Raw genomic sequence first — 72,089 nt, forward strand, 5'->3', positions numbered from 1 at the left:
TCAATATTATAATCAAGATTATCATTATCATCATTATTGTCATCATTATTATCATCATAATCATAATCATCATCATCATTATCATTATAATCATTATTATCATTGTCATCATTGTTATCATCATCATCATCATTATCATCATTGTCATCATTGTCATCATTATTTATTTATAAATAATTATAAATACAAATTTATATTAATGTACAGTATAAATATATTAGTATTATAATATAATTATATATTAATAGGCGATATTAATTAATAATATTAATTAGTTTATATGTTTTAAGTTAAATTAAATTAAATAAATTAATCAAATTAAATTAAATTAAATTAAAATTAATTAATCAAATTAAATTAAATTAATTAATAAATAAATTAAATTAAATTAAATTATTAATAAATAAATTAAATTAAATTAAGTTAAGTTAAATAATATAAATAACATGTTAAATAATTAATTAAATAACATATATTAAACTATTAAGTAACTATTAAATAACAGTAAATCATGAAATAATTTATACTAAAATATATATATAGGTATAATATATTATTAATAATATTTATTAATTATAATTATAATATTTTTTTATTTTTCTTTTAGTTCCTTTTATTTATATATTCTTTGTTTTCTTTCTTTCTTCTCTATTTTTCTTTCCTTCTCTTTCTTATATTTTTCTTATATTTCGTTCGTTTAACTGTAAATAAAAACGTTTACATATTATACATATTAATTTTATATATCAGGTTTATTATTTTAGATCTATTATTTTTAAAAAATGCAATTGCTTATCTTAAAAATAAACATTTTAAGAAAAAAGATTTTGTATAAGTTTATCTTTGAGGGGGACGTAAGACAATGTGATTAATTCATTTAAAGATTATATAAAAATTACTTTCAATTTTTTAAATAAAACATTATTTTCATTAATTATAGTTTACCTAGAAAGTTTTCATATACACTAATCTTCTTTTCCTTTCTCTCTTTCTTTAATATTCTCCGTCACTTTTTTTCTTTCTCTGTTATATATATAATTTATAAACTATAAATTAACATATATACATATATATATACAATATATATATATATGTATATATATGTATATATATGTATATGGGGCATTCCATACCACACAAATAGACCACTTTTTTCCATAAACATTTTTATTTGCTTCATTTTTTAAATATTTTTGCACTTATTAAAAGTAGTTTCCAAAATTAATTTCCATGATTTTTTTTTAGATTTTTTTTTCTATTCATACTTGAATTATGTATTTCAAAACAATTTTATTATTTTTTTCCCTTAATGAGATCCTTTTGATTTTTTTTTTTAATTGATAACATTTAAGACTTAAATACAAAATTTTTAAGTCATAAGTAAAAAGGGGATTTAAATAACTTTGATTTTTTAACACCATTTTTTGCAATTTTTTTCCTAAAATCACATTCTTTAATTTTTTACATTACTAAAATAAAAAAGAAAGAGTTTACAAAGATAATAATTACTTATTTTAAAGTATGAATAATCGAGAAAAAATTCTAATATTATTTAAAAACTATTTTTTTGCTATTTTGCTAAAAAATAATGTTTATTAATTTCTTAAAACGACTGGTATCGAAAAAAAACTTTGCAAATAAAAGACATTAATTAAATAAAACATAAATTAAAGTGTAAGACAGGCATAAGAGTCAAATCGCGGATGACAGTACGTTATCCCAACGAAACTAAATTTTTCGTTAGAATTAAATACTTGTGGCACAAAGCACCAAATTTTTACTTGGTCACGGCCAAGATTTAAAATTGAATAATCTCTACAAGAGATTTAATTCAATACATCCTCTGTTTCCTCCCCCTAAGGAAATAAATGCACTATCATCCGCGATTTGGCTCTTATTTTATTAAAAATTATAACATAACATTTATTTTTTAATAATTTAAATAATTTATTAAAATAATTTATTTTTAATTATTTTCTTTTTCTTTGTTATAATTTTTAATAAAATGTATTATATTTAATTAAAGTCCTTTTATTTGCAAAGTTTTTCTTTCGATACGAGTCGTCTAATAAATTAACAAACATTATTTCGAGCAAAATAGCAAAAAAATAGTTATAAATAATATTAAAATTATTTTTCGACTACTAACATTTTAAAACTATATAATTATTATCTTTGTAAACTTTTTCTGTTTTATTGGAGTAATATAAAAAATTAAGGAATGTAATTGTCGAAAAAAAAAATTTCAAAAAATGGTGTTAAAAAGTTGAAATTATTTGAATCCCCTCTTTGTTTATGGCTCAAAATTTTGTATTTAAGTCGCAAATGTTATCAATTTTTTTAGAAAATAATCGAAGGGTCTCATTGAGGGAAAAAAATAAATTAGATTAAAATTGATATGATCGTTACTGGTGGTATGAAATTGTAAAATACTACTATTCAAGAAATGTCTAAATATTTTCAAATCATGGAAACAACTTTCAACTAAATGCAAAAACATAAAAAAAAATAAAGCAAATAAAAAGTGATTGATTTATGTGTGATATGCCCTATATAAATATATGTATATATATATATATATGTATATATTTATATTATATATATATATATACACTTATTAAATTTATAAAAAATAAATTTATTTACCTAATATTGTATATTTCCTTCTTCCTTCCTTCTGTTTTTATCTTTCTTTATTTTTTACGAATCCTCTTTTCTCTTCTTTCTCTTTCTTTTTCTTTCTATGGTCCTTTTTCCTTTCTCTATTTCTCTCGATTAATCTCCGTCACTTTCTTTCTTTCTATTATATACAATATAATTTATAACACATGATCGTACAATGGTAAGAAAATTAAATTAATATTATATATATTTATATATATATATATATATAAGATTAATAATATATTTTATATGAATATTAATTTAAAAAATTATTTTATTTAAATAGGTTACTATATTATAAATAGGTTACTATATTATATTTATATTATATTATATTATATTTAATTATACTTGCATTGCTACAATTACCTTACCTTTGTTACAATAGAAAATTGTAATAGAATTGTTCAGCGCGCGCTTGTGTTATTTAATTTCTTTCATATTAATTATCAGTATGGACAGTTATCAATATGACAGTTTGACAGTCATATCGTATAACCAACATACGAGGATACGAGTGAATCAAGTCATAGCGCACGAAATGCTCGACAACCAACAACCAATCGGCATCACGATAAAAAGGCAACAATACATTCGAGATATTGCGAGAATACATAACATGCACTTTTTGGAAAGGGATATACTTATAACAAAATCATCTTTATCTTATCTTAGATGAATTTACATACTTTTATATCATCTTTATCCAGCTAATTTTAAAATAATCTTGACACAACACTATCTATCATTATCAAAAATTTATTACAATATTTTATGGTCGTATTTTAGATGGCCCTATGCGAAGAAAAGATATAAAAGACTTACACAAAAAAAAAAGAAAAAAGACATAAACTTTGTTACAATAAGCATAAATTCTGCGACACATGTGCGAGATTATTTGTCTCAAATTCTTTTTTATGATTATTATTACAATAATGGATCAAATCAGAATTACTTCGATAACTTATTTGCTAATGTATTGAAATTAAAAAATAATGTAAAAAAATTCAGTGGTAATATCGATGATTATGTAGATAGAATGATATTGATAGAAAGTGAAATTGATTTTGAACATATACATAAGCCTATAGATGAGCTGAAATATATGTTTTATATTGAGGAGATTAAATACTTATTAACACATTTTCCACAATAGGATCTTCATATATATTATAATGCTACTATTATTACATTTTAATGTATTTATTCATTAGTTAATACTTCAATATACATTTTTTAGAGATCGTAATTCAATCCAAAAATTTTGCAATATAGAAATGTCTCACTATGAGAAGCTATCTTCCATACGAAATGAGTTGGACAGATATATAAAGAAACCTAAAAGAGAACAGTTTTTGGAAGAAGTTTGTACTTTCATAGCACAACGTATTCAACCTCGGAAAGATGTATGTTACACGAATGTAAGTGCATCATTGGATACAATCGCACAAGAGGTACGGAATCGTCTCAGAGAGAAGCATCCAAACCATTCGATATTCTCCACGTCTGATGAAACTTTTTCTTATTGGAAAACCAACAATATCGAAGATAATCATTGGAATGAAACAGAAAGTACGCAGATTATGGATACACTCCAGGAATATATATTTGGCACCTTCAACATTCGAGCACGTATCTCTCCATTTTTACCAAATGGTATCAAATGTTTGTGTATAGATTATGTAAGTTATTATAAATTATAATATATATAATTATGGGCCATATATGTATACGTTATATGTTGTTTTTAATATTCTCTCGCTTTGATTAATTTGTCCTGTATTATACCTGGCACAGGTTTTACAAAGTAAATCTGGTAAAGATATCATTGTATATACAATATTTCATAGCGTGGCAAAAAGACTTGGTCTACGTTGCGATGTACTAGCTGTTTTTAATCGAATCTGTATATTTTGGAAACCAGAATTGTAAGTATAGATATATATTAGAATCGACATTATCATTATTTCTCGATAATCTTTTTTTTTTTATTATACGCTTCCAATATAATTTTTTATTATATAAATTTTTATAATAATTAAAGTAATATTTTAATTGTTTACAGTGTCACGAATAATTTAGAAAATGCACGATGTTTACACACACAAAATCATTCCCCTGCGTATTTTAGTATTTAAAATCGATCAGAACACATGTCTGAGAGACCAGTCGCAATAACAATTACAAAGGTTAAAAATTTCTTATTTATTACTTCTAATAATTTTAAGTTATTAACTGTAAGCATTTTTATATATTTTAACTTTATTGCCGTATGTATAAGGGAAAGGAAAGCGAGAGAGATGTTAATCTATTTTATTTATATTTTCGTTTACTTGTCTTTAGACGGTTTAGTTTTATTATGCGTTATATTTTTATTTATTTGTGCGACCGTCAACCTAATCTCTCTCGTTCGTAAGAATTATTGTTTTCGCGAGCACCGAACGATTTTGTGTAAAATTACTCCGATTGGTCCGGTACTTTGGGGTGGGAATATTTTAGACAAGCGAGTATAAAGGTGAGGATATTTGAGTGCGCGACACAGTTTGACACAGTCTGACAATCTGAGAAAGTACTTATTCTGGCGGCGTTACCAGCAGCTCCGGCGTCTGTATCGACTCTACAGTATATATATATATACACATCGGATCGCAAATAAATACATTTTACTGGAACATAATATACATATATATATCCTCACACACATCTTGACTAAATTATAATAAATTGAACGAGATCCATCCATCTGGCATAAATCTGAGGACCGCGAATCCAGTCAGCGACGAGGTAAAAAGGTTAGTGCTAATGCTTATAACGCGCTTAAAATTTACACATTATTTATTAAAAAAAATGAAAAATAAACAGAAAGGGAGAGGGGAAGAAAGATTGAAATATATTTCATAGTATAAATAATGTCGTAACGATACTAATAATTCGTACAAAGATTCGTATTTATAAATTGGATTAAATTTAAATAAATTTAATTAAATTGAAATTAAAAATCTGAACATTCATTTAAATGTCTGCGCTGTATTTTTAAATTTATAAATTCATTCTTTGAATTTATATGCGGCGCATTTATCATGATGTGAATTGAAATATTTTAACTAATTTCGTTAGACAATCAAAAGAAAAACATAAATTTAATGGAATAAAAATCATAACAAAGTTTAATATAACTATAAACAAAGAATGTTTTCATCGTATCATTTATGCAGAAAATCTCTTCGATGGATGTGGCATTATTTTAAAAGGTATAATAAACAACGTAGAGCATGCGATATCTGTGATAAAAATTTCATCCTATCATCTATCGATACATCTGTGATATATCATATAAAAATAAAGCATAAAGAAAGTTATACATAATGTTTCAAGTGTGCGGCCTTCTTATTCTATATCAGGAAATATGTTAAATTCAGATAATTTACAAAGACTTATACCTACAATTTTTTATATATATCTAAAAATATAAAAAAAACATAATTGAAAAACCCCAAGGCCCTTTAAAACAACAAAATACCCCCCCTTGGGAAATTTTTTAAACACATTAAGGTCTTAAAAAACGAAAGGGTTTGCGAAAAATTTAATAAGTTTAAAAAATTTTTTTAAATAATGTATTTATTTCTTTTTAAATAATTCTCTGAAATTCCCAAAATGCTCCCAAAAGGGAAAAAAAGGGAAAAAAACCGAAAAATAAAATTTACTTTTTTTTTTTTTTTTAGTATTAAAAAATTTTTTTGAAAAAAATGAACAAATTTATTTAATAAAAAAAAATTTTAGTCTCTTTAAAAAAAAAGGGGGAATGCGAGCCAAACAAAAAGGGGTTTGTTTTAAAAAATTTTAAAAATTTGTTTCCCCTATGTTTTAAAAATTTTGTGCCCGGGAAAAAAATTTTTTGTTTACATAGGCTAACAATAAGACTTTTGGGAAAAAAATTCAATTGGTTCTCAATTTTTTCTTTTTTTAAAAATTCCTTTTTTCCCCCCTTTTTCAGCGTTTTTGGCCCAAATATTTTTTTTTTCTCATTTTTTAAAAGGGGAAAAGGGGAAAAACAAAAAAACAAAAATCTCAAATTGAGATTTTTTCCCAAAAACACCCGGGTTTGAGTTGCATAGTTTTTTCATTTAAATTTGAATTTAATTTGGGTTTTTTTTTAAATTTTATTTTTTTAAAAATTTTCTAGAATAAACACCCCGTATAAAAGGCGCGAATAAAATAAAAAAAAATTGTAGAAATTTTTATAAAAAGTGCATACATCAATTTTTAAAATGGGGTACTGTAATCGAAAATTTTTATTTTAGCGAAAAAATTTAATGAAAAAAATTTAAAAATAAAAAAGGGTAAATCTCTTCTTCCCCCTTCTTTTTTACGAGAAAATTTTTGGAAAAGCACAGCGGGGGTTTTTATAATTTTAAATATAAATACATAAAATATTATTGGTAGAATTAATAAAATTCAGATTTTTGAAATAATTTTTTTTTTAATTTTATTGAAATTTAAAATAAAAAATTTTAAATACTAAAAAAAAAAAATTTAAAAAAATAATAAATTTGTAAAAATTTTTTTTTAAAAAATCAAAATAAGAAAAAAATAAAAAAATAATAATAATAAAAAAAAAATAAAGGGAATTTTTTTACCCTTTTTTTTTTTCCAAGCTCCTTTAACCCCAAATTTTAAAATAAAAAGTGGGCCCCAATGCACAGCACTTTTTTGTAAAGTGTAAAAAGACTTACAAAAAAAAAAAAAATTTTAAAATAAAAAATTAATAGTTTGAATGTTTTTATTTTTTAAAAACTTAAATATTCATAACGTTTAAAATTTAAAAAAAATTAGTGTTTAAAAATTTGAAAAAATTTTGAAAAATATTTTTTTTTAAAATTAAACTTAATAATAAAAAAAACCCAAAAAATAAAAAAATTAAAATAAAAAAATTATTTACCACTTCTTGTTTCAAGCGCATAGGAAAAATGGTAAATTTGCTCCCAAATTTTAAAAAGAAGTCAAAATTTTTTTTTTCTGCGCAGTGTGGCAAGTTTTTAAACCCATATTTTTAGGGAAAACAAGCAAAAAGGTTTTAAAAAATTTGGGGGGCACTTTTTTAATAAAGAAAAAAACGGTTTTATCGGGAAAAAGGGCTCTCGTAACATTTTAAAAAAATTTTGCCTTTTTTAAACGGAAAAACATTTGTGTCTGCCAAAAAACCCCAAAAGGGAAATTAAAAAAGCAAAATTTTTGGGAATATTTTAATTTTTTTCCTTTTTTTTGTTTTTTTCATAAAAATTTTTTGAAGATAAGACTTCCCCCAAAAAATAAAACCATCTTTTTCGGCTAAAATGTTATCAAGGAGATATCATAAAATTTGGGTGCGTGTGAAGAAATTTGTTATGCGGGGAAACCCCATTAACAAGTTCTAAAAAAAAAGTTATCCAAAAGGAATTTTTTTGGGGGTTTTTTAAAAAATTTTGTTTTTTTGTTTTTAAAAATTTCTTCGCATAATGTATACCCCCTTTTTAACCCAAAAAACGTATTTTTTAATATTAAAAATATTAAAAAAATATTGTAAGCAACAAAAAAAATAATTATTAAAAATGGGTAAAAAAGGATAGATTAAAAAATCAAAACGGACAAAATAGGGGTTTAGTACGAAAACTTTAAAATTTCTTAAAAATTTAAAATTTTTTTTTATAAAGATTCAATTAAAAAAAATAAAATTTTTTTATTGTTTTTAGTAATTCAAAAAACCCTTTTTTTTTTTTTTTATCTTTTTGTTTACATTAGCCATTGTCTTGTAAATTTTTTAAATTTTTTTTCAAAAAAAAAAATATAATAATTTTAAAAAAATTTTTATAACAAAATAGTAAAAAAAATATTAAAAATTTGATTAAAACCTTCCTTTCCCTGAATCACTTTAATTTTTAAAATTTTTTTTTATTATCGTCTTTATTTTAAAAATGTTTTTTTTTTACCAAAAATTTTTGGCCCCCAAAATTTTACCTTTTTTATAATATATGGGTTTTTTGGAATGTAAAAATTAAAAATTTCTGAAAAAAATTTTTAAAATTTTTGGCTGTAAAAAAATTAAAAAAACCAAAATTTTTTTTTTTAAAGACCTTTTGTCAATAATTTTTTTAAATTTTAAAAAACCAACGTTTCGACCACGGTTTTTTCGACCATATTTTGGGGGCCCTTTTGCCCCCCAACAGAACACAAAAAAAAAAAGAATTATATAAAAGTTGCGTAATTAATTAAATAATTTTAAAATTGAAATAAAAAATCGGTGAAAAATATTCAGGCATAAATAATTGTTTTTAGTTTTTTTAAAATTTTTAAAATAAAAAAATGAATTTTTGGTTTTTTTTTTTAATGGTATTCTTCAAATTTTTAATTTTTTTTTTTAAAATTTAAAAGATTTATATAAATAAAATTCTGATATAAAAAAAAAAAATTTGATTTTTTTCAGGGGTTTTTTATAAATACATTAAAATCAAAATTTAAAAATCTTTTAAAGTAAAACCCCCCAATCACATATAAAGCCATGTCTTGTTTAAAAATATGCTTTAAAAAAATTTTCTACAAAAATTTTTAAAAAAAAAAAATAATATAATACATCAACAATGTTTTTAATTGCATTAAAATACCTTAAATTATGAATACTTTGGAATAAAATTTGAAAAGAAAGAAAAAAAAGAATTAAAAAAAAATTTAAAAAATTAAAATTGATTATTATATATTTTTTTTCTGTTTAAAAGTAAAAAAAGTGAATATATTCTCAGCTTTAATTTTGTACATTTAATAAATTTTTTATTGAAAATGTTTGTGAATAAATTTTTTATATCTAAAGTTTGCGGGTGTTTTAAAAAAAATAAATGCAAGAACTGTGGCACTTATTTTTTTAGATAAAAAAAAAGGGGTTATTTTTTTTTATCTGCTTTACAAAAAAAAAAAAAACCCCTTCCAATATTTATAAAATAATATTAAAAATTTTGGTTTTAAAAATATACACAAAAAAAATTAAATAAACAAAAGCGATAAAAATTTATAAATAAAAATTTTTAAAATTATTTGTTGTATTTTTTTCAAATTTTTAAAATTTTTTGTATAAACTGTTTACAAACAGTTTAAAATATTATCTAACAATATTTAAAAAAATCGTAATAATTAATCTTTTTCTAGAACCTTAAAAAAAAAACATTTTTACCATCAAGTTAATTTCAATTTTTATTTTTTTTTTCCGAAATTTTTAAAAATTAAACTTGACAACACTATTTAAGATTTATCAAAAATTTTTAAAATATTTAGGTGTTTTTAGAGGCCCTAAAAAAGGAATTAAAGTTTACGGAAAAAGAAAAAAAAAAACCCAAATTTGTTAAAGGGGCAAATTCCGCAAAATTGAAAATTTTTTGTCTAAATTTTTTTTTTTGATTTTTTTACAATAATAATAAATAAAATTACTTGAAACTCTTTACTAATTTTTTAAAATTTTAAAAAAAAATTAAAAAGAATTCTGGAAATATCGATATTGAATTTTTTCCCTAAGTGATTTTCCCCGAGTCCCAAAACCCCTCTAAATTGCTAAATTTTTTTTATATTGAGGAGAGTTAAATACTTGTTAACACACAATTTCCACAGTAGGATTTTCATATATATTTATAATGCTACTATTATTACATTTTAATGTATTTGTTCATAGTTAATAATTCAATATATATAAATTTTTATCGGTTCTCTTTATTTGTTTCTCTACATTTTTTTAGAGAGATCAGAGAAAACATAAAAACTAAAACCTTGAATTGACATTTATTCACAAACATATGCGTTGAGTTCGCATTAGTCTGTTCATTCTGAATTGCATTTAATCCATAAAGTTTTTATATTCTATAGAATTTATATTTCTAAGAATATATACAACCCCGTATATAACGCGCGAATAAAACTACATAATTTTATAGAATAGTCTTAAAAAACTATGTACATACACCAATTATTAAATATTTGTATTGTAAGTCGACGATTTTATTTTAGCTGAGAATTTATCTGTAAAGATTGCAAATAAAAAAAAAGTAAATCTCTTTTTTTCTCTTTCTCTCTTATCGAGAAATTTTGACAATGAACAACACTGGAGTTTTAAACTGTAAATATAAATACATGAATATTATTGGTAAAATTTAATATAATAATTGATAATTTGAAATGAAATAATTAATTAATCTTAAATAATACAAAATATAAATACATAAAAATTTGTAAAATTTGAAATAACTGATAAATTTTGAAAAAAATTTATTATTTTAATTAAGCTTATATAGAGAACAATAAATAAATAAGAAATGATAACAAAATAAATAATAAATAAATTATTTACCACGTTCTTCAAACGCATAGGAAGAAACGGTAAATTTGCTAGTTCTAAATTACATTTTCTGCGCATGCCGTGGCAAGTTCTTATACCTATATCTTAGAGAAAACAAGCAATAATGCTTTAAAATTTAAGGTCAAATTTTATAATAAAGAACAGAACGTCTACAGTGTGGAAAACGTCTCTCGTGTACATCAAACACATATCTGTGCTCTTTGTAATCGGCAGACTTATTTCGTGTACTGCAAAAAACAAGGAATTACGCGAATAGTTTATTGCAATTACTTTAATTTACATTCCCTTTTTGTGTTTCGGTTCTCATAATGTCTGATTGGAAGATAACGTGCTTACCAGAGAAGATGATAAGCTACATTCTCAACGATAACGTACTCACTATTGAAGATATCATTAACTTTCGATGCGTATGCAAGCAATTTCGTTATGCATTGCTCTATACATATGACAAGTTCTTGGAAAAAAAGTTATCTCAAAGGTAATTCTTGTGGTTTGTAATCTTTTTGTTATTTTGTCTCATTAACGCCTGTCGCACAATGTATATCACTTCTGCGAAAAACGTATATTATAAATAAATAATTAATAAAAAATATTTGAAAAATTAGATATGTTTGCATTTATGTTGTATATTAAATTATTCGCTTTCATTTTTTCTATTGCTCAATAATTTTTGGCAAACTCTACCGTTATATATATACATACATAATATACATATATATATATATATATATATATGGAATGTAAACGTTAAATATCATATACTGATAATAATTCTTAAGTTTCAGCTACTTAAAATACTACATAAAAGTAACTTGGTTTATTTATTATAATGTGTATTCTTCAATATATTTAATTACATACATACACATAAGCACATTAATGTTATTAATTGCATATAGAATACACTTACAGAATTATGCAATATACATATTAGAATCAAAATTTGAAAAATATAAATGTAATTACAAATTAAAATTGACTATTATATATTTTCTATTTTTGATTAAAGTATAAAAAAAAGTGACATATATATACTCATGCTTTCAATTGTATACTTTAAAAAATTTAGTAATTTGAAAAATGACTTGTGCAATCACATTGTTTACTATCATCAAAGTTTGCTGTTTGTTATCTAAATAAAATTAAATAGAAGAACTGTGGCGTCATCTTATCTGCATATAGATAATAAAAATATGTATTATCTTTATATCTGCATCTTACAAGTAGATAAAAAAAAGTACTACCTTTACTATATTATTTATCTAAAATAATATTCAAATAATTTTGGTTTAGAATCATAGCACACAAGAATATTTAAAGTAGACAGTAAAGCAATAAAAATTTATAAATAAAAATATAAATACATATGATGTTGTATCCCTTTTATAAGGGATCCTTATCTTTTTAGGATATTTATCCAGCTAATATTAAATTAATCTCGACACAAGACTAAGAATCATTATCAAAAATTTATTAAAATATTTTATGGTCGTATTTTAAATGGCCCTATGCGAAGAAAAGATATGATGTTCTTAAAAAAACAAAGAATGGAGAAAACCTAAACTTTGTCACAATAGGCATAAATTCTGCGACACAATTGCGAAATTATTTGTCTCTAATTCTTTTTCATGATTATTATTACGATAAAATATCAAATCAAAATTATTTCAATGATTCAATTAATAATGTAGTATTGGAATTCGATTATGTAAAAAAATTCAGTGATAAATTCGATGAATATGCAAATCGTTTGAATGAAAATCAACTTGTTTTTAGACGTACACGTAAGCCTATAAATGTGCTGAAATGTATGTTTTATATTGAGGAGATTAAATGCTTGTTAACACAAATTCCACAGTAAAATATTCATATATATTATAATGCTACTATTATTACAAATTTATTGTATTTATTCATTAGTTAATAATTTAATATATATAAATTTTTTTAGGAAAATTGATCGAAATTCAATCCAAGAATTTTGCAATATAAAAATGTCTCACTATGAGAAGATATCTTCGATACGAAATGAGTTAGACAGATATATACAGAAACCTGAAAGAGAACAGCTTTTGGAAGAAACATGTACTTTCATAGCACAACGTATTCAACCTCGAAAAGATGTATGTTACACGAATGTAAGTGCATCATTGGATACAATCGCACAAGAGGTACTGACTTGTCTCAGATTGAAGCATCCAAACCATTCGATATTCTCCACGTCTGAAGAAACTTTTTCCTATTGGAAAAGCAACAATATCAAAGATAATCATTGGGATGAAACAGAAAGTACGCAGATTATGGATACACTCCAAGAATATATATTTAGCATCTTGAATTTTCGAGCATGTATCTCCCCATTTTCACCCAAAGATATCAAATGGATTTGTATAGATTATGTAAGTTATTAGAGATTATAATATATATAATTATGGGCCATATATGTATATATTATATATTGTTCTTAATATTCTCTCGCTTTGATCAATTTGTTCTGTATTATACCTGGCACAGGTATTACAAAGTAAATATGGTCAAGATATTGTTGTATATACAATATCTTGACCATATATACTTTGTAATGCCTGTGTTATCATAACGTGGCTAGAAGACTTGGTCTACGTTGCGATCTAATAGATGTTTACACTGAAATCTGTATATTTTGGAAATCAAAATTGTTAGTATAGTTATATATTAGATTCGACATTATCATTATTTTTCGATAATCTTTCTTTTTTTATTATACGCATACATATATAATTTTTTATTATAAAAATTTTCATATGATTAAGATAATATTTTAATTGTTTACGTCACGAATAATTTAGAAAATGAACGATGTTTTTACATAGAAGACAAAAATTTCTCGAATTGTCTTCATAATTATCTACCAGGTTACAAGTCTTGTGAAACAAATCATGACGTCATCAAAATAAGAACTGAAAAGGTTGAAACTTATTTATTACTTCTATTAATTTTAAGTCATTAATATGCTTGTAAATTGACAAGCAATTAATAAATTACATTATATGTGTGTAGAAAGAAAAGATACGTACATTTCTCATTTCTTACATTATAATTAGATTCTTGTTTACATTTAATCTTTTTTTATGTTTAATTAACTTTTTCAGATGTTGGTCATGATAAAAGATTTTGTTGAAACGTTTATATGGACACATAATAATCTATTTGGGATTAATGAATTGTAATGTGTAAAAAACATACGCGCACTAACATAATCGCTAGTTAGTAAATAACATATACCATTGTAAAAATAAAGAGCATTGTGAGATATTTTCAGATAACAATTATGTATAATTTACAATTTTCTATAATTTTACGTGTTTTAAGTGTTTATTGAGGCATTTATTCACAAAAAATCAAAGTAAAAATTTTACAGTTTCTGTCTTATTTTAAATAGTAGAACACATAAATGAAAACGTGAAATATGCTGTGGAAATTATCATAATATATAATCCACCTACAGATCAATCTACAGATTCGGACCAACATAATAAATAAAAGGATGTTATTGACATATACATATATACATACATGTTCGACAATTGAAAATCAACGATGAATAAAATGTAGCTATTATCTTTCTGCGATATTTATTATATTCATTAATATAAATAATAAAATAAGAAAATTTTGTGACTGCAACAATTTGAATTGATGCAGAAGCATTAATAAATCTTAAAATAAAAAAATTAATTAGTTTAATAACTTTTTTTAACACTTTCAATATATGCAAAATATGACGTAATAAATTTGCCATCTATTAATATCTATTATTTTAAAACTTATATAATCGATAGTGTGTTGCATTTGTATAAGTATAAATAATTATGTTAATAAAAGACAATGATTTTTATATTTTCAAATATACATAATTCTTTTGTATTGAAGGAGACGATAAAAGCTTATAAATAATATTAGATTTTGTATGATATTAGCATAATTGCAGATTTTGCAAATTTATCTCAATTTTAGAATCTCAATTTTAATTCCTCAGTTTCCGATTCAGCGACTTTTGGACCGATATATTTTGCTTTTCTACATCTTTGTAGGGAGATAAAAAAAAACATAAAAATTAAAATCTCGAATTGAGATTTATTCACAAACATCTGCGTTGGGTTCGGGTAGTCTGTTCATTTTGAGTTTGTATTTAATCCATAAAGTTTTATATTCTTATAAAGTTTAGATTACTAAAATATATACACCCCATATATACGCGCGAATAAAACTACATAAAATTGTACAATATTCTTATATAAACTATTTGTACATGCATCATTTATTAAATATTCGTATTGTAAGTCGGAAATTTTATTTTAGCTGAGAATTTTATCTGTAAAGATTTAAAAAATGCAAAATGTAAATCTCTCTCTTTCCTTTTCTCTCTTATCGAGAATATTTCATAATGCACAGCACTGGAGTTGTAAATTGTAAAATATACATACATAAAAATTGGTAAAATTTAATAAAATAAATGATAACTTGAAATAAAATTATTTTAATTAAGCTTAAATAATAAATAATACAAATACATGGAAATTAGTAAAATTTAAAATAACTGATAAATTTGAAAAAATATATTATTTTAATTAAGCTGAAATAGCAAACAATGCATAAATAAATAATAATAATAAAGAATAATAAATAAATAAATTATTTACCACGTTCTATCATTCAAGTGCACAGGAAAAAGTGGTAATTTTTGCTAGTTCTTAATTACATTTTCTGCGCATGCCGTGACAAATTCTTATACCTGTATCTTAGTGAAAACAAGCAATAAGACTATAAAATTTGGGGTCAAATTTAATAATAAAGAACAGACCGTCTGTAGTGCGGAAACGTCTCTCGTGTACATCAAACACACATCTGTGCTTTTTGTAATCGGCAGACTCGTTTCGTGTACTGCAAAAAGCAGAGAATTAATTACGCGAATAGTTTATTGCAATCACTTTAATTTACATTCCTTTTTTGTGTTTTCTCTTTCATAATGTCTGATTGTAAGATAACGAGCTTACCAGAAGAGATCATAGCCATCATTCTCGGCTATAATGTTATTACTATTGAAGATATCATTAACTTTCGATGCGTGTGCAAGAAATTTCGTTATGCAGCCAAATATGACAAGTTCTTGGAAAAAAAGTTATTTCAGAGGTAATTCTTGTGATGTGTAAATCTTTTCATTTTGTCTCATTAACGCCTGTCGCACAATGTATATCACTTCTGCGAAGAACGTACATTATAAATAAATAATAAATAAAAAATATTCGAAAAATTAGACATGTTGCATTTATGTTGCATATTAAATTATTCGCTTTCATTTTTTTCTATTGCTCAATAATTTTGGCAAACTCTACCGTTATATACATATATAATAACATATACATATATACATATATATATATATATATATATATATATATACAGGGTGTCCGGTAACTAACGGACCAATGATTAAGGGCGGATTCTCTGGTCAATTTGGAGACGATTTTTCCTTAGCAAAAATGTTGAGAAGTTAATAATTTTCGAATTATAAGCGATTGAAAAAAATGGGTTTTTTGAAAACTAAACGTTTTGGAGTTAAAAGTCTAACATAATTACATTCTTCAGTTAATTTCAGGTAGAGTTTACTATAATAAAATTTTAATTTGAGGCTTAGTTATAAAGATACATAATGACAAATATTGGACAGTTGTAAAATATGATGACCTTTTTCGACATTTTCGCTGAGGAAAAATCGTTCCCAAATTGACCAAAGAATCCACTTGTAATCGTTGGTCCGTTAGTTACCGGATACGCTGTATATATATATATATATATATATATATATATATATGGAATGTAAACATTAAATATAATATACTGATAAAAATTCTTAATTTTCGGCTGTCAAAAATTAAAAGACTAAATATTTTTCGACCGATACTGGCCAAATGATGTTTATTTAATTAATCACACAAAGTTTCAACCATAATTTTGGTCCTTCGCACACTTGACGGTACACTTGAGAACGACAGAAATTCTAGGAAACGTTGTGTGATTAATTAAATAAATATTAATTGGCCTGTATCGGTCGAAAAAGATTTAATCATTAAATAATTTCTTTTAGTTTTTTAATTACTAAAAATGTAACGTAAAATCAACTTTGCTTATTTATTTTAATGTGTATTCTTCAATATATTTAGTTATATTTTAAAAATAAAGATTATATTTTTGATATATAATCGTGATTGAAACAAACAGGATTGATATTTTTTTATCGGTTTTTTAAATAAATAACTAAAATCATAATAAAATCTTCATAAAAGTAAAAGCATGCCAAGTAACATTTATAAACACAGTCAACATTGTATGTAAATATGCTTTCGGAAAAATTGTTCTAAAAAGAATTAAAAAAAAATTTTAATATATACACACACGCACATTAATGTTTATTAATAGCATGTAGAATTACGCAATATACATATTAAAGTCAAAATTTGAAAATATAATTTTAATATACTTTTAGAAATCTATAGTTCAAAAAAAAATATTTACATAAATAATTAAAAATTTAAATTGAATATTATATATTTTATTTTTATGATTAAAGTATAAAAAGAAGTGACATACATGTACTCATGCTTTGAATTGTATACTTCACAAAATTTATTAATTTGAAAATTACTTGTGCAATCACATTGTTTACTATCATCAAAATTTGCTATGTGTTATCTGAATAAAATTAAATGGAAAAACTATGGCGTCATCTTATCTGTGCATATAGATAGTAAAAATATAAATTATCTTTATATCTGCATTTTGGTTAAAAAATTATTATCTTTACTATATAATTTATCTAGAACAATTTTTAGATCATTTTGGTGTAGAGTCATTGCACTTAAATATACTTAAAGTAGACAGTAAAGCGATAAAAATTTATAAATAAAAATATAAATACATATATTATTGTATTCCTTTTATAATTTATGTGTTTTGTATAACTGTGTTTACGTAAGCAATCTTAAATATTAACAATTATCTAGCTAGATATATCGCCATATAATTATATATTTTGTCTAGATATACTTAAAACAAAATCATCTTTATCCTATTTAAGATAAATTACATACTTTTGTCTCACCTTTATCTAGCTAATTTTAAATTAATCTTGACACAACACTTACAATTAGTATCATTATCAAATATTTATTACAATATTTTATGGTCGTATTTTAGATGGCCCTATGTAAAGAAAAAATATGAAAGTCTTAAAGAAACAAAAGATGGAAAAAACATAAACTTTATTACAGAAGGCATAAATTCTGTGATTCAATTGCGAAATGATTTGTCTCTAATTCTTTTTTACGATTATTATTACAAAAATAGAGCAAATCAAAATTATTTCGACTTATTTGCTAATGTATTAACATTCGAAAATGTCATGAAATTTAGCGGTAATATCGATGAATATAAAAATCAATTTCTTGTTCCTAAAAGGACACATGAGCATATAGATGTGCTAAAAAATATGTTTTATATTAAGGAGATTAAATTCTTGTTAACACAATTTCCACAGTAGGATCTTCATATATATTATAATGCTACTATTATTACAATTTAATGTATTTATTCATTAGTTAATAATTCAATATATACAAATTTTTTAGAGGAATTGATCGCAAATCAATTGAAAGATATTGCAATATAGAAATGTCTCACTATGAAAAGCTATCTTGGATACAAAATGAGTTAGACAGAAATAGTGTGAAACCTGAAAAAGAACAGCTTTTGGAAGAAATTTGTACTTTCATAGTACAACGTATTCAACCTCGAAAAGATGTATGTTACACGAATGTAAGTGCATCATTGGATACAATCGCACAAGAGGTTCTGAATTCTCTTAGAAAGAAGCATCCGAACCATTCAATATTCTCCACGTCTGATGAAACTTTTTCTTATTGGAAAACCAACAATATCAAAGATAATCATTGGAATGAAACAGAAAGTACGCTGATTATGGATACACTCCAGGAATATATATTTGGCACCTTGAACTTTCGACCCTGCAAGTCCTTACGCGTACATATCAATTGTTTGTGTATAGATTATGTAAGATATTATAGATTATAATACATATATAATTATGAGCCATATATGTATATGCTATATGTTGTTCTTAATATTCTGTCGCTTTAACTAATTTATCCTGTATTATACCTGGCACAGGTTTTACAAAGTAAACATGGCCAAGATATCATTGTATATACAATATTTCATAGCGTGGCTAGAAGACTTGGTCTACGTTGCGATGTACTAGATATTGAAAATAAATTCTATATATTTTGGAAACCAGAATTGTAAGTATAGATATATATTAGAATCGACATTATTATTATTTCTCAATAATCTTTCTTTTTTTATTATACGCATGCATATATAATTTTTTATAATAAAAATGTTCATAATGATTAAAGTAATATTTTAATTGTTTACAGCGTCACAAATAATTTAAAAAATGCATTTTACATAAAATACAAGGATTACCCAAATTGTCTTATTAATAATCGATCATTAATTTGGGGACGAGTCTTGACAATTAGAAAGGTTGAAAATTACTTATTTAAATTATACTAAATATGTATAGAAAGAAGATAAATGTGCAATTTCTCATTTTCTAATTTATAATTACATTTTTGTTTAAATGTCGTCTTTATATTCATGTTTAATTAATTTTTTTAGATGTTGGTGTACACAACAAATATTGTTGCCGCATTTATAAAAGAACAAAGATATATAATAAGAGCTTTGCTTTTATATGGAGATAATTAAATAGAGCATTATATAAGTATTATGAGTGCAAGTTATATACATATGATGCAAAATGTGAGTAATTATATTAATTTGAGCATATTTATATATACTCATAATGACATTTTTTGCAAACAGTTTCAAGATATCATAATATGTCCGTGTTTTGAGTAGTATATGAGCCTGCATCTGTGTCTATTTTTGTCATCATGTTTTAAGAAATATGAGTACAATATGAGTAAAGTACATCCGCTCACTAACAATCGCATATTAGTATATAATATATACAATTGTAAAAATATTGAACATTGGGAGAATCTTTTAGATAACAATACGTATAATTTACAATTTTTTATAATTTAACGTGGTTAAGTGTTTATTGAGACATTTATTCACAAAAAATCAATTAAAGTACAAATTTTACAGTTTGTGTCTTATATTTCGTTTTAAATAGTACAATAGAACAAATAAATAAAAACGTAAAATATGCCGTAGTTGCATGGACCAACATTATAGACAGATGTCATATTGACATATACATGTATATATACGTATATGTTCGATTTCTGTAGAGAAATACTACGTCCCATTTTTGTATGCAATGTCAATTGAGAATCAACGACGAATAAAATATATTTATTGTTCTCTGCTATATTTGTTGTATTTATTAATATAAACAATAAAATAAGAAAAATTGTGATTGCAAGAATTTGAATTAGTGCAGTAAAATTTATAAATTTTAAAATTTTAAAAAATTAATTGCTTTATGAACTTTTTTTTAATACTTTAAGTATATGCAAAATATGACATAATTAAAATTTACCATTTATTAATATCTATTAATTTGAAACATTTATAATTAATAGTGTTGCATTTGAATAAGTAAAAACAGATATGTTAATAATTAATGATTTTTATCGTTTGAAATATATATAATACTCTTGTGTTGAAGGAGACTATAAAAACGTATTAATAATATTAAATTTTGTATAATATATTGTATGATAATTGTAGATTTTGAAAATTTGTGCAAGATTCAAGCAAGACTTTAAAATTTGACTAATTCTAACAAGTTATATCTTTCTTTTATGTAGAGGATCTCTTCAATGGATAAGACATTATTTTAAGAAATATAACGCGAACAACGTTAAATATAAATTAAAATATATTAAAATGTGGTAATTGTATACAAAGACTTATACAAAAAGAAATTTTTTATATATCTGAAAATATAAAAAACACATAATTGAGAAACACATGCTTAGTGATGAGACAGCAAATGTACTCCGCATTTGGGTACAGAACACATTTAATGTCATTAAAATGTGACACTTTAATTTCCGTTTCTTTGAAACTTTTGTTAGAACACTCATCTTATATTTTATTTTTCAAAAATAAATTTATTAATTTTACAAATATGTTTCTTCAGTGATCGAGCGATTTAAACAATATATAATCTTCTACATCACGGTATATAATAACCCATTGCAAACCTATGTAGAATCCTATGAAAAATTAACCATTGCAAACCCATGTAGAATCCTAGGCAAAATTAACCATTGCAAACCCATGTAGAATCGTACCCATTGCAAACCTATGTAGAATCCTATGAAAAATTAACCATTGCAAACTCATGTAGAATCCTATGAAAAATTAACCATTGCAAACCCATGTAGAATTGTATTAAAAATTATCCATTGCAAACTTATGTAGAATCCTACATTGCAAACCCATGTACAATAGAATTGTATGAAAAATTATCGATTATAAACTTATGTACAATCGTAACAAAAGTAATGAAATAAAAAAAAATTGCGCCAAGTGAAAGTAGAAACTTGTACCAGTGGAAAATTAAAGTTGCAGACATATATAGAGTCGTATAATGAATCAGTAAAAATTTAAATTTGCAAATGTAGAATCGTACCATAAAAAAACTTATCTTTTAAAAAAAAAGATAAACAAGATGCCAAGTCCATGCGCCATGTGAAAAAGAAATAAAAAAATTTTAGTTAAAAAAACTGGGCGCGCTGCTAAGTTTTAAAATTACAATGCACCTTAAAGTAACATTAATTAATTTACACACAAAACATATTTTAACTGTAATGAGTTTGAAAGTAACAATTTAATTTTAATATTGTTAGAATATTATTTAGCAGCGCTCCCAGTTTTTTTAACTAAAATTTTTTTATTTTTTTTTCACATGGCGCATGGACTTGGCATCTTGTTTATCTTTTTTTTTAAAAGATAAGTTTTTTTATGGTACGATTCTACATTTGCAAATTTAAATTTTTACTGATTCATTATACGACTCTATATATGTTTGCAACTTTAATTTTCCACTGGTACAAGTTTCTACTTTCACTTGGCGCAATTTTTTTTTTATTTCATTACTTTTGTTACGATTGTACATGGGTTTATAATCGATAATTTTTCATACAATTCTATTGTACATGGGTTTGCAATGTAGGATTCTACATAAGTTTGCAATGGATAATTTTTAATACAATTCTACATGGGTTTGCAATGGTTAATTTTTCATAGGATTCTACATGAGTTTGCAATGGTTAATTTTTCATAGGATTCTACATAGGTTTGCAATGGGTACGATTCTACATGGGTTTGCAATGGTTAATTTTGCCTAGGATTCTACATGGGTTTGCAATGATTAATTTTTCATAGGATTCTACATGGGTTTGCAATAGGATAGGATTCTACATGGGTTTGCAATGGATAATTTTTGTTAATGGCGTGCCCTTAACTGGTCGCCTTTTTTTACCTTTTTTTAAAGGTGAGTTTTTAGAGATTATATCATTCATTTTTGTATATTTTTATGACCGGAATAGAACAATTATTAAACATGTTTATCTAAACTTCTTTGCTTAAAATGATGTGTACAATCATATCCTAAAATCCTGATCATTCCTCCTAAAGCACCCTATTTATATAAATTTACCCATATGTGTGTGTGTGTGTGTGTGTGTGTACTAATGTCGAGCATTTTTTATACATTTTCTATTAAATTTAGATAAAAGTTGCAGGATTTCGAAAAAGAAAAAGTTGACACAGACTTTTTCCTAAACGGCGATTTTCAAGGTTATTTAAAGGTCACTTATATTTTCAAAATAGAATTACCTTAATTTTTCTCATATAAATCGATTCCTCGCAATATTTACTATAAAAAGTTGTAAAGGTATAATTTTTACATAATCTTACATAAACTTCGAAATATTACAAATATTTTATTCTATGAAATATTTCAGTTTATGTAAAATTATGTTAACTATCTTTTAAATTATTCACTTTTAGCCATCTTACCCTTACAACCTTTTATAGTGAATATTGCAACAAATTGGTTTATATATATAATATATATATAACATCAGTTATTATTAATTGATGTTTACATTTATTTTTAGACTTACTAGAGCTCTAATGCTCCACATTTTTTGCAAAAACTGTTTATTCTACAGATTTCAAATATGCTTTTAAATGATGATTGAATATTTCCTTTTTTTAATTATTTTTATTATTATTTTTCAATCTCAATCAACTTTATAACTTTTATAACTTTATGCCAGCACGATACAAATACATGTGTCTTTATTTTTTTTATTATTTTCATTATTATTTTTCAATCTCAATCAACTTCTATAACCTTATGCCAGCAGGATACAAATACATGTATGTCTTTATTATTGTATCAACTCTTGTCTTCTCCATGTAACCATGTCTTCATAGTTTGAATTATCCCTTTATCTTCTCAATCTTTCGCAGAGATTTAATTAATTAAATACACTTCACACGAAATAAAGTTTGCTGGAAGATATACAGCAAACGATAACTGTAAAAACATGATTACGTGGAAAGAACAAGAGTTGGTACAGTAAAGGCAAGTAAGTAAGTACATGTAATGTATCGTATTGGCATAACGCTATATCCGCGGAGCAGATAATGTGGCTGTAGAGGTAGTCTGCAGTGCAGCTAATGTGGACGTAGATGTTGATTGAGATAATTGTCTAATATAAAATAGAATTTAAAAATTTAGTTTAAAAAGCTGTTGCATATATAAATAAAGTTTATTTTTTCTAAATTTGGAATATGTTTAATTAATTAATTTTTTAAATCTATGTTTAATTAATTTTTTAAGTCTGTATTCAATAATTTTATTCATTTGATAAATACATGTATGTCTTTATTTTGATATGTTTAATATAATTAGAAATTCATTATTAATTAGATATGTAAACTATAAATTCATATATAATATTTGAAAATATATGTGAATATTTAAATTTTTATCTTCTTCTTCCTCTCCTTCAATCTCTTTAATATCAATAGGTGTATGTGTGTACACGCGCGCACATTTGTACGTATTTATTTAATTATTGGATAGTTGAGAGTACTTAATTGATAAAAAATTATGACAATAATAATCCTTGTTTTTTTTTCTTATTATTTACTCAGATTTTTTTGTCTATCTTATAAGATAAACACTTTAGAGATTGAATATTTCAAGTAAACTAATTGTAAGTAAATTTCACATTAATGCATATAGATGTTTAATCATGAATGTACTAAATAAGTACACAAGACGAACAGTGAGTGAGTGAGTGAGAATGAGAGAGTGTGTGTGTGTGTGCGTGTGTGTGTGAGAAAGAGAGAGAGAGAGAGAGAGAGAGAGAGAGAGAGAGAGTTAGCCAACATAACCCCGCACGCTGCCGATATGGCGGAGCGCCACTATCGCCATCTGTTGTAAAACGTGCGAGATGGACAAAATTACCACTACATGCATCTTGCATGTGTTGTGTACGTGTGATATATGTGTGCGCATGTGTTGTATACGTGTGAATACGTGTAGCACGATACTACTATGTATGCGTGGTCGATCAAGAGACACGGTAGTGTCTCGCGACCAGTTAAGGGCGTAGCGGAGACACCGTGTATCTTAACGCGAGTCGGACATTTGAGTCTTTATAATATTTCGAATCCTCAATAATGGCTGAAGCAATCGAGTTTATACTAGACTTAATCGATAGATTGAGTTCGAATTATATAATAAAAGTGTCTTTATTTCTGCTCTACGTGATTTGTAAGCAGAGATATATAAATGCAAAGTCGAAATATGAAAAATTTCTATTAAGAAACGTCCCCGTCATCATTATCATCATCATTATCATCATCATTATCATCATCGACCACGCATACATAGTAGTATCGTGCTACACGTATTCACACGTATACAACACATGCGCACACATATATCACACGTACACAACACATGCAAGATGCATGTAGTGGTAATTTTGTCCATCTCGCACGTTTTACAACAGATGGCGATAGTGGCGCTCCGCCATATCGGCAGCGTGCGGGGTTATGTTGGCTAACTCTCTCTCTCTCTCTCTCTCTCTCTCTCTCTCTCTCTCTCTCTCTCTCTCTCTCTCTCTCTCTCTCTCTCTCTCTCTCTCTCTCTCTCTCTCTTTCTCACACGCACACGCACACACACACACACTCTCTCATTCTCACTCACTCACTCACTGTTCGTCTTGTGTACTTATTTAGTACATTCATGATCGGCAGCGTGCGGGGTTATGTTGGCTAACTCTCTCTCTCTCTCTCTCTCTCTCTCTCTCTCTCTCTCTCTCTCTCTCTCTCTCTCTCTCTCTCTTTCTCACACACACACGCACACACACACACACTCTCTCATTCTCACTCACTCACTCACTGTTCGTCTTGTGTACTTATTTAGTACATTCGTGATTAAACCCATCTATATGCATTAATGTGAAATTTACTTACAATTAGTTTACTTGAAATATTCAATCTCTAAAGTGTTTATCTTATAAGATAGACAAAAAAATCTGAGTAAATAATAAGAAAAAAAACAAGGATTATTATTGTCATAATTTTTTATCAATTAAGTACTCTCAACTATCCAATAATTAAATAAATACGTACAAATGTGCGCGCGTGTACACACATACACATATTGATATTAAAGAGATTGAAGGAGAGGAAGGAGAAGATAAAAATTTAAATATTCACATATATTTTCAAATATTATATATGAATTTATAGTTTACATATCTAATTAATAATGAATTTCTAATTATATTAAACATATCAAAATAAAGACATACATGTATTTATCAAATGAATAAAATTATTGAATACAGACTTAAAAAATTTATTAAACATAAACTTAAAAAATTAATTAATTAAACATATTCCAAATTTAGAAAAAATAAACTTTATTTATATATGCAACAGCTTTTTAAACTAAATTTTTAAATTCTATTTTATATTAGACAATTATCTCAATCAACATCTACGTCCACATTAGCTGCACTGCAGACTACCTCTACAGCCACATTATCTGCTCCGCGGATATAGCGTTATGCCAATACGATACATTACATGTACTTACTTACTTGCCTTTACTGTACCAACTCTTGTTCTTTCCACGTAATCATGTTTTTACAGTTATCGTTTGCTGTATATCTTCCAGCAAACTTTATTTCGTGTGAAGTGTATTTAATTAATTAAATCTCTGCGAAAGATTGAGAAGATGAAGGGATAATTCAAACTATGAAGACATGGTTACATGGAAAAGACAAGAGTTGATACAATAATAAAGACATACATGTATTTGTATCCTGCTGGCATAAGGTTATAGAAGTTGATTGAGATTGAAAAATAATAATGAAAATAATAAAAAAAATAAAGACACATGTATTTGTATCGTGCTGGCATAAAGTTATAAAAGTTGATTGAGATTGAAAAATAATAATAAAAATAATTAAAAAAAGGAAATATTCAATCATCATTTAAAAGCATATTTGAAATCTGTAGAATAAACAGTTTTTGCAAAAAATGTGGAGCATTTGAGCTCTAGTAAGTCTAAAAATAAATGTAAACATCAATTAATAATAACTGATGTTATATATATATTATATATATAAACCAATTTGTTGCAATATTCACTATAAAAGGTTGTAAGGGTAAGATGGTTAAAAGTGAATAATTTAAAAGATAGTTAACATAATTTTACATAAACTGAAATATTTCATAAAATAAAATATTTGTAATATTTCGAAGTTTATGTTGAAGTGTACATGGGTTTGCAATGGTTAATTTTTCATAGGATTCTACATGAGTTTGCAATGGTTAATTTTTCATAGGATTCTACATAAGTTTGCAATGGGTACGATTCTACATGGGTTTGCAATGGTTAATTTTGCCTAGGATTCTACATGGGTTTGCAATGATTAATTTTTCATAGGATTCTACATGGGTTTGCAATAGGATAGGATTCTACATGGGTTTGCAATGGATAATTTTTGTTAATGGCGTGCCCTTAACTGGTCGCCTTTTTTTTACCTTTTTTTAAAGGTGAGTTTTTAGAGATTATAATAGTTTACACCCCGTATATACGCGCGAGTAAACTACATAATATTCTTTGATTTTATTATGCGGCGCATTTATCATGATGTGAATTGAAATATTTTAACTTATTTCGTTAGACAATCGAAAGAAGAACATAAATTTAATGGAATAAAAATCATAACAAAGTAACATAACTATTAACGAAGAATGTTTTCATCGTATCAATTATGCAGAAGATCTCTTCAATGGATGTGGCATTATTTTAGAAGGTATAACAAACAACGTGGAGCATGCGATATCTATGATAAAAATTTTATCCTATTATCTATCGATACATCTGTGATATATCATATAAAAATAAGGCATAAAGAAATTTATACATAATGTTTCCAGTGTGCGGCCTTCTTATTCTATATCAGGAAATATATTAAAATCAGATAATTGTCCAAAGACTTATACCAAATTTTTTATATATATATCTGAAAATATAAAAAAACATAATTGAAACACACATGCTTAGAACAGCAAATATACTCCACACTTGGAAATAAAAGACATTTAAGTTAATTCTGAAAAGCAAGATTTGCGACAAATTTAATAAGATAAATAATTCTTTTAAATTAATGATATTTATTTTAATTTTTCATAATATCTCTGCACCTCTCCAAAAGCTACCAAAAGAGTAAGTGAAAAACCGATAAATATAAATATTATTATTTAGTTTTTTTTTAGTGATTAATATAAAATTTTGAAAAATAAGTGAACAAATATACTTAATGAATAAGAAAGTTAGTCTCGAAATAAACAAGGGTATGCGAACCGAACGCGAAGGTTTGTGTGTTAGATAAGAAAAATTAATTTTTCTCCTATGTTTTATAATTGTGCACAAGGCACGAAATTTGCTTAGCATAGTGCTAACAATAAGACTATTTAGGAATAATTCTCAACTTAGTTTTGAATTTTAGGATCTTTATTTTAATTCCTAAGTTCCCAATTCAGCAACTTCTGGACCGATATACTTTGCTTTTCTACATCTTTTTAGGGGGATGAGAGAAAAACATAGGAACTAAAACCTCGAATTGAGATTTATTCACAAACATCTGCGTTAAGTTCGCATAGTCCGTTCATTCTGAATTTGCATTTAATCCATGGAGTTTTTATATTCTTATATAGAGTTTAGATTTCTAGAATATATACACCACGTATATACGCGCGAATAAAACTACATAAAATTGTAGCATAGTCTTATATAAACTATGTACATACATCAATTATTAAATATTTGTATTGAAAGTCGAGCATTTTATTTTAGCTGAAAATTTTATCTGTAAAGATTTAAAGAATGAAAAATGTAAATCTCTCTCTTTCCCTTTCTCTCTTATCGAGAAAATTTGACAATTCACAGCACTGGAGTTGTAAATTGTAAAATATACATACATAAAAGTTGGTAAAATTTAATAAAATAAATGATAACTTGAAATAAAATTATTTTAATTAAGTTTAAATAATAAATAATACAAATACATGGAAATTAGTAAGATTTGAAATAACTGATAAATTTGGAAAAATATATTATTTTATATCACGCGTGCGCGTAAATGCCTATTTTGCGCACTGTTTTCCGTTCGCAAAGTAACCATTTTCACACGCAACACACTACAGATGCTTCAAAACCCATTATTTCACGCTTCAAACTCATTATTTCACGCTTCAAACCCATTATTTCACGCTACAAGCTCATTATTTCACGCTGCAAATGCTACAATCGCTACAAACACTTTCTTCCTAACGCCATCTCGCAGCGCGCAACCGCCACTACATCCCCATTCCAGTCTTTTGCATTGCATCAATCTAATTGAAACGAGTCAATATAAAAAAACCAATATGACATCGAACATCACATTTGACAACAGTGAAAATGAATCACCTCCAGAAATTACAGAAATGGCAAGAAACACCATAGAAAATCTCTTGCCTGAAAAATCAAAAGAAAAATATACAGCTGCATACAACAAATTTATAACCTGGACAACTGTCAAAAATATAAGATCATTTTCTCAAATATTAACAGCACGCCAAACAAAATATATTTCATTAACATTAAATAACTGCACAATACACAACATGTCTATTGAAGGAAAAAAAGACTAATTTATTTTCATTTTTATTTTGTTATTACTTATTAAAGAAACCAAAGATTAATTTACTTTATTTTTATTTTTTTGTTATTACTTATCAAAGAAACCAAAGATTACCTTACTTTATTTATTTATTTTTGTTATTTTCTATTAGAAGAAAATTAAGACTTATTTTTATTTTGCTTGCCTATTATTTCATTGTAAAAACAAGATATAAATAAAATCTCTTTATATTTCATAAAGCTTTCCCCTGCACCCCTGACCAGGGGGCTTCGTCCCCTGGACCCCCCCCCCCATTGCGTTTTATTCCCTCGCCTACTTCCACCCTCTCATTCCACAAAATTCGCACTCATGATATAAAGTAGTATGTGATACACGTGCGAGTTGGTAACGACAATTGCCAACTTCTCGCACTTGTATCACAATATACTATTAATTAAGCTTAAATAGAGAACAATACATAAATGAATAGTAATAATAAAGAATAATTAATAAATAAATTATTTACTACGTTCTATCTTTCAAGCGCATAAAAGAAATGGTAAATTTGCTAGTTCTAAATTACATTTCCTGCGCATGCCGTCGCCAGTCCTTATATCTATAATTTAGTGAAAACAAGCAATAAGACTATAAAATTTGGGGTCAAATTTAATAATAAAGAACAGACCGTCTGTAGTGTGGAAACGTCTCTCGTATACATCAAACACACATTTGTGCTCTTGTAATCGGCAGATTCATTTCGTGTACTGCAAAAAGCAAGGAATTAATTACGCGAATAGTTTATTGCAATCACTTTAATTTATATTCCTTTCTTGTGTTTCGTTTTTTATAATGTCTGATTATAAGATAACGTGCTTACCAGAGGAGATGATAAGCCACATTCTCGACGATAATGTACTCACTATTGAAGATATCATCAACTTTCGATGCGTGTGCAAGCAATTTCGTTATGCAGCCACATATGACAAGTTCTTGGAAAAAAAGTTATTTCAGAGGTAATTCTTGTGGTTTGTAAATCTTTTTGTTATTTTGTCTCTGTTGTGTATGTGAGGATCACCAAATAACAATATTCAGTAAATTGAAAATAGATTTACTTTAAACAGAAAGTCCGTTAAACGGGTACAGTATTTTTCGCGTGTGTGTCGCTCGACTGCTCCGATATATCTCCTACCTTCGAGCTCCCTCCTGAGGGCTCTTCCTTGTCTTCTCGGCATCGCTATCGTCACGCACGTGTCGTGAACTTATTCGCTGAGCCTACACGCGTGCGCGTATTACTTTAAGCGCGCAAATATAATAATCTCACGCATATCTAACACCCTCTCTTGTTATCGAAAGCTTCTACTTCTCTGTACGCTCGGAAAAGAAGTCTGGGCGTCTCTTAGTTCTAGCAGAGCGACGCTGAGTTTCTAATATAGTTTCCCTATTAACATCTTGGTTGGTCTGTGAGGAAACTGGCGCAACATTATCTAGCACCTCCGGAGGATTCTCCGTGTCTAGCGTTACAGGACTGTTCGAGCGTACCGGTTCCCGAGACTGTTCAGAATCCCAATAATAGTGGTCGTTTTCTAAACAGGTTGTAGGAGTATCTTTTCCGATTTTGCGCATCTGATTTACGTGTCTTTCCCAAGAGCGGCCATCGTCTAAATGGATTGTATAATGCAGTTTCCCCTTTCTTGCCGATACTACACCGAACTTCCATTTTTCTCCCCCGGAATAATTCCGACACGCAACTCTCTCTCCGCATGCAAATGTTTTTACATTTTCTATAGTATCATAATGAGTATTTAAATTACTGTTTTGCGGAATCATTAGGTCTAGTCTAGTGGATATTTTCCGATTTAGAAACATTTCCGCTGGGGTTTTGTTAGTTGACGCATGCGGCATTGTTCTATATTGTAATAATAATTTGTTTAATGCAAAATTAATATTTTTAGCTTCGCACTTCATTCGCTTTAATGCTTGTTTGAACGTTTGAACAAAACGTTCTACCTGACCGTTTGTTGCAGGATTAAAGGGTGAAGTACGTTTATGTTCAATTCCATTGATTTGTAAAAATCTTTGAAATTCCGAAGAAACAAAAGTTCTACCGTTATCGGTTACTATTACTTTTGGTAATCCGTATGCTGCAAACATTCCTCGACACTTTGCAATTGTCGTTTTTGCAGTAATGTCTTGGACTATATGTACCTCGGGCCATTTTGAAAAAGCGTCGACCATGAGCAAGAACATTTTTCCTAAAAATGGCCCCGCAAAATCAACATGTACGCGTTGCATTGGCGCTGATGGCGCTTCCCATAAATGTACTTCCACCTTTGGAGGATTGTTCTTATGACTATTACAGTTTGCACAATTTCGAACCAAATTTTCTATGTCTTTATCAATGGCTGGCCACCAACAATGGCTACGAGCCAACCCTTTCATTTTTACTACTCCAAAGTGTCCTAAATGCAATTCTTTTAATACTTCAGCTTGTAACGTTTTTGGAATGTAGACACGCGATCTACGCATAATTACATTGTTTTGTAAACTAAACTCGTTTTGCTCGATATTAAAACGCTTTGATTTGTGTTTTACTTTCCCGGTCTGTAATGCTTCTAGTAATTCTCTTATTGTTTTATCCTTTCGTGTTTCTATCTCTATTCTACTCGCCGTTACAGGTAAGGTTTCGATTACTTCCAATTGATACACATCTACCGTATCCGCTACCGTTTGTGGCGCGTCCACGGGAAGTCTGGATAAGCAATCCGCATTCGCATGCCTCTCAGATTTTCGGTACTCAATTTCGTAATTATATCCTTGTAGAAAAATAGCATAGTGTTGCATACGCATCGCTGAATATATAGGCAGACTCTGAGAAGGCGAAAAAATTTGTACAAGCGGTCTATGGTCTGTTATTAACGTGAACTTGTTTCCGTATAGAAATTGAACAAACTTTTTAACACCAAAAATAATTGCAAATGCCTCCTTGTCGATTTGGGAGTATTTTGATTGTACTTTTGAAAATGTTTGTGACGCGAATTGAATAACCTTCTCAGATCCATCAGGATATCGGTGTGACAACACGGCTCCGACTCCGTACGAGCTCGCGTCGGTTGCTAAAACCAACGGTAATTTCGGGTTAAAATGAACCAGCATTTGTTTACTTGTAAACGCCGCTTTAGCCTTGTTGAATGCCGTTTCGCATTCTTTAGACCATACAAAACGTACCTCTTTTTGCAATAATTTATTTAAAGGATGTAAAATAGAACTTAAATTTTGTATAAATCTACCGTAATAATTTATCATGCCTGTAAAAGCCCGTATTTCTGATACATCTTTAGGTCGTGGCATATTCTGTATTGCTTCGATTTTTCGATTATCCTTATGAACACCTACCCTATCGACTACGTAACCGCAATAATCAACTTTATCTAAAAAGAATTTTGATTTCTCTAAATTTATTCAAACATTGAACTTGTGTAATCTACTTAATACTTCCTCAAGTCGTGTTAAATGCTCCGTATCTGTACTGCCCGTAATTACAATATCATCGAAGAAAATTGCCACGCCCGGTATTCCTTGTAAAATGTTTTCTATTTTGCGTTGCCATATTGTCGGACCGGGCGCAATTCCGTACATCATACGATTTACTTTGTAAAGTCCCTTACTTGTACTGATCGTTAGCAACTCGCGATCCTCGGGTGCTATTTCTAGTTGTAAGTACGCTTGTTTCAAGTCGATTTTTGAAAATTTTTTTCCATTGGCAAGTTTCATAAATAGCTCGTCTACTGCAGGAAAAGGGTACTCATCAACTATTAAATGCCGATTTAGCGTAGCTTTGTAGTCACCGCAAATACGAATTTTTCCATCCTTTTTCAAAATTGGCACGATGGGCGTAGCCCACTTAGATGACTCTACTTTCTCAATAATACCCGCTTGTTCTAATGTGTCTAGCTCTTTTTCAACCAACATTTGTAATTTAAAGGGAACTGGTCGAGCTCGCACGAAAATCGGGGACGCGTCTTTTTTTAGCTTTAAGTGTACTTGTATGTCCTTAATTGAAGCAAATTGTGAAGAGCGAATATTTCGATACTTCTCTAATATTGCTTGTAGCTTACTTTTTGCGTCTACTGTTACTGTATTTACTTGAGCATTACAGGCTAGAAAAACGTGCCCATTAAATTGCCTAATCCATTCGCGTCCTAATAATGGCTTTCTGACTCCGCCTATTAAATAAATATTCAAATCGTTTACAATTGAATTATTGTACTTAGCTCTGACTGTAATATATCCTTTACATTTAAGCGCGCGCCCGCAAAATGAAATTAAACGCAAATTTGTATGACGAATGGTCGCTGTTGGGAAAAGTTTGATCGCTTCAGACTCACTCATTACTGTAACCGCCGCTCCACTGTCTAACTCGAACTCGACTTTTTTTCCTTCAATCTCCATTGACAACAGAAATTTGTCGCGATAGTTCGCATGCTCCAAACTGAGCATTTCCTCTAAATTGTTAGTGGAGGACGTATTCTTGAAGCAGACCACACGTAAGTGCCCCAGTTTCCCACAGCTATGACAACGTACGCTCCTGTCTATATTACATTTATTTGCCAAATGACCTTTACCGCACCTAAAACATTTTACATTAGTGTTTTTGTACTGTTTATTTTCTTTACTCGCCTGTCTCGAATTTTCGAATCTCGTGACCTCCTGCTTCGGACCGTTTATCACCTGCATTTTTTCTTGGAGGTTTCTTCCCTGCCTTGAGATACGCCACGCCGGCCGCCTCCGCACTCGTTTCCTTCATCTGCGCTGAGCTCTTGTCGGAGAGTTCCATTGTAACCGCAGTCCTGACAGCCTCATCGAAGTCCAGGTCCGGCTTTTCTAGCAGCCGACTCTGAGCCTTTTTATTGCGCAGTCCAAAAACCAGTTGATTCCGTAGTGCAGTGTTAAGGTAGTTGCCGAACTTACAATGTATGCTAAGTTTCCGTAATGCGGCAACGTATTGTTGTACAGACTCATCCTCTTGCTGTTTCCGCTGGTGGAAAGTAAAATTCTCTGCGATTTCCAGCGGCGCCGGCGCGTAATATTCTTGTAGACATCTCACTAAGTCGTCGTATCGACCAGTGAAAGGATCGACCGGATCAAGTCGATCACTTAGCATGTCAAATGCCGTGGGTCCCACGTAATGCAGCAAATACGGGACCCTAGCCTGGTCCTTGATTCCGAAAATCATAAAGGCTCCTTGAAGGCGTTGCAGCCATCTTTTCCACGTCGTATTCGCCGAGTCAAATGCTTCGATTGCAAGAGACCCGGGTATGGTAGCCTGTGCCATGATCTGCCCCTAAGCGGTTTTAAAATCTTCGCTCCACAATTTGGATTTTTGACTTACGTCCTCGTATGGCAGCGTCGCCGTTATCCTCGTATCACGACTCGTAGCACGAGCCGTTGTAGCCCGGAGCACGTGGCGATCACGCACCGATCAGTCGAATCCGCCGCAGCGACGAATATACGTCTTGCACAAATAAATCTTTCTACGTACGCGAGATTAGAATAATCCCATCCTCGTCGCCAAGATTGTTGTGTATGTGAGGATCACCAAATAACAATATTCAGTAAATTGAAAATAGATTTACTTTAAACAGAAAGTCCGTTAAACGGGTACAGTATTTTTCGCGTGTGTGTCGCTCGACTGCTCCGATATATCTCCTACCTTCGAGCTCCCTCCTGAGGGCTCTTCCTTGTCTTCTCGGCATCGCTATCGTCACGCACGTGTCGTGAACTTATTCGCTGAACGTACACGCGTGCGCATATTACTTTAAGCGCGCAAATATAATAATCTCACGCATATCTAACAGTCTCATTAACGCCTGTCGCACAATGTATATCACTTCTGCAAAGAACGTATATTATAAATATATAATAAATACAAAATATTAGAAAAATTAGGTATGTTGCATATTAAATTATTTGCTTTCATTTTTTCTATTGCTCAATAATTTTGGCAAACTCTACCGTTATATATTGTTATATCCCCCAAAGATATAGATATAACTATTAAAAGGTAACTAGTATTAAGAAATGAGTACTCGTATTACATCCGCAATTACGACAGACACTGACCGCGTTAAAAAACGCATACGATGCGAGGTATACGCGGAATCAGAATTACGACAGATAATGACCGCGTTAAAAACGCATACAATGCGAGATATACGCGGAATCAGAATTACGACAGATAATGACCGCGTTAAAAACGCATACAATGCGAGATATACGCGGAATCAGAATTACGACAGATAATGACCGCGTTAAAAACGCATACAATGCGAGATATACGCGGAACAGAAATTGGTCAACGTGCAAGCAAAGCAGAAGGACTTTGAATCTGCTTCGCTTGCACCTAGATTCTCGACCGGGAAAACCTGTTGGCACCAGGCACCCCTTCCGATCGGGAAAACTCCAAAAACAACATTATAAAAAGAGAGTAGAGACGCGCCAACTCGCTCAGTCGCAGACACCAACAATCGCTCTAACCACGGTCTCGCTAACCGCGCGCGCACTTAGCATCGACTCGCAGTTGTGCACGATACGCGGAGTGATAGAAAGTCAGTGCCGCACACCCGGTAAAGCTTCAGTGTATTATTGGTGAAATAAATAAAGGCCAAGTGGTCGAATTTGAATAAAGATTGTTAATAAGAAAAGTGCAGTGCATTTTCTACAAACACCCGACAAGTCCTGACGCCCCGGATTCCCATCCCAATTTGGCGCGACCCCCTGGTGTCTCTCCCGAGGCACACAACAATTTGGTGGCAGCGGTGGGATTGCGCCGAAGGACCATCAGGAACTACTCGGAGGAAGACCTGAAAAATACAGCAGTATTAATAATCAGGCACGTCGAACATAATAATCGACGGGAAGCGAATAAAACAGAAGCCGACGTATAAGCAACAGCGTGCCGTACGTACAAAAAGACACACACACACACGGACAACGCATCAGCCGACGGGAAGTAGGCCATCACCTAAGGACGCGACCTACGACAACACGGACAACGCATCGCACCGTACAACGACCCGCAGGATCACCTTACAACACCGGACCGCCAGCCATATCAACACTGCCGAGCGATGATCTGCCGCGTCAGCGAGCGAGCGATAGTAATGGTAGCCGTATTAATGTAAATCCGAATCAAACTTTTTATATATACTGCATGAATGTCGGAGGAAAGCGAAACACCCCGACAAGCGATAGCGAATAAATCGTGGTTACATAGCGACTCAGCCGAACGATCAATCAAAGCACTACCGATAACTTTAGAAAACCTCGGGAAAGTGCGAATAAAATTAGAAGCATATTATTCGGGAGAGAGCGACTCCGAATCATATACTCACGGGAAAGCCGAACGCGAATTTCCGTTTAACATTTTTGACGAAAGTTTATTTGAAAAAGGGGAAACCGACACCGTTAAAAAATTAAGAAAAGAAAGTAACGAACGCGTAAGACGAACTCCTAGCAACGGGTCACAACGCGGGGAATCCTTGCTTACATCATATGATAGTAGTATTTTCGATCCAAGCGAGTATCAGGACATGCTGCGAACACCGCCTAACGGTGGCATGAATGTGTCCGAGGGTGCCATCGACCGCGAGATTGACCGTCTACACGGTACAATAGCTCGCGACAATACTCGACTTGTGGAAGCCGACGTACATGCACCACCCCCTAATAGCGAAATAGGAACAACTAACCCCCGCGATACCAAATGATACATAGATAGACGCGTTGACGAAATCGAGATGCGCGAAACTCCTAATTATAGGGAGGCCGGCATAGACAACTCTATGCTACGTGAGATAATGAGAGGCATGCGAGAACTACGTAGGGAAATGCTCACGGAAATAAACATATTACGCAAACAAATTCGTGACATTAACGCATACGCTGACGAACGGGGCCAAACCCGCCGGGACACACACACCCTCGAGAGGGAAATGCGAGACCCAGACAATGACGACAAAAAATATGACGTTGTGTACGGACGAACAGAGAGTGACGCTAGACACCGACAAGGCCCGCAGGAGCCTTTTATATCGTTAAAAGAAGCACGGCAAATGATTCCGGAATTTGACGGGACGGCCCAACATAAATTACAGGAATTTCTAAGCACATGCACGTACGCCATGACAAACATACACCCTGCTAACGAGAGAGGATTGGTGGGAGCTATCCTATGCACAAAACTCAAAGACAAAGCAATGCTAGATTTTCAAACGCGAGATATACAGACGTATGACGAACTGAAGCAACAGTTGGAATGTACGTATCAGAATAGGCGAAGCACTACGCACCTACAGATAGAATTCAATTCGTTGAAACAAAGAACAAATGAAGGCGCGCAAGCTTTCGGAACGCACGTCGACACATTAGCTATGGAGTTGTTTGAATCTATGACGGAGGGAAAAGGTCACTCCCCCATTGAGAAGCGAGTTATTTTAAACACCATACAGAAGCAAGCCTTACAGAATTTCCAGATAGGACTACGCGACGAGGTACAACTACTTATTCGTTCTCGAAATTACCAAACACTGCAGGAGGCAATAACTGCCGCAACCGCCGAAGAAAAAGTAAAGGCACAACTACAACGCGATCTAGCAATTACACAAATCGAAATCGTTATGAGGGAGCGCCGTCGCGATCATCAAAAAATGCCGTACAATGCTATAAATGCGGAAAATCGGGGCACTACGAGCGAGAATGCCGTAACAGTAAATACGCGCTTCCGAAACCCGAGAAGTCAGATCGCGTAATCACAACAGAAAAGTTTTGCAACCACTGCAAAAAACGCGGACACAGCCGTGAAGAATGCTGGACGATAAACGGACGGCTAAAAACGACATCAAATCGCGACAGAATGAATGAGGGAAAAAAATACGTAACGTTAATTTAACCAAGAGTCGAAACAAGCCGAAAACGAAAAAGGGTGATACGGATTCCGAGCAAAGCAGTAGCAGTTACGAACGCGACAGCAACGAGGGAGACTCGGAAGGAGAGACCCCGGCACGCGCCGTCGAGTATCGCGTATCACACCTACGACCCACACTACAAGAGAGCGCGGGTTTAGATTTAATTACACTACCGATGCGCGAAGCTAGGAATGGCGCAGTTAAAATGCTATTCGATTCAGGGGCAACTATTTCATTAATAAAACTGAAACATCTAAAAGATGACGCACTAATTTATAAAGGAAAAATAACGCTCATTGGCATTACGGGACACAAAGCGCGGACAATAGGAAAGACGCAGGCGACAATTGACATAGGAGGTCAAAAAATAAAGCACGCAACCTACGTCGTCAAAGACGATTTCCCCATGGAATACGAGGGAATTCTCGGGATAGATTTTTTGCGGAAACAGGGAGTTAACTGTAATTTCAAAAAACGGGAACTCACCATAGGAGATGCCGTGTTAAATTTACAACCATACGAAAAGATCCGATTACAGCCGCGCAGCGAAACAATTATCCGAGCCGCCACAAATAAAAATAGCGCAGGAATCGTAAGAGCCGAACAAACTGCACCCGGTGTGTATATAGGACGATGCCTCGTGCAACCGGAGGACTACGTGTGTCCAGTCAGTGTCATAAATACAACCGACGAAGTTGTTGAGTTAAGAACGCCGCTAATAACTATAGACGAAATAGAGGGGGAAATGAAGCATGAAATAACCATCATACGAAAAGAAATTCCGAAGTATTCGAGCAAAAGAAATCGGGAAGTATGACAATTATTACGGACGGACCATCTCAACGTAGAAGAACGACAGGCTATACACAGGATATGCGAAGAATATTGCGATTTATTTCTTTTGAATGGAGAACCACTGAGCTGCACCGCGACCGTGGAACATGAAATAACCACGCGCGCCGATGCAGCACCGGTCAACGTACGACCGTACCGCCTGCCGGAGAAGCATAAGGCGGAGGTAAATAAACAAATTAAAGAGATGCTAGATGCTGGCATTATCAGGTCAAGCGTTAGTCAATGGAACGCTCCACTGTTAGTAGTGCCGAAAAAAGCTGACGCATCCGGAAACCCAAGACTAAGGGTAGTTGTAGATTTCAGAAAGGTAAATGACCTTACAGTAGGCGACTCGTTTCCGCTACCAAACATCACAGACATTTTGGACCAGCTGGGAAACGCTAAATACTTTACAACGCTCGATTTAGCATCAGGTTACCACCAGATACCGATGGCTGAATACGATAAAAAGAAAACGGCTTTCTCAACTCCTTTTGGACACTATGAGTTCAACAGAATGCCATTTGGACTGAAGAATGCACCCGCGACCTTCCAACGACTAATGAATTCAGTACTGACTGGAATTCAAGGGCTCAAATGTCTTGTATATCTCGACGACATTGTCATATATGGGTCAAGTTTAGAGAACCATAATAAAAGGCTCAGGGAAGTATTACAGAGATTACGGACACACAACATGAAATTGCAGCCAGATAAATGTGAATTTTTACGAAAAGAAGTTATATACTTAGGGCACATAATCTCGGAAAACGGTATATTACCGGACCCATCAAAATTAGAGGCGGTAAAAAATTTTCCGACGCCGCAAAAAGTTAAAGATGTACAGGCATTTATAGGACTCGCCGGTTATTATAGGAAGTTCATTCAGGATTTCTCAAAGATCGCAAAACCCCTGACTAGATTGACAAAAAAGGGCAAAACCTTCGGATGGAACAGCGCGCAACAAATTGCGTTCGATATTTTAAAAGATAAGCTAATAACGGTACCGATATTACAATATCCAGATTTTAGTAAAAAATTTAATATAACTACAGACGCGTCCGATTATGCAATCGGAGCCGTGCTCTCACAGGGGCTCATAGGCAATGACCGCCCTGTTGCTTCGCAAGCAGAGTGCTATCTCGCGCGGAGCAGAATTACAGCACAACTGAAAAAGAATTATTAGCGATTGTATGGGCCGTAAAACATTTTAGACCATACGTATACGGGACCAAATTCAAAATCATCACAGATCATAAACCATTGGTATGGCTATTTAACGTAAATGACCCCGGCTCAAGGTTAATTCGCTGGAGAATAAATTAGAAGAATACGATTACGAAATCATACATAAGGCCGGACGAGCGAACGCAAACGCTGATGCATTGAGTCGGAACGTAATCCGAAACGCTGACTCAAGCGAAAGGACGGAAGGTATATGCAAGATAGAAAAAGAAGAGGTAAACGACGCTAATAATGAAAGGATGTACACCGAAGAGGAAAAACAACAGATACTGTATGAATATCACGATGCGCCCATTGGAGGACATCAGGGAATAGAAAGAACAATTAAGAGGATTCGTTTAGATCATGATTGGCCGGGTTTAACAAAAGACGTCGAGAAATACATCGCCAAGTGCGAGTCATGTCAAAAAAATAAATTGTCGCGGAAAAATAAAGCACCATTAATAATTACAGATACGCCTGGTAAGCCATTTGAAAAATGTGCGTTGGACATTGTAGGGCCGCTAACAATAACTACGAATGGGAGTAAATATTTATTAACATTCCAAGACACCCTAACAAAATTTAGTAAGGCGATTCCAATACCAAACCAGGAAGCCGGCACAATCGCAAAAGAGTTCATAACGAAAATAATCCTAGAACACGGAATACCGGAAAAAATTTTGACAGATCAAGGGACAAACTTTTTAAGTGAAATATTTAAGAACACATGTAAACTGTTGAAAATCAAAAAATTACAAACAACCGCGTATCATCCGGAAACAAATGGGGCACTCGAACGATCACATAGGACATTAGCAGAATATCTTCGCCATTATGTTGACGCTGATCAAACAGACTGGGACGAATGGACACCTTATGCAATGTTTACTTATAATACGACCCCGCACAGTGCAACGGGGTACACGCCGTTTGAATTAATTTACGGACATCAGGCCAACCTACCGACGGCATTAACAAAACCACCAAGGGCCACGTACAGTTACGATGATTACGCTCAAGAGCTTAGGGAAAGATTAAGGGCCACACAACAAATTGCGAAGGATCGCGTAAACGAAGAGAAAATCAAATCGAAAAAATATTATGATAAAGACGCGAAAGAAATAAAATTTAAAGTCGGTGATAAAGTGCTTATATATGACGATACGCTACGACGCGGACGATCAAAGAAACTTGACGCCTTATGGGCAGGACCATATACGATAATCAAAAAGAACTCCGACGTCAACTACACAGTAAAGAAAGGAAGAAGAGCAATACGCATACACACAAACAGACTAAAATCATTTATCGAAAATTGAGACTTACCTATTCTGGTATCGCGAATCGATCAAGGCTGGTCGTCCCCATCAAAACCACCACTTCACGCACCACTCGCGTACCGGTACGCGTATCGAGGGTGACGTGCAAGGAATGCGGCTCACCCGCCCTCCGGGACACATTCGCCCACCGGAGCACCACATCGTACGCCCGGGTATACTCATCTCCCGTTATTTTGGGCCCTACAACAGGGGCGCGGGCGCGACAGTAGGGACACAACAAATCATCTAAATGCGAATAGGCATTGCACCTAATACAATTAAAACGAAAACACATGATAATACGTCGTGCCGCACGTAACAAAAGTTGTCCTAAGACTGAAGAAACGACAGAAGATATAAAAAACGAATGCTCCGCTTTCTTGATAAAAATTGCATACAAAAGTATAAAATAGTAAGGGGAATTATATATATTACAGGATGATCATATTCAATGCCAACGCAGCGACATTGAGACGGTCAAGCCAAGAGCCATACGAACTCGAGGAATTCACCAACGAACCAGGGATACATTTTGAAAAAATAGGCCATCTACATTGTTCTAAAAGCACGTGGAAACTAGTAATAAAACTAGACCTAGCAACATTAACTGCGAAACAGGGTTACATACGAAATTATATAGAGCGTACAGAAAAAGCGTGCAATGTGTTAACGCAACAAAACACATGCCTTAATTTAGTTAGTATTACAAAACAAACACTAAACTATTTGGAAAAGATGACAATACAAATAACTACACTCTACGACAGACGTACAGACAAACGTAGGGGAATAATTGACGGGATAGGAACAGTAGCAAAAACATTGTTCGGTACCATGGACGCCGATGACGAAAAACGCATAAATGAACAACTAGAATTAATAAATAGCCGACAGAGCACGTTGCAACATACAGTTAGACATCAACTAACAATAATCAATGATACGGTAACACATATAAATAAGTTAGAGAATACAATAGAACAGAGTGAAAAACTCTTACAGGAAAATGTAGCGCAATATATTACGTTAGAAAAGATACAGGGGCAATATGAAATAATTATGGCAGCATTAACAGACTCCATTAGGGACGCAGAAAATATTATAGAATACTTAGCGCAAATCGAGGAAGGAAACATACATCCGAAATTAGTACCATTTGATAACATTGTTGCGCATTTAAAGGAAGCCGCAACACAGTTAGAACAGGGATATTATTTTCCGTTTAGAACACACGCAGTAAACTGGCATGAAATAAAAAAACATGCAAGTGTAAGTGCATACGTAAGCAAAGAATATAATTTATATACAATACTGCGGTTCCCGATAATATCACAGCCTAAATAAAACTTAATAAAGGCAATTGAATTCCCCGTGGCAGCATACAATAAAACATTTGAAGGTATACAAGTAGAAAACGATATGTTTGCCATAGATAATCTTAGATTAACATATTTAATTATAACAAATGAGGATTTACAAAAATGTAGTAAAATAAACTCTAATTATATATGCGAACATAGCATGCCGACTTATCGCGTAAACATGAATATACCGTGCAAATTACAAATGTATACGCAACGAATGCAAGATAAGCATGAATGTAAGGTACGCTATCGGATAACGAAAACGACAGTATGGATCCCGTTACATCAAACACACACATGGTTGTACTCAACAGCTAAAGAAGAGAAAATAAATATAAAATGTGACGGATACACAGAAAAAAATTTAGTAATAAAAAATACCGGCCGACTAACCTCACGAGGAAACTGTCAAATTAAAACGGAGGATATGACATTAGAGACAAAAGAGACGACTTACGTAACGAACATAGACACATATTTACCGAATTTTAATATTGCACCGTCACAAGACGAGGACATGAGAATACTCGACACATTAAATAATCTAACACAACACAACGCAGAATTAATAGAATTACGAACAAAGATAAACAACATAGACAATGATTTACAAAATAATGAACAAAAGTTTTATACGAGGAAACAATTTATCTATCCCATGACCTCGAGCGGATTAATAATAATCATAATTATAATATTTGTCATTGTCATTGTAATTTGGAAAGTAAAAAATAGAAAAGACACTAAAAGAAGACCAAGAGTAACGATACTCGACGATGACTGGGATGTACCTAGATCCATACTAAAAAGAAGTAATAGTACGCGTTTTTAGGAAATAGGAAACGATTATAATTATATTGTGAACGGGATAAACATTTGTAAGCTTTAGTTGTAAGCGAAAAACTTCATACCTTCGTTTTTCTTTTTTAACGGGGGAGGGATGTTATATCCCCCAAAGATATAGATATAACTATTAAAAGGTAACTAGTATTAAGAAATGAGTACTCGTATTACATCCGCAATTACGACAGACACTGACCGCGTTAAAAAACGCATACGATGCGAGGTATACGCGGAATCAGAATTACGACAGATAATGACCGCGTTAAAAACGCATACAATGCGAGATATACGCGGAATCAGAATTACGACAGATAATGACCGCGTTAAAAGCGCATACAATGCGAGATATACGCGGAACAGAAATTGGTCAACGTGCAAGCAAAGCAGAAGGACTTTGAATCTGCTTCGCTTGCACCTAGATTCTCGACCGGGAAAACCTGTTGCCAGGCACCCCTTCCGATCGGGAAAACTTCAAAAACAACATTATAAAAAGAGAGTAGAGACGCGCCAACTCGCTCAGTCGCAGACACCAACAATCGCTCTAACCACGGTCTCGCTAACCGCGCGCGCACTTAGCATCGACTCGCAGTTGTGCACGATACGCGGAGTGATAGAAAGTCAGTGCCGCACACCCGGTAAAGCTTCAGTGTATTATTGGTGAAATAAATAAAGGCCAAGTGGTCGAATTTGAATAAAGATTTTTAATAAGAAAAGTGCAGTGCATTTTCTACAAACACCCGATAAGTCCTGACGCCCCGGATTCCCATCCCAATTTGGCGCGACCCCCTGGTGTCTCTCCCGAGGCACACGACAATATATACATATATAATATACATACACATATATATATATATATATATGTGTGTGTATTATACTGAAAAGAATTCTTAATTCTCGGCTGTCAAAAATTAGAAGACCAGATATTTTTCAACCGACATTCGTCAATTGATGTTTATTTAATTAATCACACAATGTTTCGACCACGGTGTTTCGATCATATAATTTTGGTCCTTCGCACACTTAACAGTAACACTTGAGAATAACAAAAATTATATGAAACGTTGTGTAATTAATTAAATAAATATTAATTAACCTATATATATATATATATATCGGTCGAAAAATATTCAGTCATTCAATAATTTTTTTTTAGATTTAATTATTAAAAATACAACATAAAAGTAACTTGGTTTATTTATTATAATGTGTATTCTTCAAAACGTTTAATTGCATTTTTAAATATTAAAATTATATATATGATATATATTTGTGATAGAAACAAACAGTGTTGATATTTTTCTATCGGTTCTTTTTTATAAATAGCATTAAAATCACAATTAAATCTTTATAAAAGTAAAAACATGTTAAGTGACATATATGTAGGATTGTTAATTCTATGCGTTATTAATCATATGTTATTATAATTTGATGTATACGCGCAATTAGATAATATAATATGCGAGTCTTTCGAGGATTCGGGTTTTCGTCAACTCGAATTCCTTTGTAGAAAAACAAGAGTGGAGACGGGATCAGCTGAGCGGCTGAGCGACTTGTAAGAGAGACGAGAGGCAGTCCGCTATAAGCCTCGAAAGGAGAAACAAATAGAATTACAAACCCTGATTCTCTAAATATTTGTGCAGAATATATCTTATCTCCAATACCGAATCCTACATATATAAGCAAAGTCGACATTGTTTGTAAATAAGCTTACGAAAAAATTGTTCTACAAAATATTAAAAAAAACTTAATCTATACATACATACATACACATAAGCACATTAATGTTTATTAATTGCATATAGAATACACTTACAGAATTATGCAATATACATATTAGAATCAAAATTTGAAAAGTATAGATTTAATTACAAATTAAAATTGACTATTATATATTTTCTATTTTTGATTAAAGTATAAAAAAAAGTGACATATATATACTCATGCTTTAAATTGTATACTTTAGAAAATTTATTAATTTGAAAAATGACTTGTGCAATCACATTGTTAACTATCATCAAAGTTTGCTGTTTGTTATCTAAATAAAATTAAATAGAAGAACTGTGGCGTCATCTTATCTGCATATAGATAATAAAAATTTATCTTATTATTATCTTATCTTATTATTATCGTATTATCTTTATATCTGCATCTTACAAGTAGATAAAAAAAAAAGTACTACCTTTACTATATTATTTATCTAAAATAATATTCAAATAATTTTGGTTTAGAATCATAGTACATAAGAATACTTAAAGTAGACAGAAAAGCGATAAAAATTTATAAATAAAAATATAAATACATATATTGTTGTATCCGTTTTATAATTTATATTTTTTGTATAACTGTGTTTACATAAACAGCCTTAAAAATTATTATCTAAACAATTATCTAAATAAATCGTCATATAATTATATCTTTTATCTAGATATACTTAAAACAAAATCATCTTTATCCTATCTAAGATGAATTTTCATACTTTTATCTCATCTTTATCCAGCTAATTTTAAAATAATCTTGACACAACACTAAGTATCATTATCAAAAATTTATTACAATATTTTATGGTCGTATTTCAGATGGCCCTTTACGAAGAAAAAATATGAAAGTCTTAAGGAAGAAGAAAATGAAGAAAACATAAACTTTGTTACAATGGGCATACATTTTGCGACACAATTGCGACATTATTTGTGTCTAATTCTTTTTCATGATTATTATTACAATAAAAAATCAAATCAAAATTATTTCAATGACTCAATTAATAATGTAGTATTGGAATTCGATGATGTAAAAAAATTCAGTGGTAATATCGATAAATATGCAAACCGTTTGAATGAAAATCTACTTGTTTTTAAACGTATGAATAAGCCTATAAATGTGCTGAAATATATGTTTTATATTGAGGAGATTAAATGCTTGTTAACACAATTTCCACAGTAGGATCTTCATATATATTATAATGCTACTATTATTACAATTTAATGTATTTATTCATTAATTAATAATTTAATATGTATAAATTTTTTAGGAAAATTGACTGCAATTCAATCCAAGAATTTTGCAATATAGAAATGTCTCACTATGAGAAGCTATCTTTGATACGAAATGAGTTGGACAGATATAAAGTAAAACCTGAACGAGTTCAGCTATTGGAATTAGTTTGTACTTTCATAGCACAAGGTATTCAACCTCGAAAAGATGTATGTTACACGAATGTAAGTGCATCATTGGATACAACTGCACAAGAGGTATTGAATTGTCTCAAAGTAAAGCATCCGAACCATTCGATATTCTCCACGTCTCGTGAAATTTTTTCCTACTGGAAAAACAATAATATTGAAGATAATCATTGGAACAAAACAGAAAGTACGCAGATTATGGATACACTCCAGGAATACATATTTAGCATCTTGAACTTTCGAGCATGTATCTCCTCATTTGCACCCGAAGATATCAAATGGATTTGTATAGATTATGTAAGTTATTAGAGATTATAATATATATAATTATGGGCCATATATGTATATATTATATATTGTTCTTAATATTCTCTCGCTTTAATTAATTTGTTCTGTATTATACCTGGCACAGGTTTTACAAAGTAAATATGGTCAAGATATCATTGTATATGCAATATTTCATAGCGTGGTTAGAAGGCTTGGTCTACGTTGCGATGTACTACAGGTTTTTAATCGATTCTGTGTATTTTGGAAACCAGAATTGTAAGTATAGATATATATTAGAATCGACATTATCATTATTTCTCGATAATTTCTTTTTCTTAGTATACGCATACGTATATATATAATTTTTTTTTTTAATTTTCATATGATTAAGATAATATTTTAATTGTTTACAGCGTCACGAATAATTTCGAAAATGCACGATGTTTTTATATAAAAGACGAGAATTTCCCGAATTGTCTTCATGATTATCTATCAGATTACAAGTCTTGTACACATCATGACGTCATCGAAATAAGAACTGAACAGATTGAAACTTATTTATTACTTCTATTAATTTTAGGTTATTAATATATATTTGTAAATTGACAAGGAATTAATAAATTACATTTTATGTGTATAGAAAGAAGAGAAATGTACATTTCTCATTTTTTAATTTATAATTAGATCCTTATTGTTTACATTTAATCTTTATTCATGTTTAATTAATTTTTTCAGATGTTGGACATGATAAAAGATTTTGTTGAATTGTTTATATCGGGACAAAATAAGCAATTTGGGATTAGTTCCAAAGTGAATTGTAATGTGTAAAAAACATACGCGCCCTAACATAATCGCTAGTTAGTGTATAACATATACCATTGTAAAAATAAAGAGCATTGTGAGATATTTTCAGATAACAATTATGTATAATTTACAATTTTCTATATTAGCTTGAATTAAGTGTTTATTGAGACATTTATTCACAAAAAATCAAAGTAAAAATTTTACAGTTTCTGTCTTATTTTAAATAGTAGAACACATAAATGAAAACGTGAAATATGCTGTGGAAATTATCATAATATATAATCCACCTACAGATCAATCTACAGATTCGGACCAACATAATAGATAATAGGATGTTATTGACATATACATATATACATACATGTTCGACAATTGAGAATCAACGATGAATAAAATATAGCTATTATCTTTCTGCGATATTTATTGTATTAATTATCATAAATAATAAAGTAAGAAAATTTTGTGACTGCAACAATTTGAATTGGTGCAAAAAAATTAATAAATCTTAAAATAAAAAAATTAATTAATTTAATAACTTTTTTTAACACTTTAAGTATATGCAAAATATGACGTAATAAATTTGCCATTTATTAATATCTATTATTGTGAAAAGTATATAATCAATAGTGTGTTGCATTTGTATAAGTAGGCATTTGTATGAATAGGTATGTTAATAAAAGACAATGATTTTTATATTTTCAAATATACATAATTTTTTTGTATTGAAGGAGACGATAAATGAGCTTATAAATGATATTAAATTTTGTATGATATTAGTATAATTTCAGATTTATTGCAAATTCATGCAAATCTAAAATTGCTGTGCAAAAATTTGTCAAATTTTGTATTTTGAACAAAAAATAAACGTCACGCGTTAGGTAAAAGTATTTTTTCATTTTTGTTCCAAACTCATTATTTGCGATCCATATTTCTCTCTTATCCATGATTTTCACAAAATTAGTAAAACTCCAAATTAAAATGAACAGTCGACACAATGCACAGCACTGCAGTTGTAAAGTGTAAAAATAAATATATGAAAATTAGTAAATTTTAATAAAATAATTAATAATTTAAATATTATTTTCATTAAACTTAAATATTACATAATATATATAAATACATGAAAATTAGTAAAATTTAAAATAATTGACAAATTTGAAAAATATATTATTTTAATTAAGCTTAAATAATAAAAAGAACAATAAATAAAAATAGTAATAATAAAATAAATAATAAATGAATTATTTACCACGTTCTATTATTCAAGTGCATAAGAAGAAATGTTAAATTTGCTAGTTCTAAATTACATTTTCTGCGCATGCCGTGCCAAGTCCTTATATACCTGTATCTTAGTGAAAATTAGTAATACTTTAAAATTTGAGGTCAAATTTAATAATAAAGAGCAAAACGTCTGCAGTGTAGAAAACATCTCTCGTGTACATCAAACACACATCTGTGCTCTTTGTAATCGGCAGACGCATTTCGTGTACTGCGAAAAGCAAGGAATTAATTACGCGAATAGTTTATTGCAATCAATTAATTTATATTCTTTTTTCGTGTTTTGTTTCTCATAATGTCTGATTGTAAGATAACGAACTTACCAGAAGAGATCATAGCCATCATTCTCGGCTATAATGTTATCACTATTGAGGATATCATTAACTTTCGATGCGTGTGCCAGCAATTTCGTTATGCAGCAACCAAATATAACAAGTTCTTGGAAAAAAAGTTATCTCAAAGGTAATTCTTGTAGTTTGTAAATCTTTTTGTTATTTTGTCTCATTAACGCCTGTCGCACAATGTACATTACTTCTGCGAAGAACGTATATCATAAATATAAAATAAATAAAAAATATTGAAAATATAGTGTAAAAAAATAAAAATTTAAATAATATAAAAACAGATAGAGAAAAATAGATTATATATATGTATAAAAGAAAACAAAACGCACAAATTTTATTCTTTATACTGATTCAATTAGTAAATTTATTTATTTATAGTTTATAGTAATTAAAAGTAATCTAATTTTTTAGATCTTTTAGTTCACATTAGCACATTGGCTTAAGAATTTTATTGCATTATTTATAAGAATATTTATAATATGTAATATAATATATAATATAATTATATATAACATAGATAGATAGATAGATATGTTTATTGTTTCTCCAACTACAGATTACAAGGCGCTTTTTTCTTGTTTAAAGGAGCGGTCCCAAACCTTTACACCTCCATTTACATTCCACCTTAACCTATATCTTAATCCTATAACTTAAATCTAATTAACTTAATCTATACAATCATATATACATTCATATATATCGTCATAACAAAAAAAAAGAAAAAGAAAAAAATCGCAACGCCGCTCGCTTCGCCGTCTACCGTACCTTTCCTCGCTTTTCCACCCTACCTACTTCCTGCCTGCTCTTACACACACCCGACCCTTTTATCCTAGTCTTTCTTATTCTACGTTTTCTTATATCCTATTTTCGCCATCTTATATACTCCTTAACCTAAGTGGGACCTCCGCTTCCGGTTACTGTTACCCATCACTTCTTTCACTCTTCTCTCTCTCTCCCTCTCGCTCTCTCTCCCTCTCTCTCTCACTCCCTTTCTCTCCCTTCTTTCACACACACCTTCTCCCTCTCTCTCTTCCCTTATCTCTTACCCTCTCTCATCTCCTTCTCTTCCTTTTCCATCCTTCCCATCTTCCCCTTCCCCCTCCCCTCTTGCTTTCTCTAACATTTTTAGCCACGTTTCCCCTTCTCCCTCCTCTCCTAACACCTCCTTCACCATTTCCTGCCAACTCTCTTCCCTTCCCCATTCCATGCAATCCTCCCACACATGCTTCCACGTTTCCAACCCTCTCCCACACATTCTGCACTTCCTCTCCTCCTCTTTTTTCCAGTATCTATTTCCCCTTATCCCATTCCCCAATCTATACCTTGCTTTTCTCCTCCACCTGTCTTCCGTCCACCCTTTCTTTAGATAGCCCGGTATTCCCTCCCCTTTGACCTGCTTGTACCATCTATTGTATTCCGACTTTTCTATTTTTTCTATCCTCTCTTCCCTCTGCTCCTTTCTTTCCCAGTCCTCAACTTCTGCCCATCTGAACTCCTCTTTTTCTCTTCTTTCCTCTATCTCCCTTATTTCCATCCCCTTACCCTCAAAGAAATTCCTCCTTCCCCTCTCCCAATCTGACAATACCCCTCCTTTTTTTGCCCTTTCTTTGATCTCCCCCAAACATACTTTTGCCAGCCACCCTCCCTTACCCTCCTCTAGTCTCTTCTCATATCCCCACGCCTTTATTCCCATCCTTGTCCTTATCTTTTCCCTCTGCATCTCCTCCCTTACCATATAACCAGGCGTTCCCCAATCTACTCCTAATATCCATCTCAAATACCTTTCTTGTAACCTCTCCATCCCCTCTCTCTCTCTTCCCATCCCCATATCTCCACCCCATATCCTAAAACCGTCCATATTAATGCATCAAATAGCCATATCCTCCTCCCCCAATTACTACCAAATCTCCTTTTACCTATCCCCTATACTTGTCCCATAGCTACTGCCCCTCTGTTTATCCTGTCCTTTACCTGTCCTTCTTGCCTCCCATTCCTTTGTATTATATATCCTAATTACTTATACTCCTTAACCTCCTCTAATTTTTTACCTTTCCAGACCCAGCTAGCCTTTTTTAACCTCCCTCCACCTTTCCTGCACCTCATCACCTTCGACTTCCTCTCATTCACTTCCAGTCCCTTTTCCTCTAGATATCTCCCTAACCTTTCCATCATGCACCTCATCCCCCCCTCATCCTCTGCCATCAATACCACGTCATCCGCGTACGCTAACGTGTAGACCTTGCCCTCTCCTAGCCTCACTCCTCCCCATCTCCCTTTCCTCATCTCCTCCTCCATGTCCGCCATCAACATATTAGAGAGAAAAGGACTCAGAGGGCATCCTTGTCTCACCCCCCTCCCCGTCCAAAACTTCTCCCCCACCTCTTCCCCTATTCTAACCCTGAATCCTATTTCTCCTAACACTTCCTCACATCTCCTCACCGTCTCTTCCTTCACTCCCCTCCCTCTTAACGCTGTCATCAACTTCATCCTGTCCACCGAATCAAACGCTGCTCTCAGGTCCACAAAGAATAGTACTATTTGTCTTCCTTTCCTGCTTATTTGCCTGTTTATCAAATAATTCAGAACATAGATATTATCTACCGTTCCCATCCCTTTCCTGAACCCAGTTTGATTCGGTGGTAACATCCCTCCTTCCTCCACCTCCCCCATCAATCTCTCCGCTAACACCGACGCATACACTTTGTATAATGACGGTGTCAACGTTACCCCCCTATACTCTGAAACCTCCCTTCCCTCTCCCCTCTTCAAAATTGGCACCATCAGCCCCTCACTCCATTCCCCAATCCACCCTTCCCCCTTCCATATCCTATTGCATATCTCCCATACCCACTTCTCAATTCCCTCCCCTCCATATTTCCACACTTCTCCCGGTATCCCATCCACCCCCACCGCGCCTTTCTTTCCTTTAACCTGCCTATCGCCCTCCTAATTTCTCCCTTTTCTATCTGGTCTTCTTCCCTCCCCTTCTCCATCCTATTTCCTCTCATTACTACTCTCGATTCTACCCCCCCTAATAACTCCCTAAAATATCTGTTCCACTCTTCTATCTCAATCCCTCCTCCCATTCCTCCTTTGCCTTTCCCCCTTTCCCTCCTAACCACCTCCCATACCTGTCCCTCCGTCCTTGCTTCCATTGCCTTCCTCGTCCACTCCACATTATCCTCCTCTTTCTTCTTCCTACATAATCTCTTGTACTCTTTTTTTCTTTTTCTGTATTCTTCCCCTTTCCCCCCTATCCTCTTCCACCTTTTCAATTCCTTTGCCACCTCCCCCTTCTCTCTTCTACACTCCCCGTCAAACCACCCTCTCTTTTTCTCTCTCCTCTCCTTTCCTTCCCCCTCTTTCCCCTTGTCTAACACTTCCTGTATCTTCCTTTTCTTCTCTTCCCACTCCCCCTCCACCCCTTTCTCTTCTTGTTCGTCCCTTTGCTTCTCCCATATTTCCCCTATCCTCTCCCTAAATTTCTCCTTCCCCTCCTTCGTCCAGCTCCATCTCCTTTTCCTCTTTATCCCTTTTCCTTCCCCTCCTCCTCCTTTCCCTCTGATCCATATTACCACCGGCATGTGGTCCGAGTCCACCCTGTCTCCTATTTCTAACTTCGTAATTTCCTCTCTAACTTTCTCATTCCCTATCACGTAATCAATTACCGATCTCCCCTTCGGCCCCATATACGTCCACCCCCCTTCCTCATCTCCTGTTACTCCTCCATTCATTATCGCCCACCCCCTCTCCTTCAACTTTTCCACCAATCTTCTCCCTTCCCCATTTACCTTTGTATCCTTTGATTTTCTCCCCTTTCCCTCTTCTCCCTCATCCTCCCCCATCACTATTCCTCCCCCTAAATTTCCCGTTCTTGCATTGAAATCCCCCCCTATTATCGTTCTGACCCTGTCTCCCTCTTCCTCCATCCACTCGTTCATCTCCTCTAGTTTCTCCTCCAAATCTCCGTTAATGTACACTCCCACCAACCTCCATCTCTCCCCCTCTCTTTCTATCATCACCTCCAGCATTCCCCCTTTATCCGTTCTACCCTTTCCTTCTATTCTTATCCCTTTTCTCACCCCCGTTATAATTCCACCCATTGCCCTTCCTTTCCTACTCTTCCTCTTCGCATATTGCACCTCCCACTTAAATCCTCCCGGCATCCTCCCTTTTAATTTTTCCCATCCTTTTTCATCCACCCATGTCTCTAGGAAAAACATTACATCCCATTCCCCTATTGTTTCCCAGAAATCCGCGTCCTTATTTTTTAGACCCGCTACATTCCAATATGCCACCTTCCATCCTTCCCCCCCTCCTCCTTTCTCTTTTCCTTCTTTCCCGCCTCTTTCTATCTCTTTACCTCTCCCCTCTCTCCCTTTCTCTTTTTCACCCTTCCTTTCCCATTCTTTCCTTCCCCCCCTTTCCCGTCTCCTGTGTTGTCTCCATCTCCTTTCCTTTTATTTCCCCCCCCTGGTCTCTTCCCTCCTCTCATCCCCTTCTCCCTCTTCCTCTATTTCTTCTTTTATCTCGTCCCACCTCCATTATTTACCCTTCATCCAAATTCTCCCATATCTTACCCATGCTCTCCTTCCCTCTCTCTCTTCCCCTCTTGCCATCTCTCCTAATCTCCACATCATCCTTCTTTCCTTCCACGTTAGATCCTCCTCAATCCTCTCCCCCCTTCCTCTCAATCTTCTTTTTTTTTTCCATTATTTCCCTTTTAACTCCCATATCGCCCACCCTTACTAATACTGTACTTGTCCCGTCCCTTCTCTCTTCCCCTATTCTCCTCACTTCCTCTACTTGCCCCCCTACCCATATCCCCTTTAGTAAACTCTCTACCTCCCCTTTCACCCCCCTTCTCCTACCTTAACTCCTTTAATTATAACATTCCTTCTCTTTTCTTCCCTTTCTTTTCTTTCCCATTTCCATTCCATCTTATTAATCCTATCTTCCATCCCCTTAATCTCCTCTCCCTTCTTCTCTTTTCCTCTCCCCTCCTTCTTTCCCATCTCTAATTCTTTCATTTTTTCCCCCATCTCCTTAATCCTTTCCATAAACTCCTCTCTTTCCCTCCCCCATCTTTTCTCCCTCTCCTCCATTTCCTTCTTTAACCCTCTTACCTCTTCTCTTATTTCTTCCTGTCCTCTTATTCCCTCCTTGATCTCTTCTCTAATCTCTCTTCTTATCTCCCTCATTTCCTGTATTATCTCTTCCTTCCATTCCCTCCCCATCTCTTTTATCGTCTCCCCTATCCCTCCTGCCTCCTCTCTCCTCTCTACCTCTGGCGATCTTATCACCTTTTTGCTTCTCCTAAACGCCCAATCTAAATCCCCTATCTCCTCTCTCTCCTTTCTTAATCCTATTTCCTCTAATTCCTCCCTTTTCCTTTTCAACACCTCTTCTGCCGTCCCTGTGCTCCCTCTTCTCTCCCATTTTCCGCCTTCTTTATTCTTTCTATCTCCTCCATTTCTTTTCTCTCCCTCTCTCTTCTATATCTCCTATACTCTATGCCTGATAATTTCCCCTATACCAACGATTCGTTCCTCTGCTACTAGTAACTCTTTCCGGACCTACACCTGTCCCCTTTCTCTCCACTCTTTCTACACCTGCTCTCCCCCTTCCTATTTCCTTCCTATCCCCTCGTTCCCCTTACCTATCTTCCTAAACGCTGACTCACTCTTCCTGCCTCACTTCTCTTCCTTCTCACTGCTCTGTTCCCTTCTCACCCCACTTGCTTGCACTCCCCTTGCATTCCCTGTCTCCAGCCTCTCATTCTCTCTCTCTCTCTCCCCCTTTCTCTCCCTCACACCTCTAATACTTCACTTAGAATCACACACCGACAATCCTTCAACCTTCTACCACGCAACCGGAAACGGAAGTCTCTAATTATATATAACATACATAGTATATTTAAAAAATGTATATATTAGAAAAATTAGATATGTAAAATTTATGTTGCATATTAAATTACTGTACTTTCATTGAATCACTCAAATTTTAATCTTTTATTTTATTATCGTATTTTATTTTACTTAATTATTTCTTTTATTGCTCAATAATAAATTTGACAAACTCTACTGTTATATATACATATATATATATATGTGTATATATAATAAACATCAAATAATATACTGATAAGAATTCATAATTTTCAACTGTCAAAATTAAAAGACCAAATATTTTTCGACCGATACTTGCCAATTGATGTTTGTCTAATTAATCACACATCGTTTTGACCACGGTGTTTCGACCATAATTTTGGTCCATCGCACACTTGACAGTACACTTGAGAACGACAGAAATTCTATAAAACGTTGTGTGATTAATTAAATAAACATTAATTGGCCTGTATCGGTCGACAAAGATTTAGTCATTAAATAATTTCTTTTAGATTTTTAATTACTAAAAATGTAACGTAAAATTAACTTTACTTATTTATTTTAATGTGTATTCTTCAATATATTTAATTGTATTTCAAAAATAATAATTATATTTTTGATATATATTCGTGGTTAAAACAAACAGGATTGATATTTTTTATCGGTTTTTTAAATAAATAACACTATGAAATCATAATAAAATCTTCATAAAAGTAAAAGCATGCCAAGTAACATTTATAAACATAGTCAACATTGTATGTAAATATGCTTTCGGAAAAATTGTTCTAAAAATAATTAAAAAAAAATTTTAATATATACACACACGCACATTAATGTTTATTAATAGCATGTAGAATACACATATAGAATTACGCAATATACATATTACAGTCAAAATTTGTAAATATAATTTTAATATACTTTTAGGAATATGTAGTTCAAAAATAAATATTTACATAAATAATTACAAATTTAAATTGAATATTATATATTTTATTTTTCTGATTAAAATATAAAAAGAAGTGACATATATGTACTTATGCTTTGAATTGTATACTTCAAAAAATTTATTAATTTGAAAAATGACTTGTGCAATCACATTGTTTACTATCATCAAAGTTTGCTGTTTGCTCTCTAAATAAAATTAAATAGAAAAACTGTGGCGTCATTTTATCTGCATATAGATAATAAAAATATGTATTATCTTTATATCTGCATCTTACAAGTAGATAAAAAAAAAGTACTACCTTTACTATATTATTTATCTAAAATAATATTCAAATAATTTTGGTTTAGAATCATAGCACATAAAAATACTTAAAATAGACAGTAAAACGATAAAAATTTATAAATAAAAATATGAATACATATATTGTTGTATCCCTTTTATAATTTATATTTTTTGTATAACTGTGTTTACATAAGCAGTATTAAAAATTATTATCTAAAAATTTATTTACATAAATCTTCATATAATTTTATCTTTCATTAGATATACTTTCAAACATACTTAAAACAAAATTATCTTCATCTTATCTAAAACAAATTTACATATTTTTATCTCGTTTTTATCTAGTTTATTTAAAATTAATCTTAACACAACATTGTATCTATATCAAAAATTTATTACAGTATTTTATGGTCGTGTTTTAGATGGCCTATTACAAAGAGAAGATATGAAAATCTTAATACAACAAAGGGTGGAGGAAACATAAACTTTGTCACAAAAAACATAAATTCTGCGATACAATTGCAAAATTATTTGTCTCAAATTCTTTTTTACCATTATTTTTACAATAATAGATCAAACAAAAATTATTTCAATGGCTCCATCAATAATATATTGAAATTCGATAATGTAATAAAATTCTCGGGTAACATCAATGTATATGTAAAGCGTTTGCATAAAAATATACTTTTTCTTGAGCCTACAGATAAGCTTATAGATGAGCTGAAATATATGTTTTATATTGAGGAAATTAAATGCTTGTTCACGCCATTTCCCCAGTAGGATCTTCATATATATTATAATGCTACTATTATTACAATTTAATGTATTTATTCATTAGTTAATAATTCATTATATATAAATTTTTTAGAGGAATTGATCGCAAATCAATCGAAAGATATTGCAATATAGAAATGTCTCACTATGAAAAGCTATCCTCAATAGGAAATGAGTTGGACAGATATAGAGAGAAACCTGAAAGAGAACAGCTTTTGGAAAAAATTTGTACTTTTGTGGCAAAATATATTCAAATTCGAGAAGATGTATGTTACACGAATGTAAGTGCATCATTGGATACAATCGCACAAGAGGTACTGAATTGTCTCTTATTTGGCCTCGCTATTGTATATTTTGGAGACCAAAATTGTAAGTATAGATACATTAGATTCGACATTATCATCATTTTTCGGTAATCTTTCTTTTCTTCTTATACGCATACATATATAATTTTTATTATAAATATTTTCATAAGGATTAAAATAATATTTTAATTGTTTACAGCGTCACAAGTAGTTTAAAAAATGCACGATGCTTTCACATAAAAGACGAGAATTTCCCGAATTGTCTTATATATCATATATCAGTGTACAGGATACAAACAAATTGCTTTCGCGACCTCGCAATAACAACTAAAAAGGTTGAAAATTATTTATTTATTATTTATATTAATTTTAAGTTTATAATATACTTGTAAATTTACAAAGAATCAATAAATTACAATAAATATGTATAGGATGAAGAGAAATGTACTGTCTCTCATTTTTTAATTTATATAATAAGATCTTTGTTTACATTTAATCTTTGTTCATGTTTAATTTGCTTTTTTAGATGTTGTTGATATTAAAAAATTTCGTTGAAAAGTTTATAATGAATCATGAAATAACAGATTTGGGATTAGTCAAAGTAAAATGTATAATTTAAACAGAAAACGGATCATGAATTGTATTATATAATATATATACAATTGTAAAAATATATTGAACTTTGTGATGCTTTTAGATAACAATTATGTATAATTTACAATTTTTTATAATTTAACGTGTTTAAGTGTTTAGTGAGACATTTATTCACTATATGTATATAGAAAGAAGAGAAATGTAGAATCTCTCATTTTTTAATTTATAATTAGATCTTTGTTTATATGTCGTCTTTATTCATGTTTAATTAATTTTTTAGATGTTGGTGTTAACAAAAAATACCGTTATAGATTTTATAGCGGAACATAAAATAAAAGCTTTGCGATTAATTCAAATTAATTGTAATAGATAGGTAAAGAACATACGCGCACTAACAATCGCATATTAGTATATAATATATATACAATTGTAAAAATAATATATGATATTATTAAATCGGCCAATAGAGTCCAAGCGCGAAAAATTATTTTTTGCAAACAGTTTCAAGATATCATAATATGTCCGTGTTTTGAACAGTATATGAGCCTGCATCTGTGTCTATTTTTGTCATCATGTTTTTTAAGAAATATGAGTACAATATGAGTAAAGTACATCCGCGCACTAACAATCGCATATTAGTATATGATATATACAATTGTAAATATATTGAACTTTGTGAGATTCTTTTGGATAACAATTCTTTTAGATAACAATATGTATAATTTACAATTTTTTATCATTTAACGTGGTTAAGTGTTTATTGAGACATTTATTCACAAAAAAATCAATTAAAGTACAAATTTTACAGTTTGTGTCTTGTATTTCGTTTTAAACATTAAAACAAATAAATAAAAACGTAAAATATGCCGTAGTTGCATGGACCAACATAATAGACATGTTATATTGACGCATATACATGTATATACATATATACGTTTGACCTTTGTAGATAAATACTATGCCCTATTTTTGTATGCAATGTCAATTGAGAATCAACGACGAATAAAATATATTTATTATTCTTTGCTATAGTTATTGTATTAATTAATATAAACAATAAAATAAGAAAAATTGTGATTGCAAGAATTTGAATTAGTGCAGTAGAATTTATAAATTTAAAAATTTTAAAAAATTAATTAATTTATGTACTTTTTTTTAATACATTAAGTATATGCAAAATATGACATAATTAAAATTTAGAATTTATTAATATCTATTATTTTGAAACTTGTGTCATCGATAATGTTGCATTTGTATAAGTAAAAGCACGTATGTTAATAAAAGGCAATGATTTATATATTTTCAAATATATATAATATTTTTGTGTTGAAGGAGACAATAAAAACGTATTAATGATATTAGATTTTGTATGACATATTGTATGATAATTGCAGATTTTAAAAATTCGTGCAAGATTCAAGCAAGACTTTAAAATTTGACTAATTCCAACAAGTTATATCTTTCTTTTATGTAGAAAATCTCTTCAATGGATGAGGCATTATTTTAAGAAATATAACGAACAACGTTAATTATATATTAAAATATATTCAAATGTGGTAATTGTACAAAAACTTATACCAAAATTTTTTAAATATCTAAAAAAATAAAAAATACATAATTGAGAAACACATGCTTAGTCATGAGACAGCAAATGTACTCCGCATTTGAGCACAGAACACATTTAATGTCATTAAAATGTAACACTTTAATTTCCAACTCGCGGATGACAGTGCGTTATCCTAACGAAACTAAATTTTTCGTTAGGATTAAGTATCTGTGCACAAGGCATCAAATATTTTACTTGGTCACGGCCAAGATTTAAAATATGAAATAATCTCATATTTGAGATTTAATTTCAATAACCCTTTCACCCCCCTACGGAAAAATAAGTAAATGCAAGAGAAAAATATAGATCCGAAAGTCGCTGAATCGGGAATCGAACCCGAGACCTTTCGCTTGCCGGGCGACTGCTCTTCCAACTGAGCTATTCAGATCCTTTCGATTCTATACTTTTCTCTGCTATATGTAATAATGTTGATAAACAAACGCGTTTTTAAGCCTCAAATATGAGATTATTTTATATTTTAAATCTTAAAGAAAAAGTTAGGTGTTCCGTTTAAAAAAGTTAATGTAATTTCGATCTGACCTTGGCGACGCCATCCAAGGTCAAACTGATAAGATCAGTAAATAGATCTTTTTAAACCCTACAACTTTTGTCTGAAACATTTTCTTGTAAAATGCAAGGGAACGGAAATATTGGGGGGGTCCAATACTTTTTGACTACCCTGTATATATCGGTCGAAAATTATTCGATCATTCAATAATTTTTTTTTAGATTTAATTATTAAAAATACAACATAAAAGTAACTTGGTTTATTTATTATAATGTGTATTCTTCAATATATTTAATTGCATTTTTAAATATAAAAATATATATGATATATATTCGTGATAGAAACAAACAGATTTGATATTTTTCTATCGATTCTTTTTTATAAATAGCATTGAAATCACAATAAAATCTTTATAAAAGTAAAAACATGCCAAGTGACATATATAAGCACAGTCGACATTGTTTGTAAATATGTTTTCGAAAAAATTGTTCTACAAAATATTTAAAAAAAACTTAATCTATACATACATACGCACATTAATGTTTATTAATTGCATATAAAATACACTTATAAAATTTTGCAATATACATATTGGAATCAAAATTTGAAAAGAGAGAGAAAAGAGAAAGTATAAATTAAATTAAAAATTAAAATTGACTTTTATATATTTTCTTTTTCTGATTAAAGTATAAAAAGAAGTGACATATATATACTCATGCTTTGAATTGTAAAGTTGAAAAAATTTATTAATTTGAAAAATGACTTGTGCAATCACATTGTTTATTATCATCAAAGTTTGCTGTGTGTTATCTAAATAAAATTAAATAGATGAACTATAGCGTCATCTTATCTGCATATAGATAATAAAAATATATATTATCTTTATATCTGCATATTACAAATAGATTAAAAAAAAGTACTATCTTTACTATATTATTTATCTAGAATAATATTCAGATAATTTTGGTTTAGTATTATAGCACATAAGAATACTTAAAGTTGACAGAAAAGCGATAATAATTTATAAATAAAAATATAAATACATATATTGTTGTATCCCTTTTATAAGGGATCCTTATCCTCATAGAATCTCTATCCAGCTAATTTTAAATTAATCTTGACACAATACTAAGAATCATAATCAAAAATTTATTAAAATATTTTATGGTCATATTTTAGATGGCCCTATGCAAAGAAAAGATATGAAGTTCTTAAGAAAACAAAGGATGAAGAAAACATAAACTTTGTTACAATAGGCATAAATTCTGCAATACAATTGCGAAATTATTTGTCTCACATTCTTTTTTATGATTATTATTACAATAATAGATCAAATGAATATTACTTCGATGACTCAATCCATAAAGTATTGGATTTCGAAGATGTAAGGGAATTCAGTGGTAATATCGATAAATATGTTAATCAATTTCATCCTAAACGTACACATGAGCCTATAGATGTGTTAAAATATATGTTTTATATTGAGGAGATTAAATGCTTGTTAACACAATGTCCACGGTAGGATTTTCATATATAATATAATGCTACTATTATTACAATTTAATGTATTTATTCATTAATACTTCAATATACATTTTTTAGGGATCGCAAATCAATCGAAAGTTATTGCAAAATAAAAATGTCTCACTATGCGAAGCTATCCTCGATAGGAAATGAGTTGGACAGATATAAAAAGAAACCTGAAATAGAACAGCTTTTGGAAGAAACATGTACTTTCGCATCAAAATATATTCAAGTTCAAGAAGATATATGTTACACGAATGTAAGTGCATCATTGGATACAATCGCACAAGAGGTATTGAATTGTGTCAAAGTGAAGCATCCGAACCATTCGATATTCTCCACGTCTGATGAAACTTTTTCTTATTGGAAAATCAACAATATTGAAGATAATCATTGGGACGAAACAAAAAGTACGCAGATTATGGATACACTTCAGGAATATATATTTGGCACTTTGAACTTTCGATGTATCTTGTTACACGAAGATATCAAATGTTTGTGTATAGATTATGTAAGTTATTATAGATTATAATATATATAATTATAGGCCATATATGTATACGTTATATGTTGTTTTTAATATTCTCTCGCTTTGATCAATTTGTCCTGTATTATACCTGGCACAGGTTTTACAAAGTAAAGTTGGTCAAGATATCATTGTATATACAATATTTAATAGCGTGGCTAGAAGACTTGGTCTACGTTGCGATGTACTAGATATTCAAAATAAATTCTGTATATTTTGGAAATCAAAATTGTAAGTATAGATATATATTAAAATCGACATTATCATTATTTCTCGATAATCTTACTTTTTTTATTATACGCATACATATATAATTTTTTATTATAAATATTTTCATATGATTAAAGTAATATTTTAATTGTTTACAGCGTCACAAATAATTTAAAAAATGCACAATGTTTTTACATAAAAGACGAGAATTTCCCGAATTGTCTTCATAATTATCTACCAGATTACAAGTCTTGTGAAACACATCATGACGTCATCAAAATAAGAACTGAACAGGTTAAAACTTATTTATTACATCTATTAATTTTAAATTATTAATATGCTTGTAAATGGACAAGCAATTAATAAATTACATTATGTGTGTATAGAAAAAAGAGAAATGTACATCTCTCATTTCTTTATTTATAATTAGATCCTTGTTTACATTTAATCTTTATTCATGTTTAGTTAACTTTTTTAGATGTTGCACATGATAAAAATTTTTGTTGGAATGATTATAAGAAGACATACAATAATCAATTTGAGATTAGTCGAAGTGAATTGTAATGTGTAAAAAACATACGCGCGCTAACATAATCGCATATTAATATATAACATATACCATTGTAAAAATAAAGAGCATTGTGAGATATTTTCAGATAACAATTATGTATAATTTACAATTTTCTATAATTTTACGTGTTTTAAGTGTTTATTGAGGCATTTATTCACAAAAAATCAATCAAAGTAAAAAATTTACTGTCTTATTTTAAATAGTAAAACACATAAATGAAAACGTGAAATATGCTGTGAAAATTATCATAATATTTAATCCACCTACAGATCAATCTACAGATTCGGACCAACATAATAGATAATAGGATGTTATTGACATATACATAGATACATACATGTTCGACAATTGAGAATCAACGATGAATAAAATATAGCTATTATCTTTCTGCGATATTTATTGTATTAGATAATATAAATAATAAAATAAGAAAATTTTGTAACTGCAACAATTTGAATTGGTGCAGAAAAATTAATAAATTTTAAAATAAAAAAATTAATTAGTTTAATAACTTTTTTTAACACTTTCAATATATGCAAAATATGACGTAATAAATTTGCCATCTATTAATATCTATTATTTTGAAACATTGCATTTGTATAAGTATAAATAGATATGTTAATAAAAGACAATGATTTTTATATTTTCAAATATACATAATTCTTTTGTATTGAAGAAGACGATAAAAGCTTATAAATAATATTAGATTTTGTATGATATTAGCATAATTTCAGATTTTGCAAATTCATCTCAATTTTAGAATCTCAATTTTAATTCCTCAGTTTCCGATTCAGCGACTTTTGGACCGATATATTTTGCTTTTCTACATCTTTGTAGGGAGATCAAAAGAAAACATAAAAATTAAAATCTCGAATTGAGATTTATTCACAAACATCAGCGTTGAGTTCGCATAGTCTGTTCATTTTAAGTTTGTATTTAATCCATGAAGTTTTATATTCTTATAAAGTTTAGATTACTAAAATATATACACCCTATATATACGCGCGAATAAAACTACATATAATTGTACAATATTCTTATATAAACTATTTGTACATGCATCATTTATTAAATATTCGTATTGTAAGTCGGAAATTTTATTTTAGCTGAGAATTTTATCTGTTGAGATTTGAAAAATGAAAAATGTAAATCTATCTCTTTCCCTTTCTCTCCTATCGAGAACATTTCATAATGCACAGCACTGGAGTTGTAAATTGTAAAATATAAATACATAAAAGTTGGTAAAATTTAAAAAAATAAATGATAACTTGAAATAATATTATTTTAATTAAGCTTAAATAATAAATAACACAAATACATGGAAATTAGTAAGATTTGAAATAACTGATAAATTTGGAAAAATATATTATTTTAATTAAGCTTAAATAAAGAACAATACATAAATAAATAGTAATAATGAAGAATAATTAATAAATAAATTATTTACCACGTTCTATCTTTCAAGAGCACAGGAAAAAGTGGTAATTTTTGCTAGTTCTTAATTACATTTTCTGCGCATGCCGTGACAAATCCTTATACCTGTATTTAGGTAAAAACAACAATAAGGCTTTAAAATTTGGGGTCACATTTCATAATAAAGAACAGACCGTCTGTAGTGTGAAAACGTTTCTCGTGTATATCAAATACACATCTGTGTTCTTTGTAATCGGCAGACTCATTTCGTACTGCGAAAAGCAAGGAATTAATTACGCGAATAGTTTATTGCAATCATTTTAATTTACATTCCTTTTTTGTGTTTTGTTTCTCATGTCTGACTGTAAAATAACGCGCTTACCAGAGGAGATAATAACCATCATTCTCGGCTATAATGTTATCACTATGGAGGATATCATCAACTTTCGATGCGTATGCAAGCAATTTCGTTATGCAGGAGCCACATATAACAAGTTCTTGGAAAAAAAGTTATTTCAGAGGTAATTCTTGTAATTTGTACATTTTTTTATTTTATCTCAATATCCTCTGTCACATAATGTATATCATTTTAGCAAAAAACGTATTTTATAAATATAAAATAAATTTTATAAATAAAACCTATTAAAAATATAGTGTAAGAAATACACAAAAATAAATAGATTAAAAAGATACAAAACGAACAAAACAGATTACAACATATTAGATACGTAATCTTCAAATTAATTTCTTCAATTATTTAATTTATTCTTTCTACTGATTTAATTTGTAAAATGATTTATTTTTTGTTTATAGTAATTAAAAGTAATCCAATTTTTTTGATTTTTTAATTAACGGTAGCACATTGTCTTAAGAATTTTATTACATTATTATTTAAAAAAATATAATATATTATGTATATACTATAATATATAATATAATTATATATAACATATATAGTATAATTTAAAAAAATAATATATTAGAAAAATTAGGTATGTTGTATTTATCTTGCATATTAAATTACTTTACTTTTATATTGAAAATAGCTTAAATTTAAATCTTTTATTTTATTATCGTATTTTATTTTACTTAACTATTTTTTCTATTGCTCAATAATAAATTTGACAAACTCTACCGTTATATATACACATATATGTATAAACATATATATATATATGTTTATTTGGAATGTAAACATTAAATAATATACTGATAAGAATTCTTAATTTTCAACTGTCAAAAATTAAAAGACCGAATATTTTTCGACTAATACTGGCTAATTGATGTTCATTTATTAATCACACAACGTTTCGACCACAGTGTTTCGACCATATAATTTTTGTCCTTCGCATACTTGACAGTAACATTTGAAAAGGACGAAAATTATATGAAACGTTGTGTGATTAATTAAATAAATATTAATTAGCCTATATATATATCGGTCAAAAAATGTTCAGTCATTAAATAATTTTTTTTTAGATTTAATTATTAAAAATACAACATAAAAGTAACTTGGTTTATTTATTATAATGTGTATTCTTCAATATATTTAATTGCATTTTTAAATATAAAAATATATATGATATATATTTGTGATAAAAACAAACAGATTTGATATTTTTCTATCGGTTCTTTTTTATAAACAGCATTAAAATCACAATAAAATCTTTATAAAAATAAAAACATGCCAGGTGACATATATAAGCACAGTCGACATTGTTTGTATATATGCTTTCGAAAAAATTGTTCTACATAATATTAAAAAAAAAACTTAATCTATACATTAAGAGTTTAACTAGGCTCTGTAATATATAAATATAAATTTAACATATATAAGATAGGCAATAAGAGCCAAATCGCGGATGACAGTGCGTTATTCTAAACGAAACTAAATTTTTTCGTTAGAATTAAATACCTGTGCACAAGGCACCAAATTTTTACTTGGACACGGCCAAGATATAAAATTGGAATAATCTCTACAAGAGATTTTTAATTCCATGTATCCCCTATTCCCCCTAAAGAAATAAAGTGCGAGAGAAAAATATAGATCCGAAAGTCGCAGAATCGGGAATCGAACCCGAGACCTTTCGCTTGCCGGGCGACTGCTCTTCCAACTGAGCTATTCAGATCCTTTCGATTCTATACTTTTCTCTGTTATATATATTAATGTTGGTAAATAAACGCCTTTAAGCCAGCGTGTATAAATTAAGAGTTTAACTAGGCTCTGTAATATATAAATATAAATTTAACATATATAAGATAGGCAATAAGAGCCAAATCGCGGATGACAGTGCGTTATTCTAAACGAAACTAAATTTTTTCGTTAGAATTAAATACCTGTGCACAAGGCACCAAATTTTTATTTCTTTAGGGGGAATAGGGGATACATGGAATTAAAAATCTCTTGTAGAGATTATTCCAATTTTATATCTTGGCCGTGTCCAAGTAAAAATTTGGTGCCTTGTGCACAGGTATTTAATTCTAACGAAAAAATTTAGTTTCGTTTAGAATAACGCACTGTCATCCGCGATTTGGCTCTTATTGCCTATCTTATATATGTTAAATTTATATTTATATATTACAGAGCCTAGTTAAACTCTTAATTTATACACGCTGGCTTAAAGGCGTTTATTTACCAACATTAATATATATAACAGAGAAAAGTATAGAATCGAAAGGATCTGAATAGCTCAGTTGGAAGAGCAGTCGCCCGGCAAGCGAAAGGTCTCGGGTTCGATTCCCGATTCTGCGACTTTCGGATCTATATTTTTCTCTCGCACTTTATTTCTTTAGGGGGAATAGGGGATACATGGAATTAAAAATCTCTTGTAGAGATTATTCCAATTTTATATCTTGGCCGTGTCCAAGTAAAAATTTGGTGCCTTGTGCACAGGTATTTAATTCTAACGAAAAAATTTAGTTTCGTTTAGAATAACGCACTGTCATCCGCGATTTGGCTCTTATTGCCTATCTTATATATGTTAAATTTATATTTATATATTACAGAGCCTAGTTAAACTCTTAATTTATACACGCTGGCTTAAAGGCGTTTATTTACCAACATTAATATATATAACAGAAAAAAGTATAGAATCGAAAGGATCTGAATAGCTCAGTTGGAAGAGCAGTCGCCCGGCAAGCGAAAGGTCTCGGGTTCGATTCCCGATTCTGCGACTTTCGGATCTATATTTTTCTCCCGCACTTTATTTCTTTAGGGGGAATAGGGGATACATGGAATTAAAAATCTCTTGTAGAGATTATTCCAATTTTATATCTTGGCCGTGTCCAAGTAAAAATTTGGTGCCTTGTGCACAGGTATTTAATTCTAACGAAAAAATTTAGTTTCGTTTAGAATAACGCACTGTCATCCGCGATTTGGCTCTTATTGCCTATCTTATATATGTTAAATTTATATTAATCTATACATACACACACATAAGCACATTAATGTTTATTAATTGCATATAAAATACACTTATAGAATTATGCAATATACATATTAGAATCAAAATTTGGAAAGAGAGAGAGAAGAGAGAGTATAGATTAAGTTAGAAATTAATTGATTATTATGTATTTTTTTTTCTGATTAAAGTATAAAAAGAAGTGACATATATATACTCATGCTTTGAATTGTATACTTTAAAAATTTTATTAATTTGAAAAATTACTTGTACAATGACACTGTTTACTATCAAAGTTTCCTGTGTGTTATCTAAATAAAATTAAATGGAAGGACCGTGGCGTCATCTTATCTGTATATAGATAATAAAAATATGTATTATCTTTATATCTGCATCTTACAAGTAGATAAAAAAAAAGTACTACTTTAACTATATTATTTATCAAAAATAGTATTCAGATAATTTTGGTTTAGAATCATAGCACATACGAATACTTAAAGTAGACAGTAAAGCGATAAAAATTTATAAATAAATATATGAATACATATATTGTTGTACCTTTTTCATAATTTATATTTCTTGTATAACTGTGTTTATACATAAGCAGTCTTAAATATTATTATCTAAACATTTATATCTAAATAAATCGTCATTTAATTATATCTTTTTTATCTAAATATACTTATAACAAAATCATCTTTATCTTATCTTAGATGAATTTACATACTTTTATATCATCTTTATCCAGCTAATTTTAAAATAATCTTGACACAACACTATCTATCATTATCAAAAATTTATTACAATATTTTATGGTCGTATTTTAGATGGCCCTATGCGAAGAAAAGATATGAAAGACTTACACAAAAAAAAAAGAAAACCTAAATTATAAAATAATAAAAAAGACATAAACTTTGTTACAATAAGCATAAATTCTGCGACACATGTGCGAAATTATTTGTCTCAAATTCTTTTTTATGATTATTATTACAATAATGGATCGAATCAGAATTACTTCGATAACTCATTTGCTAATGTACTGAAATTAAAAAATAATGTAAAAAAATTCAGTGGTAATATCGATGATTATGTAGATAGAATGATATTGATAGAAAGTGAAATTGATTTTGAACATATACATAAGCCTATAGATGAGCTGAAATATATGTTTTATGTAGGATTGTTAACTCTATGCGTTATTAATCATATGTTATTATAATTCGATGTATACGCGCAATTAGATAATATAATATGCGAGTCTTTCGAGGATTCGGGTTTTCGTCAACTCGAATTCCTTTGTAGAAAAACAAGAGTGGGGACGGGATCAGCTGAGCGGCTGAGCGACTTGTAAGAGAGACGAGAGGCAGTCCGCTATAAGCCTCGAAAGGAGAAACAAATAAAATTACAAACCCTGATTCTCTAGATATTTGTGCAGAATATATCTTATCTCCAATACCGAATCCTACATTTGGGGGCTCGTCCGATCTCATAAAACAAAGTGAAAAAGAGAGACTAAGACGGTAGACGAACGCAAAAGTAAAGACGGTAAAGACGAATTTTAAAACAACGAAGTGTAGTGAAAGTGTGTTACGACGATGGAGAATTTAGCACAGATTCCAGCGATAAGAGGAAAAATTAAGACGGCAACAAAGGCCACTATAACAGCATTACATAAACTTATCTTTGAAGAAGAAGGCGATCGAGGAAATCGACAGCGTATACGTGGATTCCCAGGTTTCGATTTTTGCAATGACTCAGAAGAATTTCGTGCTAAACTCGATTATACAAGAAGGCTAACTATCGGAGACTTGATATCAATCTGTAATCTCCTAGGTTTAGACTATACCGGGAATGCAGAGATATTAAGAGAACGCATAGTACAAACATTAATGGATATAAATTCTTTGCAACAAGTGGCAGTAATTTCTGACGACGACGACGATGGAGAGCCAGGGGATGATGACGTGGCGGTCAACGAGAGAGAGGCAAACATTAACAACATACAGGTTGACATTGGAAACAATGAGGCAGCGGCAATATTTCACGGTGAACAAGGACAAGAAAACAGAAATCACGTGAACGAAAATAATACAAGATTCACACTAAGTTATAAGGATGTCGAGGATTCGGTACCATCTTTTGACGGAGGTGATTCTTATTCCGTGCAGCGGTGGATATCAGATTTTGAAGACGCAGCGTCTATGTTCCAGTGGAATAATTTACAAAAATTAATTTTCGCAAAAAGATGTTTGAAAATGTTAGCGAAATTATTTGTTCAGAGTGAAGGTGTAATAAAGTCCTGGACGGAATTGAAGACGGCCTTAACGGAAGAATTTTCTATGAAAATTACCAGCGCGCAATTGCATAAAATGCTCCAAGAACGCAAAATGAAAAGAGAGGAATCCATAGAGGAATATTTTTTGGCAATGAAAGAATTGGCCTCCCGCGGTACTCTCGAAATGGATGCTCTGTTCGATTATGTAATAGATGGCATACAAGACGAAACTCATAACAAAATGATGTTATTTGGAGCCAAGACTATCAGAGAATTCAAGGAAAAATTAAAGACCTATGAAAAAATTAGAAAGGCCTACCACGACAAATCTACGAAGTATTCAAAGGACAAGAATGATAGACCAAGGCAAACATTCGGTAGCACAACACGAGGGGATGGCAAGGAAAGAGCAACGAATTCTGACAAACAAAAAACGGAGACTGGATGTTTCAACTGCGGCATATACATCACTCTAAAGATTGTAAGAAAAAAGCGCTAGGTAAGAAATGCTTCAATTGTAACGAATTCGGTCACGTAGCAGTTAAGTGTTTGACGCCAAAAAATTACGCGCGAGATTCTAAATCATCGACAGTTAATTTAGTGACGTATTCTCAAAGAATCGAACCGCTTAAAGAAATTTTTATAGACAATATTAAACTATTAGCGTTAATAGACACCGGTAGTCGTGTTAGCTTGATTCGCGAAAATATGTTTCGTAAATTGAAGGGAACGCTTGTACAGTGCGCGCGAACATTTCTCGGTTTCGGCAAGGGCGAATCTAAGTCGCTGGGATATTTTCAAACAATCATTTATATCGATCATGAAGATTATTCAATGACGTTATATGTTGTTCCTAGCGATGCGATGGAAATCGATGTTGTTATCGGAAGAGACATACTTGAGATGGCTGTACTTAAATTTGATCAAAATAAGGTTATTATTACCAAAATTGTTCCTACAGTATTTATAGCGCATATAGATTTGCCGGAAGAAACAAGAGTTGATCTCGGACTTATTCGCGATGAGAAAATACGTGATCGAGTGGAACAATTAATTAATTCATATCAACCGAATATTTGCAAATCGACGGGTATTAAATTGAGTGTGTCTCTGAAGGATAGCAAACCGATTTCACAAAGACCGCGCAGACTGCCCGCACCGGATAAAAAAATCGTTGAAGAACAAGTAGCCGAGTGGCAAAAAAACGGAATTATTGAAGAGTGCTCTTCCGAATATGCGAGTCCAGTGGTAGTGGCAAAAAAGAAGGATGGTTCTCCGCGTGTATGTATCGACTATCGTCCGCTAAATAAAGTTATAGAAAAAGATAAGCATCCATTACCTTTAATCGAAGATCAAATAGACAAATTAAAAGACGCGCGTGTATTTAGTACATTAGATCTAAAAAATGGATTTTTCCAGGTCACAGTAGATGAGTCAAGTCGTAAATATACGGCCTTTGTCACGCATGAGGGACAATATCAATTTTTGAAAGCGCCAT

The 72,089-nt window shown here is 30.6% G+C and overlaps 3 protein-coding genes across 6 annotated transcripts; all 3 read left to right on the top strand.

Moving 5' to 3' along the window:
* The first annotated feature begins 5,217 nt into the window (after positions 1-5,217).
* Positions 5,218-14,641, top strand: LOC114933021 (uncharacterized). 3 transcript variants are annotated; one of them, XR_014924439.1, is made up of 4 exons: positions 5,218-5,456; positions 12,987-13,434; positions 13,864-13,982; positions 14,167-14,641. XR_014924439.1 is itself a non-coding variant. In XM_085481352.1 (4 exons), the coding sequence occupies exons 1-3, from the start codon at positions 11,344-11,346 to the stop codon at positions 13,885-13,887; spliced, it is 642 nt and encodes a 213-aa protein (XP_085337478.1). In that variant the 5' UTR covers positions 11,046-11,343; the 3' UTR covers positions 13,888-13,982; positions 14,167-14,641. The 3 variants fall into 3 exon arrangements, 1 of the variants encoding a protein (XP_085337478.1); XM_085481352.1 differs by lacking the exon at positions 5,218-5,456 and adding an exon at positions 11,046-11,513; XR_003819999.2 differs by lacking the exon at positions 5,218-5,456 and adding an exon at positions 12,199-12,892.
* Positions 14,642-15,873: 1,232 nt separating this feature from the next.
* LOC146723678 (uncharacterized) lies at positions 15,874-20,495 on the top strand. 2 transcript variants are annotated; one of them, XR_014924438.1, is made up of 7 exons: positions 15,874-16,207; positions 18,272-18,610; positions 18,703-19,144; positions 19,262-19,392; positions 19,531-19,639; positions 19,775-19,918; positions 19,982-20,495. XR_014924438.1 is itself a non-coding variant. In XM_085481348.1 (6 exons), exons 1-6 carry the CDS (start codon positions 16,044-16,046, stop codon positions 19,862-19,864), a joined length of 1,275 nt encoding a protein of 424 aa, XP_085337474.1. In that variant the 5' UTR covers positions 15,874-16,043; the 3' UTR covers positions 19,865-20,495. The 2 variants fall into 2 exon arrangements, 1 of the variants encoding a protein (XP_085337474.1); XM_085481348.1 differs by having other exon boundaries at positions 19,775-20,495.
* A 25,796-nt stretch (positions 20,496-46,291) lies between these two features.
* On the top strand, positions 46,292-48,666 carry LOC114944643 (uncharacterized). Its single transcript, XM_085481349.1, has 5 exons — positions 46,292-47,369; positions 47,485-47,615; positions 47,753-47,919; positions 48,075-48,237; positions 48,437-48,666. Exons 1-4 carry the CDS (start codon positions 46,905-46,907, stop codon positions 48,101-48,103), a joined length of 792 nt encoding a protein of 263 aa, XP_085337475.1. The 5' UTR covers positions 46,292-46,904; the 3' UTR covers positions 48,104-48,237; positions 48,437-48,666.
* The last annotated feature ends 23,423 nt before the right edge of the window (positions 48,667-72,089 follow it).

Source organism: Nylanderia fulva, unplaced genomic scaffold, assembly GCF_048542155.1.
Source record: "Nylanderia fulva isolate GAGA-0341 unplaced genomic scaffold, ASM4854215v1 Scaffold176, whole genome shotgun sequence".
Classification (NCBI taxonomy): Eukaryota; Metazoa; Arthropoda; class Insecta; order Hymenoptera; family Formicidae; genus Nylanderia; species Nylanderia fulva.

Coding starts and splice junctions, on each gene's coding strand:
- LOC146723678 (XM_085481348.1), top strand. CDS start 16,044: ATGTCTGATTGTAAGATAACGAGCTTACCAGAAGAGATCATAGCCATC. Junction 19,145..19,261: donor ATTGTTTGTGTATAGATTAT/GTAAGATATTAT, acceptor TACCTGGCACAG/GTTTTACAAAGTAAACATGG. Junction 19,393..19,530: donor ATATTTTGGAAACCAGAATT/GTAAGTATAGAT, acceptor AATTGTTTACAG/CGTCACAAATAATTTAAAAA.
- LOC114933021 (XM_085481352.1), top strand. CDS start 11,344: ATGTCTGATTGGAAGATAACGTGCTTACCAGAGAAGATGATAAGCTAC. Junction 11,514..12,986: donor GAAAAAAAGTTATCTCAAAG/GTAATTCTTGTG, acceptor AAATTTTTTTAG/GAAAATTGATCGAAATTCAA. Junction 13,435..13,863: donor AATGGATTTGTATAGATTAT/GTAAGTTATTAG, acceptor CGAATAATTTAG/AAAATGAACGATGTTTTTAC.
- LOC114944643 (XM_085481349.1), top strand. CDS start 46,905: ATGTATAAATTTTTTAGGAAAATTGACTGCAATTCAATCCAAGAATTT. Junction 47,616..47,752: donor GTATTTTGGAAACCAGAATT/GTAAGTATAGAT, acceptor AATTGTTTACAG/CGTCACGAATAATTTCGAAA. Junction 47,920..48,074: donor ATTACTTCTATTAATTTTAG/GTTATTAATATA, acceptor TAATTTTTTCAG/ATGTTGGACATGATAAAAGA.